This window comes from Macaca fascicularis, chromosome 7 (genome assembly GCF_037993035.2).
Source record: "Macaca fascicularis isolate 582-1 chromosome 7, T2T-MFA8v1.1".
Taxonomy (NCBI): Eukaryota; Metazoa; Chordata; class Mammalia; order Primates; family Cercopithecidae; genus Macaca; species Macaca fascicularis.
The window spans coordinates 175,512,981-175,585,069 of record NC_088381.1 but is presented as its reverse complement, the minus strand read 5'-3'; the positions used below and the strand labels follow the sequence as shown (position 1 = coordinate 175,585,069).

The following is a 72,089-nucleotide window of genomic DNA, read 5'->3' as shown; positions in this document are numbered from 1 at the left end:
CTCACATGTCCCCACATGGACTCTTTCCTCAGACCACCACATATGTCCTTACATTTACTCTTTCCTCAGGAAACAGACATTTCCTCATGTGGACTCTTGTCTCAAACAAGCAGACATGTCTCCATGTGAACTCTTCACTCAGATAAGTGCACACATTTCCACATTGACTGCTTCCTGACACAAGCACATATATCCAATGTTGAATAATTTTGTGGCAAATTGATCTCACGAGAATGACAATTATAAAACTCCTTCCTGACAAGGTGTAGATATGTATTTTTTTTCATTTCAACTTAACTTTGCCTCATTGTCAGGAACACTGGTTTCTAGCTCTAAATGTACTGATTACAGACAGATGTCTGTTTTCTCTGAAAATGTATTTCTTATGTTCTTACTTGTCTTTTTTGTCTATAATGTTTGTTGCTATGAAGATACCTGAATAGTATCCACATTAGAGAATGAAAAAGAGTAATGGGCAGATTAACCCTGTCCAGAACCAGGAATCCTTTCACCCTGCCCTCCCTGAAATGTAGAAGCAGAGGATGGATGAGCAATGCTGAGCAGTGCACCCATGACCACAAAAAGAAAGATGTGGAAATGTGTCCCCTCCCCTCCTTATGAAAGGCAGCTCATCCCCTGTTCCTTCAGGCCCTGGGGAGGAGCCACTCCATGTCTGTGCCCTTCCTCAGTGTCCACACCGTGGGGTCTGCACTGATCTGGGCTTCCCTCCTCATCACCCTCAATATTAGTGGCCTTTATGAATCAGGTCCAGCTGTGGCTGCTCCACATGGGGCTGTTCTCAGTCTGTTCTCTCTGTTTGCAGAAGACCTGTGTGAAGTTCCCTGGTGGAGTCTGAGGTGGAAAAATTGTACAGCCCAGCGGTTCACTGAGCCTCTCCTGCACAGCCTCTGGATTCACCTTCACTGACTGTAGCATCAGCTTGGTCCAGCAGGCTCCAGGACCAGGGCTGGTGTGGTGGCAACAGGGAGAAATTCAAGAGGAAGTTTTTACGTGCACTCTTACTTCTGTTATCACGTTTGTTCTGAAATCACAAAGAATGGTGCATTCTTCATCTATTACACTTTTGGTGAGTCTTTTTTGGTGTCTTTTTAAAAACTTGTAACTTTATCCTATGTAATCCCTGTTAAGTCCTAAAAGTGTTTTTTCTGATGTCTACTTTGTGTGAAATTTACACAGCTAGTATAGCTTTCTCTTGGTTCATATTTTCATAATCCATGTTTTCCCATCTTTTTCTATTTGTGAATATGTAGGATAACTTTCTTGTACATAGCTAATAGTTGGGTCTTTCTTTTTTAAAACAACTATAATGAATTCTATTTTTTAAACTAATATTTGTTTCTGTCATTCTTTGTTTAAATTAGCATTTTATAATGATGTTTATATCTCTATTAACAGATTATACAATTCACTTTTTATAAATATAGTATTGGTTACCATAAGGTTTACAATAAGAACTGTATGTAATTCGATTCTAATGCAAACACTGTGATGGCCTTGATATGAAGTACAGAGATAGTGTAACTGTGTGCTTTCAATTCCTCCTTCTCACCACTCTTTCTGGTTTATTCTCAGTTTGCACTTAACAATGTTATAAAATATAATATGTAATCTTTTACTGATGTATACAGTTCTATATTATAGCAATTACAAAGATAAAACTGTACTTCATCTTGATTTTCCCATTTTTCACAGTCTTAATTTCTTTGTATAGATCTATGTTTTGAACTCATAGCACATGGCTACTAGCAGAGAAACTTTGTAAAATTGTGCCCTGAAACATGAATGTGCAGACAAATTGTCTCAAGATCTTTTTTATGACATAATTTTATTTGCCTTTCACTTTTAATGAAATTGTAATGCACGTAGAATTCCAGTTTGCATTTCCCTTGTAATTATTTTCCTATATTTATTATTTTCTTCCTGGAGATGATCACACAATACATTCTGCTGGGCTTTTAATAACCACATTTCTGGGAATCTAGTCAGGGCTGGGTTTCAAGTGTGTTGTTGCCATGGCTATCAGAGTTGAAGTCAGCTTCTTCTGTTCACAAAAACTTCAGGTTCCTCCAGTGATACGTGCATTTGGTCCGTTTGACTTTGGGTCTTCACATTTTATTCTCCCCAGAGAGAGCCTGTGTCTTTCAGCTGTGGCAGGTGCATCCCACTGACATTTGTACTTGGTGATTGTTTGTGTGGTGAAGGGGCTCGGACACAGCAGGACATTCTCCAAACTTCTGACCGAACCTCCTTCTTAGCTACGGGTGGTGAGACTCGCTCTGAAGCATGGTCTTACAAGCGTTCCTGCTCCTTCCCTTCGCCAAGTGTCAGAGTGCCTCTTCCCAGCCACAGTGGATTTTCATCAGTGTCCTCAGCTTCTGACCCACTGTACTTACCCCACAGATTCAGGATTTCATTCTTCAGGAAAGAGATGGGAAGTGTGTCCTGGTAGAGTTTCCTTGGTGTCCTGTTTCCTTACGTTCTAGTTGATTCTACCGGTGCCCACAGGACACAAAATTTAATGTCTCCCACATGTAGTGAATGGGGATTCAGCATTGAAAGGAGCTGCTGTTCTTCCTCCTCAGTCAACACCACAGGAGAGCAGGTGGGTGACTTGTCTGGGGATTTCCCCAAATTTGTAAGAAAAGCCTGCTAGTCTGGGAGTTTCACACTCTCGTACCATTAGTACACACGTCCTCAAGCAACTGATTAAACATTTCCAGGTTAGCTTTTTCCTATCTTCAATACCATGCAATGAGTGGGACCTGACCCATTCATTGCATGGTATTAGACCTACTCTAATAGATGGACCCCAGGTCTCTCTGCAGGCCCCTATTTTCTCAGATTTCAGGTTTTTCTATTTCTCTGTGACATCAACTCAGATATGTTGAAGGATTTATTCTTTTGTAGTCATTAAAGTTTTTTGTTAATGAGGTTAGAATAAGATCATCATTTTCTCATTTTTTTCTATTCTCATGCTTAGTATCTGCTTTCTAAATAAAATTCAGAAACTAAGACAACAAATCAAATATTCCTTATTTGGTGCATTGTTGAACAATTTGAGAAGTTTCATGTACTGAAATACAATGAACCATTGAAATCAAGGCATGACTCATTCACATAAGAACATGGGGACATTATGAAATAATTGTGCTGACTGAAGGAAGCTAAAGAATTCACAGGAAACTTCATGTTACTTCATTTGTATAAAGTGTAGAAGATGAAACTATTCAAAATTAACATGGAGAATATCTAAATTTTTCTGAAAATAGGGTGGTGAGTGTAAAAAGGTGGTGAAATAAAATTACAAAGAAGTGAGACAAAAAAATTAGAGATTAATTTAATTGCTAAAACATGATTGAAGTGCTGATTCAACAACCGCACACATATATTAACATTTTCCAAATTCCGTACTATCAATTTGATTTCATTATTGACTGAGTTTTAGAATAAAGCAGTAACAAAAATGAATATATTGGCTGAGAAAGAGCAAGAAAGAGATGAATATGGACACATGAATAATCACAGACTACTGAAAATACACACATGTGAACACTGACTGTGTATTTCAGGTAAACACTAGAAAAGGTAAAATTACGTAAAGGTGTTATGACAGGTGGGACATCCTGAAAACTTCTCTAGGCATGTCCCACACTGGCCTGGAGTTGTCTCAGGGGAGCAGTCTCTTCCGGCGTTTAGAGGTACAGACACAGGTAATAGGGCTAACTCTGGCCAGATGTGTGATATTGGACACATTGTACAACTGCTCTGTTCTGTAATTTATCTTCTCTAAAAATGTAACATTGACACTTGCATTAAATACATTCTGCAAATATGTAAAAATTAAATAAGCTGATGTCTGCTAAATGATTATCAAGGCACAATCACAAAATCTGAAGCTATATTTTCCAGGGAGCCAGGATTACCTTCAGTGTTTTCTAGGACACTCTCATCTGCTCTGGGCACTGCCTTCTCCGCAGCTGTCCCACCACAGAGCTTGCTATATAGCAGGAGACATGCCAATAGGGCCCTCCCTCTGCCCATAAAAACCAGGCCAGCTGTGACCATGCAGCTCCTGGATCGGAGCCCAGCCCCAGAATTCCCAGGTGTTTTCACTCGGTGATCAACACCGAACACAGAGAACTCACCATGGAGTTGATGCTGAGCTGGGTTTTCCTTGTTGATATTTTAAAAGGTGATCTATAGAGAACTAGAGATGTGTGAGTGTGAGCGGACATAAGTGAGAAAAACAGTGGATACGTGCAGCAGTTTCTGACCAGGGTGTCTCTGTTGCAGGTGTCTAGTGTGAGGTGCACCTGGTGGAGTCCGGGGGAGGCTTGGCAAAACCTGAGGGGTCCCTGAGACTCTCCTATGCAGCCTCTGCAGGATTCACCTTCAGTAGCTACTACATGAACTGTGTCCGCCAGGCTCCAGGGAATAGGCTGGAGTGGGTTAGACAAGTTAATCCTAATGGGGGTAGCACATACCTCACAGACTCCGGGAAGGGCCGATTCACCATCCCCAGAGATAACGCCAAGAACACACTTCATCTGCAAATGAACAGGCTGAAAACCGAGAACACAGCCATGTATTACTGTACACAGTGAGGGGAGGTCAGTGTGAGCCCAGACACAAACCTCCCTGCAGGGCTATGCAGGTTTCCTTTCTCATCTGCAGGAGGCAGGCTACTTTTTGCAGGACTCTGGAGTCTTATTAAGTTGCGATATTTTACTATGTTTATTTATCATGAACTTTTTTATTGGGAATTGTGTTTTATTAATTTTTAATTTATATATAGGGGTATTTTTAAAAAATACATCGAGAAATAATTCTTTGTAATAATTTGCACTTGTTCTTTTAGAGTTTTGTTAACATATGTTGATATTAGCTACTACATAGCTATAGGGACATTAATTTACATCTATAGACATACGTGTAAATACACAAACTTATGCATACATGTGTAGTCTTTTATATTTAATATTATAGTAAAATTATAAAAATATATAAAATATGTCCTAAAGAATGAAACACATAAATTATAGCAATCCACAATTCCTTTCAATCATTGCCTATAGTTTACATAAATTGATGTCTATTTGTAACCTTAAACAAAGTGTATTGGTCATTTTCAAACAGCCAAGAACAAATTTCAAATGTCCTTGTGACACACACAAAAATAAAAATTTGAGGATTTAAGGTGATATATATGTCAATGAGTTCGAATCAATTATTCCATATTGCATTCATAAATCATCACATAACTTTATTCACTATAAATATATACAACCAGAGTTTTTCAATTTTCAATGAAATTGTAATTAGACATTTTTTATCCGTTCTAGGTCATGAATGTTTTTCTCCCCGTCACGATGTGATTAGATTGTCCTTAGAAACTCATTCACCCTCCTGCCTCCTGAAGGCTTCAGGAAGCAGCTCCTACATGGGCAGAAGCAGGCAAACCGTGTGTGTCCACAGGACCGGGAGCCTCTCCCTCCTTGGATTAGGCCTCCTCCTCAGGATTACAGGGCTCTTCAGTTTTCTCAACATGCTGTTGGACTACATAAGCACAAAACACTTAATTTCATTATGCTTTGCTTCAATTTTTCGAAACAACGCAAAGGTAATAATTTTAACAATAAACATATTACAACTTACTATACATGAGACCTTCCTGTGCTTCAAGATTTCTTCTCAGGACTTTGTATTACGTATTTTCAGTTGTTTTTTTTCTGAGATAGAATCCTGTCGTCCCATATTATAGATTATTCTTTTAGTTTATGTCTTAGAATGATTTTTTCCAGAGCCCCCGCCCAGCCCACTTGGCTGAATGGAGTGGCGCCAGGGCTGAGCCAAGCGGACAGGGGTCGGCACATGTGCTGCGCAGGGAGCGGATGCACAGCCAGTGAAGAGCGAGCACCAGAGGCCGGGTCGGAGCGGCTGCCTGAGCAGCGCTGGAGATGGGAGAACAGCCCATCCTCACCCCGGAACGCGGGTCTTCCAGACTGACCCCAACACCAAGAAGAACTGGATGCCTGCGAGCCACAGGCGGTCACCGTTTCCTGCTTCTGTGATGTCACAAGGAACAGCTATGGGATCGTCAGTGTGGACGGAGCCAAGGTGACCATAAACAGCACAGTCACACCAAACACGACCTTCACCAACACGTCACAGACGTCTGGGCACTGGGCCGACAGCAGAGCTGACACGGCGTTTGGTTTGGGGTTTTCCTCTGAGCAGCAGCTGACAAAGTTTGCAGAGAATTTCCAGGAGGTGGAAGAAGCGGCCATGATAGCCAAAGACAAGACCCAGGAGAACATGGAGCCCTCGAGTGATCATCCCAAGAACCCGGGCGTGGAATGGAGCCCCATCTTCTACTCCGGCATCCAGTGTCAACGGGACGGACGATGGAAAGGCCTCTCACGCCGCTGCAGCCGACCGGCACCTGCAGTCTGGGAACCACAGGCTGAAGGCGGCCTCGACGCAGGGGCTGCCCACGGGAAGAGGTGGGAGATGGAGCTGCAGGCCCGGCGGGAGAGCGACGCCCGGCTGCCCACGGCGCTGCAGGAGTCGGCGGCCAGCGCGGAGCAGAGGAAGAGGCCGTGACATCCACAGGGAGAAGGAGAAGAACACGCAGCTGAGGAGGAGGATGGAGGAGCTGGAGGCCGAGCTCCGAGAAAAGGATGCAGAGCTGGAAGATCTCCGGAAACAAAGTGAACTCACATCTCAGCTCACCTCAGAGCGCGACGGTATCTCTGAGAAGATGGAAGCGGCAGAGAGAGGATCAAAACCAGGAAGACAAAGCGCGTTCCCTAAAGACAGAGGCTGAGGAGAGCGAATCCCGACAGCGCCCCCTGGAGGTGGAGGTGAAGAGCTTCCTGGAGGTGCTGGACGGGAAGATCCAGGACTTGCAGGGATTCAGCGCAGGACTCTCCAAACCAGGCACTGACAACCAAGGCTGGTCAAGGCCCAGGCCCCGCCCGTGAGTCCCAAGCGTGTGTGGGAGACCAGATGGCGCTAGGACGTTCCCTGTGTGCGTTGCTTCTGTAAATGCAGGCGCAGTTTGTCGTGTCTCCAAACCAGTTGTGCCGTCCACTCACTCCTTTCCAGAATAGAAATCTCCTCTCACTTCTCTGGCCTTGTGAGGGTGTGGACAACTGGAAGATTCTGACTCGGGAATCCACAACCAGGTCTACCTTCAACATTTCCATAGTCAGGGCAGGGATGTTTATATCTTTCATAAGGGTTGTTGGAACCATATGAAATGAAAAAAAGCATTTTCTCATCCAAATACTGATATTCTTTACACCAGGCCATCGGGCCCCTTTTATCCAATAGCATTCAGAGTATCTGAAGGTCCACCAGGTGCCAGCCTTGGGGCGCACAGAGAGAACAACATTCCTCTCTAACAACATTGGGAAGCTTTAAAAGAACTGTTTAGTGGGGACTTACAGAGAGATGGAAAACAGGCTTCTGGTGGGTGCATATTCTATCCTGGGAATCACCTGCATCTCCGATACTGCCCCTAGCCCCCCAGTTTGTATGGTTGCGACTGTGTTGCATTACTTGGTTTTAATTTCTAAGCAGATGATTGTGGGTGTGGGAACAGCACACAGTGAGGGTGCCTAGCACAATGCCTGGCACAAAGTAGGTGCTTAATAAATATTTGTTAAATTAAAAAAAAGAGGGAGGCTGAGGCAGGAGAATTGCTTGAACCTGGGAGGCGGGGGTTGTGGTGAGCCGAGACGGCGCCACTTCACTCCAGCCTGGCGAAAGAGCAAGACTCCGTTTCAAAACAAATAAATAAATAAAATAAATAAATATTTTTTCCAAAGCCCCACTGAAAACCATGGTATTGTTAGAGGTGTAATGGTTGGACCAACATTGAAAATACATTCCGTTTAGTTCATTTGTATGCAAGTATCCGTTCTCTCTTTAAAAATTGTTCTCAGTTGTAATATTACACAAAATATTGGTAATTTATACTAATGACAGGTTAAATATTGTATAGTTTAGTGACATTTGATTGGAAAAAACTACATGTTCCACATGTCTTGACAATTTTTTCCTTCTCTATGAAATATTTGCTCATTAATTATTAAGTTTCAGATGTTACAGTTATCTTTTTGATTTCTGGGATTTAATTTTAGTTGGTATACTTGAATGCATTTTATTAATTCCTATAATAATGTTGATATTTCATATAGGATTTTAATATTAATTTTACTATTTACTGAATTATAAACTTCTACATTTTAAAAATATTTTTAAATATACTTTAAGTTGTAGGGCACATGTGCACAATGTGCAGGTTTGTCACATATGTATACAGGTGCCATGTTGGTGTGCTGCACCCATTAACTCATCATTTACATTAGGTATATCTCCTAATGCTATCCCTCCCCTCTCCACCCATCCCACAACAGGCCCTGGTGTGTGATGTACCCCTTCCTGTGTCCAAGTATTCTCATTGTTCAATTCCCACCTATGAGTGAGAACATGTGGTGTTTGGTTTTCTGTTCTTGCAATAGTTTACTGAGAATGATGGTTTCCAGCTGCATCCATGTCCCTACAAAGGACATGAACTCATCCTTTTATATGGCTGCATAGTATTCCATGGTGTATATGTGCCACATTTTCTTTTTTTTTTTTTTTTTTTTTTTTTTTTTTTTTGAGACGGAGTCTCGCTCTGTCGCCCAGGCTGGAGTGCAGTGGCCGGATCTTATGTGCCACATTTTCTTAATCCAGTCTGTCACTGATGGACATTCGGGTTGATTCCAAGTCTTTGCTATTGTGAATAGTGCCGCAATAAACTTAAGTGTGCATGTGTCTTTATAGCAGCATGATTTATAATCCTTTGAGTATATACCCAGTAATGGGATGGCTGGGTCAAATGGTATTTCTAGTTCTAGATCCTTGAGGAATCACCACACTGTCTTCCACAATGGTTGAACTAGTTTACAGTCCCACCAACAGTGTAAAAGTGTTCCTGTTTCTCCACATCCTCTCCAGCACCTGTTTCCTGACTATTTAATGATCACCATTCTAACTGGTGTGAGATGGTATCTCATTGTGGTTTTGATTTGCATTTCTCTGATGGCCAGTGATGATGAACATTTTTTCATGTGTCTGCTGGCTGCATAAATGTCTTCTTTTGAGAAGTGTCTGTTCATATCGTTTGCCCCCTTTTTGATGGGGTTGTTTTTTTCTTGTAAATTTGTTTGCATTCTTTGTAGGTTCTGGATATTAGCCCTTCGTCAGATGAGTAGATTGCAGAAATTTTCTCCCATTCTGTAGATTGCCTGTTCACTCTGATGGTAGTTTCTTTTGCTGTGCAGAAGGTCTTTAGTTTAATTAGATCCCATTTGTCAATTTTGGCTCTTGTTGCCATTGCTTTTGGTGTTTTAGACATGAAGTCCTTGTCCATGCCTATGTCCTGAATGGTAGTGCCCAGGTTTTCTTCTAGTGTTTTTATGGTTTTAGGTCTAACATTTAAGTCTTTAATCCATCTTGAATTAATTTTTGTATAAGGTGTAAGGAAAGGATCCAGTTTCAGTTTTCTACTTATGGCTAGCCAGTTTTCCCAGCACCATTTATTAAATAGGGAATCCTTTCCCCATTTCTTGTTTTTGTCAGGTTTGTCAAAGATCAGATGGTTGTAGATGTGTGGTATTATTTCTGAGGGTTCTGTTCTGTTGCATTGGTCTATATCTCTGTTTTGGTACCAGTACCATGCTGTTTTGGTTACTGTAGCCTTGTAGTATAGTTTGAAGTCAAGTAGCTTGATGCCTCCAGCTTTGTTCTTTTGGCTTAGGACTGTCTTGGCAATGCGGGCTCTTTTTTGGTTCCCTATGAACTTTAAAGTTGTTTTTTCCAATTCTGTGAAGAAAGTCATTGGTAGCTTAATGGGGATAGCATTGAATCTATAAATTACCTTGGGCAGTATGGCCATTTTCACGATATTGATTTTATTTATATAAGAAAAAATTTACACATATGAAAAATGCATAGATCTGAAATGTATCACTAAAGGGTTTCTGTCAAATGTGGCTACTCTTGTCCCCAACACCTAAGGTGGCCTGAAGAGCAAGTCCTTCCACCTGCAACATGCAACATGCATGACTGAAATTAAGTAAAAAATACAGATAATACCAATGCTGGTGAGCATACGAAGTTCCTAGAATCTACAGCATTGCTAACGGGAATGCAAATGAAACAGCAACTCAGGACAATAATTTTTAGTTTTTGCTAAAACCAAAATATACCCTTAACACATCACCTAAATATGCCACTCCTGAATTTTGCGTCAGAGAAATACAATCTTATATGCACCCAAACTTCTAATATTCAAGATATTGTGTGTGTGTGTGTGTGTGCGTGTGTGTGTGTGTGTGTGTGTGTGCTTTAGAAGCTAAAAATGACATGAATGTCTCAAAATTGGAATGGGTAAAGAAAGTAGGAAGTATCAATTGATCGAACACTATCAGAAATAATTTTAAAAAAAGACTGATACGGAAATCATTACAGTTGAACTCCAGGCATTATGCTAAGTGAGAGATGTCACTCTCAAAGATCAAAGGGATGCAGCTGTCAGCACCACGGTCATCCTCAGGTGTCAGTGGTTTGGGCTGGGCTCTCTTGTCTCTTTCCTGACCAGGTCCAGATGTTGAGCTCCGCCACTTGCAGATGGAAAATTCTACATTTTCAACCATGCACTGAGGTTTGAATTGCTTCACAGACTGAACCGAACTAACATGGGCTCCTTTGAAGAGTGTCCAGCATTTTTCTAACCACAAGAGATTGTTCCCCAGCTCTCCCCCTCCTTGGTTCTCTCCTGCAAGCCAGCAGCCCTGCAGTTTAGCCTGCATCTCCCGTACATGAACCCATCTCCTTCCAAGGGCCTTTCACCACACCCTCCACTGTTTCTTAGAGCACTGGCATGATTTGAACTTTTCTACATTCTGTTATAAATGATGTTAGGATGTTTATAACTAAATTAAGGATCATATTTTATGACTGAATTCCAGTGCCTCCTCTCTCCTGAGACAGAGCTCCTAAACAAGGTTCTGCAGGTGGAGACGAAGATGAACTTTTTTCTTCCTCAGCCTAGGAGCAGAGCGCTCAGGGGAGGCTTGGGCAGAAGCTTAGAGCCTTTCCAAACCCTGTAATATTTCAAAATAATTTTCACTCCTTTCATGAGGGCCTGGATTCACTGAATCCCTCATGCTGTCAAAGAGAAATGGAACGGTTTTTTTCCTTCACTTTTTCGAGAACATCAATGGGTTATAAAATAATGTGTTGACTTTTCTTGCAACACTTTACAGATACCATCAATTTTCTTCTTGCTTGTAAGGGTTAACCAGAAGAATGCTGTCGTCATTTTTCTATTCTTTTGGAAGGAGCGCCCCCTCTGCTCACCTCCACTTGCCTTTCTATGTATTTCTAATTGCCTTTGGTTTTCAGTAGTTTTAATAAGATTTACCTAATGTGTGTGTGTGTCAGTGGGAGGGGGTGTTATTCTGCTGTGCTGTGTTCTCTGAGATGCATGGATTCACGGTTCACTCGTCTCCATTTTTGGAAACAGAATTAGAAAAAAAGTCTGTGTGTGCCCAAAAACAATCCTCCCTGAAGTGGGCACAGGACCACCTGGGGGCGCTCAGGATCCACTGAGCACAAGAGCCAGCCTCAGGGCAGGTGCAGATGGGGGTTAAGGTCTGGTTTCCTGTCAGCCCTGTGGCTTCCTCTCCATAAAACAGTTTCCTCTGGGGCACTTCTCTGGATTGCTCATCCTGTTCTTCCTGTGAAGTTTCTGAAGAAGAAACATTTGTCAGAAAAAGAGAAAAACTTTCTCACATGCACCAAAGGCAGAGTCACCTACAGTCACTGACTCCTGTTTCTCAATGTCAAGAAGTTCTCAATGCTTCTGAAGTTAATCAGCTAAATCTATAAAAGAAACTATGTTTAACTCAACATGGCAGCCCAGCTCAATGTAACTCCAATGGCCAGCGAGCAGCAGGCAGCATACAGTGCATGCTGGGCATTCGGGCAGAGGGAGTTCACATCCAGTGCAAGAGAAGAAAGGCCCGTGGTGGTCACTGTCAGGACTCCAAGCCCACAGCTCCCATTATAGGTGTCCCTGGGCAAAGGAAGAGAGACCCCACCAATGTTTACTGAGGATGTTGAGTCTGACGGCTCCACACTCACATCCCAAATGAATATGAAAAGATTTACCAACTCTATTATTGAGGTGTCTGCTGAGGGCAGCACAGGCCTCTCAAAAAATTCCAAACTGGCTCAATAGGGCACGAAAGGAGTCTGGCTCAGGGCTAATGATTTGATGGTGGTGTCAGGGTGGGAGTTTCTACTCAGGAGAAGTAGCTTGTGTTATTTGAACCTCACACTGGCATCAGATGAAGGAACTTCTATGATTTCTTACTAGATTTCCAATGTGTGGGGGGAAAGGAGGAGGAAGAATAAACCTTAATTCATCAGCAGTGAGGCACCAAAAATAGGACCTGACACTTTATTCTCCTTAGCAGCTTAAGAAAATGAGTGAAAAAAGAGATGAGGGTCCACTATATGTGAAAAGCAAACAGGTCTAAAGAAAATAAAAAGTTTTATTACTATAAGCACATAATAAAAAAAAAAGAGAAGAAAAAATTAGACATGCAGGGGTGCTGAATCAATGTCCTGGGGCGGGGCGGGGGAGCTTTTCATTATCCACAGTCAACAGTTTGTTCTGAAGTTCTCAGGTCAGCTTCCTGCTTCAAGATATGACAGGCCCCTATAGGATATACGAAAATGCTCAGTTTGTCATCCTTTACTAAAGTAGCCTTATAATTAGATGAAGTTCTGAATTTAATCTTCAGTTGTTTTAAATTAAAAAAAAACACAATCGACAAATTAGGAAAGTGATAGTTTATTTTTTGTCAAGTGTTACAGCCATCCCATATGCTGGAAAGCATAGCTCTTTTTAAAGATGAGAGAAAGGCACTCCCAAGGTAAAGGGGTTTGGCAGAAGCTTTCTGCTGAATGGTTTGGCTAAACTGACAAATCAACAGGATACAGGAGGGGCTAAGGATGTTCATGGAGGTAGTCCTAGCACATGCATACTGAACAAACATGCATGTGACATGTGACCCCTGTTCACTTACCAGTGAAGATTTAGCATTTAAATTCATTACGGTTAGGCCCTATGTGTCAAAAGCAGAAGCAGAGACACAAAGGCACTCAGTGTGCAGCCTGTGTAAATTGCCAGAGCCATGCCTTGGTCAGTGATCTCTGATCAGGAGATAGTTCCTGATATCAGTCTAGTGTTCCATCAAAGCTGGGGTTATGGGTTGAGGAACAGGAGGTAAGTTCATCAGGGGATAGTCTGCAGTTGTCTTCACAGTGTTTGTCTCAGTGCCAGTGCTTACTGAGCCACTAGAGAAAAAGAATACCCTATTGGAAGTTAAAACATAGTTTATCTTTTAAGAGCAGGAGTGAATGGCAAAACCCTTGCCTGACATGCCCTTAGGTCTTGTTTCTAATTTGACATCTTATTGTCACAGAGAGTCTGTTCTGTCAGTTTTCTGATCTCTATTTTAACATAGTGCTGGTCATTGTTGTGTCTAAACCGCAAAAAGGAGTGGGTATAATGAGGCGTGTCTGATCTCTTGTTTTGTCATGGTTGGAAACCCGGTTTTTAGGTTTTTGGGGTCCCCAAGGCCAACAGATGGACTATATAGTCAGTTTGGGGTCTTAGGATTGTATTTTTCATTTACAGTTTATAAATATGAACCCAAATCATGACATTCTGCAATTTCCCTGCTGTGTTGTGGTTAAAAGTATCTGCTCAGATTCCTTCGAACGTGGTTAAAGAGCAATATTATACCCTGATGTTTCTTCCAATAGATACAATTTCCTGGTTTGTCGTTAGAGGATGTTGAAAAGATGCAGGAAAATGGTAGCTTTAATCTGTTGATGAATGCAGTCAGTAAAATTCAGTCATCACTTTCAATATTTTGTCATGTATGCAATAGGACAGAGGTGAGCACTGGGGGCAAATCTGTAAATTTATAGGCCTCCCAGCTACCAAATCATAGGCTAGTAACTGATGTCTCCCTGAGGGAGTTGACTATAATGCTGTAGAGCTATGGATAGAAACTTTGGCCAGGGAAGTTCAAGATTTCCTTAAGGTTTTGACAATTTTAGTTTCAGGATGATCTGAAGGTGGGGATCTCTGCAGGTTCTGAGGTGCACAGAATAGATCCCACCTCAGATTCAAACTCGTGTAATTTTCTGCTCTTCTTGTGGGGAGGAGAAGAATAGTGTAGAAGGAGGGCCAGCTGTATGCTACTCAGGATCTCTGTACATTGAGAAAAACGATGGAAGTGGGGAACACACGTCCTCAACATTTGTCACGTTCCACATGGAAAAGGCAACTCCGTTCCAGGACATTGTGCAGAATCAAGAAGTAAAGCAATTGGCGCAAATGTAGGAATCACTATTGTTTACAGAGCGCATGATTGTGTCTATGTTATCCACAGAAATGAAGTAAAAGTGCGTGTTCTGTATAGAACCCACAGTGTGTGGGCCCTGAATTAGCACCTTCCTCCCTCCACCTGCAGGGAGCACAGCCAGATGCCTAGGGCTGCCCTCTGACGTCCCTATCACGGCTGGTGCTGGAGCCACGTCCTGTGTTCCACTCTCAGGAGAAGAACGAGCTCTGCACTGATCTGAGCAGAGTCACAACTGGGACTCACGGGGGTACCCTTTGGGAAACTTGACACGTCTCTGTCTCAGTGACCTTGCTGGACTTTCCCAGAACAGTACAGAAGTTTAAGAAAGTTCCACCCAGTCCTCCTCCCTGTCTCCTTCACTCAGGGACCGACTTCCATCATATGCATTCAGCTTCCCCAGCTGCCTTCCACCCTCTCTGCATTTCATCCCAAAAGTGAGGACAGGTTCCTTAGGAAACCATGGGAGCTCAGGACACGAGGGGGCACTCAGGAAACCATGGGGAGCTCAGGACACCAGTGGGCACTCTGGACACGAGTGGGTACTCAGGACATGAGAAGGTGCCCAGGACAACGAGGAGCACTAAGAACCACCGGGGGCGCTCAGAACCACCAGGAGGCAACCATAGCACAACGGGTTACTCAGAATTCAAGGGGGTGCTCAGGAAACCTGAGGGTGCTCAGGACAGCAGAGGGTGCTCAGAACACCGGGGACACTCAGAACACCAGGAGTGCTCAGAAGAGAAGGGGGTGCTCAGATCACCAGGGTGCACCCAGGACACCAGGAGGGGCTAAGAACCACCAGAGGGTGCTCAAGACACCAGGGAGCGCTCAGAACCACCAGAGGTCACTCAGAAATCCAGAGGACACTCAGGACAGTGGGGACACTCAGGACACCAGTGGGCACTCAGAACCACTAGGACACGCTCAGGACAGCAGAGGGTGCTCAGAATACTGGGGGCACTCAGAACACCACGGGTGCTCAGAATAGAAGGGGGTGCTCAGATCACCAGGGGGCTCTCCAGACACCAGGGGGTGCTAAGGACACCAGAGTGTGCTCAAAACACAAGGGGATGCTCAGAATACAAAGGGAGCTCAGATCACCAGGGGGCACTCAAGAAACCAGAGGGGACTCAAGACACCATAGGGTGCTCAGAACCACCAGGGGGCGCTCAGCACGCCAGGTGTCTCAGAACCAGCAGGGCGTGCTCGGGACAGTAGGGGGCGCTCAGGTCACCAGGGTGTGCTCAAAACCAGGGGGAGCTCAGGCCACCAGGGTGTGCTGAAGACACCAGGGGTGCACTCAGAATACAAGGGGAGCTCAGATGGCCAAGGGGTTCTCTGGAAACCAGGGAGCACTCAGGACACCAAGGAGTGCTCAGAACCACCAGGGGGCGCTCAGAACCACCAGGGGGCATTCAGGAAAAAGGGGTGCTCCGCACACCAGGGGGCGCTCAGAACCACCAGGGGGCTCAGGACACCAGGGGACACTTCAGATACCGGGGGGCTCAGAACCGGCAGGGGAAGCTCAGGAAGCCAGGGGGCGCTCAGGACAGCAGGGGGCGCTCAGAACTACCAGGGGGCATTCAGGAAAACAGGGGGCGCTCAACACACCAGGGGGCGCTCAGAACCACCGAGGGGCACTGAGAACTACCGGGGGTGCTCAGAACCACCAGGGGGCGCTCAGAACTACCAGGGGGCATTCAGGAAAACAGGTGCTCAGCACACCAGGGGGCGCTCAGAACCACCAGGGGGCACTGAGAACTGCCAGGGACACTCAGAACCAGCAGGGGGCGCTCAGGACACCAGGGGACACTTAAGATACCGGGGGGCTCAGAACCCGCAGGGGAAGCTCAGGAAGCCAGGGGGTGCTCAGGACAACAGGGGGCGCTCAGAACAACTAGGGTCACTCAGGACAGCAGGGGGTGCTCAGAACCACCAGGGGGCGCTCAGGACAGCAGGGGGCGCTCAGACACCAGGGCTCCCTTAGGAGGCAGCTCCACACTAGGTCCCTGGGCAGGGAGGGGTTTCCTTTTTGAACTTGCAATTTTTTTTTTTTTTTTTTTTTTTGTAGCGGTGTCTCGCTCTGTCGCCCGGGCTGGAGTGAGTGGCGCGATCTCAGCTCACTGCAAGCTCCGCCTCCCGGGTTCCCGCCATTCTCCTACCTCAGCCTCCTGAGTAGCTGGGACTACAGGCACCCGCCACCTCGCCCGACTAATTTTTCGTATTTTTTAGTAGAGACGGGGTTTCACCCTGTTAGCAGGATGATTTCCATCTCCTGACCTCGTGATCCACCCGTCTCGGCCTCCCAAAATGCTGGGATTACAGGCTTAAGCCACCACGCCCGGCCTGAACTTGTTATTTTTCGACCTCGTAAAGCAAAGGTTTACCCCAGGACCTCTAGCATTTCCTCCTTGTAACTCATGTTTTGTCTTGTTTTTGTTTTTTCACCCACAAAATCTTCAACTTAGAACATAGATTCATTTCAATTTATAGTCCTACATATTTTCACAATAATGCTAGTGATGACTTATCAGTATAATTTTAATAAGAATTGTGTATCCTCAATCCAAACTGTCTGTTCATGCAAAGATTTATGTTTTCTGCGTTGTGTCAGTCACACAACTGTAAATGCTTTTCTATCAATAACTCAGCATATGCATGGTATTGACTTTCTTTTACTTTCCTCAGCTGCTTATGTAGATGAAACACCACTTTATGGACTGGTTTTAACTATTCTGGTTGGCTCCTGGTGACTGCTCTTCAAATTCCCTTCTTCTGTCAAAGCCTTTTATTGTCCTCAGTATATATGCAGGGAAGCACCAAGGGCCTTTACTTTATCTCTTCTATGTCTGGAAACTCAGTTTACTTCTGATGATCACTGCAACCAATCATGTTTACCAAGGTAATAGTTCTTTTTAGTATATATTTATTTAACTTCAGTGTCTCTTCCTTCCTCACTGTTTTCCAGGGTACTGCAGACATCACCCCACCCTATCCCCCTTTGTTTTAATCTGTTTCTGTTGACCCCAACAGTGCCCATAGAGGAGTTTTAGTGGATTTGCCTCCTGGAAATAGTGGAAGAGGATTCAGGAATTCAGCAGTGGCTCCTGTTCTTCTCCCCCAATAAACACAGAACAACAGCAATGGGGAATTTGGGAATTTTCCCCAATTCTGTAGAAAAAGCCTACAAGCACTAGAAGCTTCACACTCTAACACCATTAGCACATCAATCTTCAAGCCACTTATGAAATATATCCAGGTTAGTCTTTTTCTACCAGAAATGCCATCCAGTGGGAACAGACCTAGGTGCAATAATATGTGGGTCCTGGTTCTCCCTTCAGGCGCCTGTCACCTTAGACTGCAGTTTTTTCACTTGCCCTGTGACATGAACTCTGATGTGTAGATGTTTTATTTCCTTTATTAGTAGTTGTTCAAGCTTATCGTCAATGAGGTAGAATATGGTTGTATTTTTCTCACTTTTTTACTTTTCCTTACTGAGTAGTTGCTTCCTATATAAAAGATAGCAACTGAGAGGACAAATAAAATATCTATTATAGGTGAATAATTAAACAGTGTCAGATATATTGATGTAGTGGAATACGACTCGGCCTTACAGTCAAGGCATGTCTGAGTCACAGAATAACTTGACTATATTCTCAGTAAGTGTGCTAATAAAAGATGTTAAAGAATTATAATACATATCATACAATTCCATTTGTATAGACTACAGGTAATGCAACTATTCTGAAATAACATGGAGAAAATTTGAATTTGTTTGAGAATGGGATGGCAAGAGTAATAGAATGATGAGATAAAATTACAGAAAACTGAGATAAATTTTAAGGGGTTAATTGAATTGGTCACACTTTGCTTAATGTCCTGATTAAAACATTGAATACCTAGTTCAACATTTCCAAATTGTATAGTACAAATTTGGATTTAATATTATTAATTATACTAAAATAAATCAGTAATAAAAAACAAGTGAATATATTGGCTGAGAATGAGCAATGAAAATGAATAACGACACTTGAAACATTGCCAACTCCTCAAAATTCGCATGCATGAACTCTGATTATTTCTATATATTTTAGGTGAACACCAAATACAGCAAAATCACACACAGGTGTCATAAGAGTTGTGTGCTTTGGCAGACCTCAGAAGGTATGTCTCACCCTGCCCTGGAGTTGCTTCAGGGTAACACACTCCTCAGTGGTGACAATCACAGGAGCAGATAATGGGGATAACTCTAAGCTGATATGAGGTCTTGGATGCATTGCACAAATGCTGTGTTCTGTAAGTATTTTTTTTCTGTAAAATGTACCATTAAAAACTATATTAAATGTATATCGGGCAGATAAGTAAAATTAAATAAGATAGTGACTTCTAAGTGTTAATTCATGCATAATTACATAATATAACATTATGTTATCCTGAAGGATAGTATTCCTGCTCATCTCATCTAGGGTCTTCTCTGGGACCTGTCCTCTCCTCAGGCATCCCATCCCAGAGCTTGCTATATGGTGACCCTGTGGCTCTGGGAGAGAACAGACAGTCCCAGTATTCATATGTGTTTCTATTTGGTGTTGAGGACTGAACACAAATGACTCACCTTAGAATTTGGGCTGAGCTGGGGTTTTCTTGTTGCTATTTTAAAAGATGATTCCTGGAGACCTGAAGATATTTATTGTGGATGTATATGAGTGAGAGAAACAGTAGATATGTGTGTCAGCTTCTGATCGCTGTGTCTCTGTGTTTCCAGGTGTCCGGTGTGAGGTGCAGCTGGTGGAGATTTCTGGAGGCTTGGTAAAGCCTTGGGTGTCCCTGAGACTCTCCTGTGGTGCCTCTGGGTTCAGTTTCAGTAGCTACTACATGGACTCGGTCCACCAGGCTTCAGGGAAGGGGCTAGAGTGGGTCTCATGAATTAGTAGTGATGGAACTAGCACATACTATGCAGATGCCATGAAGGGTTGATTCACCATCTCCAGAGACAATTCCAAGAAGTCCCTTTATCTGCAAATAAACAGTGTGAGATCTGAGGACATTGCTGTGTATTAATGTCTTAGAGACAAAGTGAGGGGAGATCAGTGTGAGCCCAGACACACACGTCCTGCAAGAACACATGTAGGAAATCAGCTGCAGAGGGCGCTCAGAACCCACTGATCAGAGTCAACCACAGAGACAGGTGCAGATGGAGCTTAAGGATGTGTTTCCTTCAGTGTTTGGAATTTCTTCTTCATCTGACAATTTCCCCAGAGAATCCCCCTAATTTCACAGTTCTGTGACTACCAATGCCACCTACAATTTTTTAATCATTGTAATTGATATGGTTTGTTTCTGTGTCCCCAACCAAATCTCATCTTGACTTGTACTCCCATGATTTCCATGTGTGGTGGGAGGGACTTGGTGGGAGAAAACTGAATCACAGGGGCAAGTCTATTCCATGCTGTTCTTGTGATAGTGAATAAGTCTCATGAGATCCGATTTTGTAATGAAAAAGAGTAGTTTCTCTGCAAAAAATCTCTTGTCTGCCACCATGTGAGACATAGATTTAACTTTCCACCATGATAGTGAGGCCTCCCCAGCCAAGTGGAAATGTAAGTCAATTGTATCTCTTCCTTGTGCATATTTCCCAGTCTCAGGTATGTCTTTATCCGCAGCATGAATATGGACTGATACAGTAAATTGGTACCAGGAGTGGGGTCCTGCTGAAAAGATACTGAAAAATGTGGACACGACCCTGGAACTGGGTAACAGGCAGAGGTTGGAACACTTTGGAAGGCTCAGAAAATACAAGAAAATGTGGGGCAGTTTGGAAATTCCTAGAGACTTGTTGAATAACATTTTTCAAAATACTGATAATGATACGTACAATGAAATCCAGGATGAGGTGGTCTCAGATGGAGATGAGGAACTTGTTGGGAACTGGAGCAAATGTTACTCTTGTTATGTTTTAGCAAAGAGACTGTTGGCATTTTGCCCTTGCCCTAAAGATTTGTGGAACTTTGAACTTGAGAAAGATGTTTTAGGTTATCTAGTGGAAGAAATTTCTAAGCAGGAAAACATTCAATAATTGACTTGTGTGCTGTTAAATACATTCAGTTTCATAAGGAAAGCAGACCATGAATAGTAGAAAAATTTGCCACCTGATAATGCAATAGAAAGAAAATACCATTTACTAAGGAGAAATTCAAGCTGGTGCAAAAATTTGCTTAAGTAACGAGGAACTGAATGTTAATCCTCAAAGACAATGAGAAAAATGTCTCTGTGGCATGTCAGAGGACTTTACCACAGCCCCTCAGCCCAGAGACCTAGGAGGAAAAAGTGGTGTTATTGGGCAGGCCCAGTGTCCCCATGCTGTGTGCAGTCAGTCCCCACGCTGTGTGCAGCCTAGGCAGCTTCCACATAGTGTTGAGACTGCCAGTACACAGAAGTCCAAAATTTAGGGTTTGGGAACCTCTGCCTAGATCTCAGAGGATGTATGGAAAAGTCTGGATGTCCAGGCAGAAGTTCGCTCCAGGGGTAGGGTTCTCATGGAGAACCTCTGCTAGGGCAGTGTGGAAGGGAAATGTGGGGTGGGAGTCCCCACACAGAGTCCCTACTGGGGCACCACCTACTGGAGCTGTGAGAAGAGGGCCACCATCCTCCTGACCCCAGAATGGTAGATCTACCATGAGCTTGCACCATGCACATTATCTATTCCCTGTGTTGTCTAATTCTGGAATTCCCGTAGCATAGAATCACAATTGGCAAGCTGCGCTCCTTTGTGGAACTTCATCATCAACTAGAGGAATTTCACATCAACTAGACAGTGCTGACATGCAGTTTCTTTAATTTTTAGTATTATTCACTTTATTACTTCTAAAGCTATTTAGCAGCTTTTTTGACCTGCTTTATTAAGTGAAATGGTTTTATGCATTTATACAGACATCAGATATTTTCTGTATAGTCTGCATTCCATGTTGGGATCCTTAATCTCTTATTTACTTTTAATTTTTTATAAAGTAAGATCTAGACTTCCTGCTGTACATTGTGTGGAATTTGACAAATTTATGACATCACATATCTACCACTGCAGTATTACATGTGATAATTTTGTCATCCTTTAAAGTCTTCTATTTTTTACACATTCTCGCCTTCTACCCAAATTCCTAGCAAATACAAATTTCTTTTACTTTGTTTAATGTTTGGCCTTCTCCAGATTATCAGATAAATTAAATTATATATTGTGTAGCTTTATCAGACTGGTTTATTTTACCTAAAAATATGCTTTTAAGTTTCATTCATGTGCTTTCGTGATTTGATAGCTGTTCTTTATAATGGCAAAATTATTCCATTATGTGAATGTACGAGATTGTTTATTCACCTACAGACGAACTTTTTGAAGGTTTATAGTTTTGGGAAAATATAAATGAAGCTATTGTAATTACTCATGTGTGCTTTTCTTTGTGGACATACTTTTAAAGTCAGTTAGATAAACACTTAAAAGCATGATTGCTGGATTGCATAGTCAAAGTGTGTTAGAATTTGACTAAAATTGCCTCCTAGTAGTTGTGTGAAGTGGGGGGCACTCAGCTGACTCTGTCTCCTTGTGGGAGGAATCCCAGTGCTCAGGGTGGGGCCTCCTGGGTCGATAGAGGCCCAGTTCCCTCTCAAGCCTTAGGGACAGCAGCACTTCTGCTCTGGATGCACACTAGGAAGCAGATGCCCCAGATGTGCACTGCCCAGGACCACAGAGATGCTCAGGACTCAGGTAGGAAGGGGCTCACTGAGGAGTAGATGTGGACTAGACAAGGAGGGGAGCTTCTGAATAAATCCTGGGTCCTCCTTTAGCTGAACCATATCAAACCATCGGGAGACCTTCCACTACATTTTGGTGACCCATACCCTGAACTTTCCAAACTCTAACACAGTAAACTTGGTGAATTTAGCTGGAAGTGTGAAAAAACTGAAATGAAAACGACTCAAGTTGATTGTGTAACAATTGATCCTTTTCCAGGGAACATCCCAACAATATTGATAATAATAATGTTAATGTCAAAATCCACACACTGTCAACATGATGGAAGTGTGTCTCATGGTATAATGAATTTATTTACTTGAAAATTGTGTTCACACCAGTCTTTTCCCACAGAAAATCCCACTTTCTCTTCTCACACAGTCAATTTCAGCAGCCTGATCCTCAGAGTTGGAAGCACCGTGTCCTCAGGGTATAGGAGGGGAAATCACTAGCATGTCCCTGGAGTCCTGGTGCCAGATCCTTCTCCATCTTTTTGGGAATCAAATGCGAATATTCTGCATCAATTTGAATAACTTTATACATAAATTATGATTCAGTTTACAAGAATATTACCTCACACACATACACACATAGGTTTTTAATATTTGTTTGTTGTCTTTTCCATAATAATCTCTTATAGTGTTTTACATGTATTTAACGTATTAGATTTATTTTAATTTCATGTCGGTTTCCTCATTCCTTCCTCTTTGTATTGCATTTCCCTATAACTATCACCTATTTTATATACTTTGCAATGTAAAGCTCCTGGTGCAGCCAGCAGGGGGAGGAGAAGGAAATGGGTCACACTCCTGACCTCCCTGTACAGCCGCAGGTTCCCAAACACAGAGGTCCCTGCTCTGCACCTTCCCTGGGGACAGCTTTCTTATTGGTGGGTCCTGTGTTTAATTAATGAGAGTTTCTGTTTCAGGGGTGCCGACCCGGGTACAGCTACTGGATCCACTGCAGGAGTGGAAATAAGCTTCTAAAACACAGTATCACCCGAGAGACAACGGAGTTCATCCCTGTAGTGCCATGTGAATTCCAGATTCCTGAGCAGAGCCCCAGAATCATGAAAACTTATCATATGTGTCCTGTGCTGTGGGTATCCTGTGTCCCTGCACGTTCAGCTACATGTGTGGTGCCACTTACACTTAATGAGATGAGATTCCTGCTGCTTCTGTCGGGTCACTGGTGATGTCTGAAGCTACTTCTGGTTTCTGCTTTAATATGTAAAGAGCATGTCAATCATCACCCACATTCTTACAAGAATATAAGCCTGGAAAATTGATCGTCAATGATTTCTTATATGAGTTGAAGAAATGAAATTGCAGGAAAACCTGGACCCCAAAGCTAGAAAGACATTACAATAGTGATCACCAGTCTGATGGAACAAACTTTCTGTGGCAATAAGATACCAAATTGTAAACAAGACCTAAGGTCACACCGGGCAAGGATTAAGTCACTCATCCCTACAGTTAAAAAAAATAGAATATGTTGTAACTTCCACAGGGGTTTTTCTGTTTCTGTAACAGTTAAACGAGCACTGGTCCTGAGATAAGCAATGTTAATACATTTGCAGCTCATGGAACTCCAGGCATCGGGTAGCTGTGCCCCTGTTCCACAGCCATAAATAGAGCATCGATTGGACAAGAGACTGATTTCTGTAACTTTCTCTGAGAAGAAACCACTGACCATGGACTTGTCCTGGCCAATTCCTGGAGGCTGTGCACTGTGTGTCTTTCTGTCCCTGCACAAAGCCCTTTTGATGTGCAGGGCCCAACTGCAATTCATTTAGTTCTTAAGTCTTCACCCCAACGCAAACCTGAAATGCATGTAACATGTGTGTTTGCTTATTACATATGGAGCCTGCACACCTTGTGAATATCCATAGCTCCTTCTAGAGCCTGCTGAGTGTGTCCACTTGGCCAATCCATTTGTTTGAATTTATTTCTCATCTCTCCCTATCTTGAAGTGCCTGCTCACAGTCTCTGTGGGAGGCTTTGCTTTTCAACCTGTTAAGATGGCTGCCCTGCAGCTTCAATCCTTTATCAGAAATAAAGTCTCCTTTCTAAATTTATAAATTGGGTGATTCTTTGGTTAGCAGCACAAACTGGTGGGAATAGTTCCATGGTAATTTCATAAATATCTGGAGGACAGATGTGGACAGGGTTAGGGTAAGATCTCCTGGGGACCACACACCCCACACTGTTATGGAATTCCCTCCAGAAACGTCTGGGTCCTCAAGAGGACAATCCCAATAAGTTGTCTCATGGCTCTGTCATCAGGAGAACTATTCACTGACAAATATGCTCAGATCTTCCTCCAGACAGACTCTACAGAGAAAAAATACTTTTCAAGATCTTTATTCTATGTGAGGGGAAGGGATTAATTTCCATCCCAGACAGCTTCATCTGAGCCTTCCTGTGTCATGGAAATGGGGTACAATTAATAAAACAACTGGGATAAGACTCAAGAAAATTATCTGTGGATGCTGCATCCAGGAGTGGGAGTACAGGATGGAGGAAAATCTGCTGTACCACTGGAGACTGCTTGTAAATGGTGAAACTTGGAGAAAGAACAGCAAGAAACCATTGGAATTCAATTTCAAGGATATATACTGCTCCCCTACCCAATAATCACCTCCTCAACAACATGATTAATCTGGATTAGAGAGAAAAGTGTGGCAATGCTCAGACTCTGTACAAGGACTAGAACTTAGGGAAACCAAAGGCAGTGGGAGAGAACAAGTCAAGGAGAGTGAAGCGATTTAAAGCCTCTGAGACCAACAGCTTCCGGACCAAGGTCACGACCCTCTCCCTCAGTGGCCCTAGATCTGCATCTCATGGGGCATCTGCAGGGTTCCCAGGTGAGAACTGGCAAAAACAAGGGGAAGACACATTCCCAATCTCTGTGGTACTGAGCTTGTTTTAGCTCTGTTTGAAAAAAAAACAAAACAATAAAACAAAAACAACAGCAACAAAAACAAACATAACAGGACTAGGGTCAGAGTTGGAAGCACTTCTCTTTGGCAAGACACTAGGAAGGAGGGAAAATTTGAGGCTCATTACTGTGCAAATATGCCACTGTGTGTATGTGTGTCTGTGTCTGTGTGTGTGTGTGTGGTGGGGGACTTTGAGACATAGGATCTGTGTGTGTGTGTGTCTGTGTCTGTGTGTGTGTGTGTGGTGGGGGACTTTGAGACATAGGACCTGTGTGTAAAGTAATAATCTGACATGATCTTCAACCAGAGAATCATAAAAAAGAGGCTGCCCCAAATTTGTCATCAGTTCCGTGACTTGTCATGTGTCTGGACCGTATCAGTGCATCTGGAGCTCCAGGGAAGGGGCTCCCTGGTGGCTTTAGTGATTCCTCGCTTGCTGTGCTGAGGTCTCCCTGTAGATTATGCTGGGTTTTCTAAGGCCTATTTTCTATTCTAAGAGCTGTTGTGAGAAGTAATCGCTGTCGCTGAAGGAGCATTATGAGCCAGGGCACAGCCACTTCTTACTAGGCTTGAGATGCTGGGGGAATAATTCTCTGTAAGACCAGACAGGAACTTCCATGCAGGGCGGAAGCTGAGCTTCAGTGGGTTTTAGGATGCACCCTGCACAGGATCCAGCCCTCGAGCAGGAATACAGGAGGCTGGGGAGGGGTTTCCTCTTAGGGACTGGATATTCCTTATTTCAAAGCAATGATGATATAAAAGTTAAATAAATATTTAGCAAGTACTGATGTGTTAAATAAATAAATATTTAGCAAGTACTGATGTGTACATATACAAGTATTCTCTTGTATATGTAGTCTATACCTACTTCAAAAATTAATGTAAACCACCTTTAAAAGAAGAAATGTCTAGACCCTTCAAATGTATTTATAGTCAGGAATTGAGGGGTTGTTTTATTAACTCAGTGGGTGTTACTATCGGGAGACACACTCATCCCAGAAGTTAGATGGGCAGAGGGCAAGGCTCAGGAAAAGTTCACCTTGACAGTGAGCCACAGGAACAAGGAATCACATTGAGGACCATGTCCTGTGAGATTCTGGGTTTCTGTAAGACGAGTTCTGTCTTCATGGACATCTGAGCATGTCTGAGAACAAATATCATTAACCAATGATCATGGCATGGAGCTCAGCATCCCGCTGTGGCGTGGTCCACGTGTCACCTATCTTCTTCCCCAGGGTGGGGTGGCCTGAGCTATGAAATACCTGCCTCATGAATATGCAAATGCACTGGTGTCTACCGAGGTAAATACAGATCTCTCCTTGTCCAGAGAGCATCACACAACAACCACATCCCTCCCCTACAGAAGTCCCCAGAGCACAGCACCTCACCATGGACTGGACCTGGAGGATCCTCCTCTTGGTGGCAGCAGCTACAGGTAAGAGAATCCTAGTTCCAGGGCTGATGAGGGGACTGGGTCCGGTCAAATGAGATCTCATACACTCCTGTGTACTCTCCACAGGTGCCCACTCCCAGGTGCAGCTGGTGCAGTCTGGGGCTGAGGTGAGGAAGCCTGGGGCCTCAGTGAAGGTCTCCTGCAAGGCTTCCGGATACACCTTCACTGACTACTACATGCACTGGGTGCGACAGGCTCCTGGACAAGGGCTTGAGTGGATGGGAGAAATCAACCCAAAAACTGGTGGCACAAACTATGCACAGAAGTTCCAGGGCAGAGTCACCATGACCAGAGACACATCGACGAGCACAGCCTACATGGAGCTGAGCAGCCTGAGATCTGAGGACACGGCCGTGTATTACTGTGCAAGAGACACAGTGTGAAAACCACATCCTGAGAGTGTCAGAAACCCTGAGGGAGGAGGCAGCTGTGCTGGGGCTGAGGAGATGACAGGATTTATGAGGTTTAAACATGTTTAGAAAATGGGTTAAGTAATTGATGAAAAGAAGCAATAGAAAAATGTATACACTCTAATTATATAGGAAATATTATTTTCAACTTTCACACTATAAGTAACATTCATGGAGTGGGAAAGGCGGCCATCAATCAGGCTGATGCAAACATTCCCATGGAGGCTTTTGGGGACATAAATTTTAAAATGGAATGGATACATCACTTGGAGCAGGATTACTTGATCACAAGGTAAGACTAAATATAAGTTCTAAGAAGTGGCCGACATTTCTTCCTAAATGTCTTTGCCACTCCCTTTACACTGCATTTATTTGAAAGCCCTTTTTAAGCTCACAGCAAAGTTGAGTAGAAGAAACAGAGTTCCCACGTACTCCCGCCCAAGACATGCACAGCCTTCTCCATGATCAACACCCTGCACTGAAGTAATAAATAACTTGCAACGGATGAACCCACGTGGACACATTCATTGTTTCCTTTTCTGGTGGTCCCTGATATAACAAGCCTAAGCTACCTTGAAGTACCTGAGGTTCTTCAAGTGGGTCACGGGGAATTCCGCCAGGTAGAGGGAAAGCGGGCGGGGCCATTGCTCTTTGCACTCTTTCCTCAAGCATCCATAAAATGTACATTGACTTGGAGCTCCTGTTTCTCCTGGTTTTATAGGCCCCTCCCCTAGGGTAAGGTTTCCAAGTGTTTACAGCTGGGGTCCCCAATCCCCACGCTGTGGATCCGTTAAGGTGTGTGTTGTGTTAGGAACCAGGTCACACAGCAGCAGTTGAGTGCAGGCGAGCGAGCATCACTGCCTGAGCTCCGCCTCCCGTCAGATCAGCTGCACATTAGATTATCCTACGAGCCAAATTCTATTGTGAACTGTGCATGCAAGGAATCTAGGCTGAGCGCTCCCTATGGGAATCTAATGCCTGATGATTGCAGGTGGAGCAGGTTCATCCCGTAACCACCCGCCGCCCTCATCCATGGAAAAATTGTCTTCCACGAAACGGTTCCCTGACGTCAAAAAGTTTGGGGACACTGGTGTAGAGGCAGGTCTGTGCCTCGGAAAGCCAGCAGCTTCTGATGAATCTCATAAATAATGACCTTTAATGAGAAATGGAGACTTGGGTCAGGAGGGACTTCGTGAATAATTCCCTTCATCTGGATTCTAAACATGATAAGCTCTTTTCTAGATAAAGCCCCTTGTGCAGAAAACGCAAACACATGCATAGGATCCAGGCAGGAAAAAGCTTCCTTTACAAAGTGGTTGGGCGCCTGGAAGGAGCTCTCAGGGTTGGGCACTGTATCCTTTGCTGGCTGCACTTTAGCCAGAGGCCTGAGTCTCATTGGTCTTGCAGCGGGAGAGCCTCACAGGGGTCACAGGTTACAAAAGTACCTGTCATCCTCCAGCTGAGCAAGCCTATCGCGCGCTTGTCAGTGTCAACCCCATGAGGGGCGCACTCGGGAAGGTGAGAAGATGCTCACAAACCTCCTCCCACCAGTTATCCACCACCACACACTCAACTACAAGCCGTGCTCCAGGAAGGGACAGGGGCCTGCAGAAATAAACAGAATGGAAGTATTTTCTTACCTGGGAAAGACACTGCCAAATACCCCATGTTTCAGGAAGATTAACTCATAAGTGTTCAGGAAGTAACTGAAGGACAGTGGTGGGTGAGGCGACGGGACAGCCTCTGGGCTGCACATGAGGAGGGCTCCCTCCCCACGCAAGCTTATTCTGCAGGAGCTGCACCAGGAACTCATAGAGGATCAGGAAGGATTCTGAGAACATTCTTCTGTGGTGCTGCCTAAAGGGGGAACATAAATTATAAAAAAGTAATCAATTCTAAACAAAGTATCTCATTTGTTATCACACTAGGCACATCCACCTCTGTCCTGGAACTGGTTCAGGGAGTAATTGGGGCCAGTGATGAGGAGCACAGGCTCGGATATCGGGGCTTACTCATCCCAGACATGAGCTCTTAGACACATACTTAGCATTTGTACATGGAGAAATCATTGGCTCTGACAAAACATAATTTGCACAAATATGTACATATAAAATAGGGTGATCATTTCACAGCGTTTATCACAGCATAATTTTATAATGAGGCAGCATATTTTCCAAACATCATCATTGTCACCAAACTCCTGCAAGGCACAGTCATCTTATCTGGGGACCGTCTTCTCCTCAGGCGTCCCACCCCAGTGCTTGCCATATAGTAGGAGACATGCAAATACCGTCCTCCCTCTGCTGATGAAAACCAGCCCAGCCCTGACCCTGCAGCTCTGGGAGAGGAGCCCCAGCCTGGGATTCCCAGGAGTTTCCACTTGGTGACCAGCACTGAACACAGACCACCAACCATGGAGTCTGGGCTGAGCTGGGTTTTCCTTGTTGCTATTTTAAAAGGTAATTCATGGTGAACTAGAGACACTGAGTGTGAGGGGACATGAGTGAGAGAAACAGTGGTTATGAGTGGCAGTTTCTGACCAGGGTGGTGTCTCTGTGTTTGCAGGTGTCCAGTGTGAGGTGCAGCTGGTGGAGTCTGGGGGAGGCCTGGTCCAGCCTGGGGGGGTCCCTGAGACTCTCCTGTGCAGCCTCTGGATTCACCTTCAGTAACTACTACATGTACTGGGTCCGCCAGGCTCCAGGGAAGGGGCTGGAGTGGGTGGGTTTAATTAGAAACAAAGCTAACGGTGGCACAACAGAATAGTCCGCATCTGTGAAAGGCAGATGCACCATCTCAAGAGATGATTCCAAAAGCATCACCTATCTGCAAATGAGCAGCCTGAAAACCGAGGACACGGCCGTGTATTACTGTACTAGAGACACAGTGAGGGGAGGTCAGTGTGAGCCCAGACACAAACCCCCCTGCAGGGGCGCGCGGGGCCACCAGGGGGCGCTCGGGACCCACTGAGGACGGGACAGGTCCCAGGAGCAGGTGCAGGGGGAGGTTTCCTTTCTCATTAGCTGGAGAAGTCAGGTTTGTGTTTGCCGGACTCTGGAGCATTCTAGGCTGTGACATTTTATTACTTGTGTTTATTATGAATTTATTATTGTTAGTATTTAAATTTTAGTAATTTAAAAATTATATATATATATAAGTATACACTTTAATGAAATAAACATTCTTAATTATTTGCACCGATTCTTCCAGAGTTTTATTAACATTTGTTGACATCAGCAGCTACAAAGCTATAGGGACATAAATTTATAACCATAGAAAGATGTATAGTCCAGGCGCGGTGGCTCACGCGTGTAATCCCAGCACCTTGGAAACCCTAGGGGGACGTTTCACTTGAGGCCAGGAGTTCGAGACCAGCCTGGGCAACATAGTGAAACTCCGTCTCTACTAAAAATGCAAAACTTATCTGGGCGTATTGGCGCGTGCCTTTAATCCCAGCTACTCGGTAGGCTGAAGCAGGAGAATCACTTGAACACGGAAGGCAGAGATTGCAGTGAGCTAAGATGGCACCACTGCACTCCAGCCTGGGCAACAGAGCAAAATTCGGTCTCAAAAAAATTAAAAAGAAAGAAAGAAAGAAAAATGTGTAAATACACAGACATATACATATATGTGTAGGAATTCATAATAAACATTGCAATAAATTAATTCTAAAAATATGTCCTAAAAATAAAACTTATTGATGAGTTAAATGTAAATTATTAGAGTATTTGATAATTGATTTTGGTTATTTTTAATTATTTACATCAATTAATTTATATTTGTTCATTTAACTACTGTTCAATAATGGTCATTTCAAATGTGGTTGTCACAATAAATGATAAGAATTTGAAGTGATAAATGATAATTATCTTAATCATTTCTTAATTATCTTAGTTATTCCATATTGTATTCACAAATCATAACATTGCTTATTACCTGGTAAATATAAACAACCGTAATTTGTGAATTTAAAATTTTTTATTTTAATTTTTTAAAATTTATCCCAGATCATTATCTTTTTCTTCAGTTCCAGATCTCATTTGATCGTCTCGAAGGACCATCCACACCCCTGTCTCCTGAAGACGTCTGGGAGTGGCTGCAGGATGGGCAGAAGCGGACACCTCATGTGAGTCCACACGACCTGGAGCCTCCCTCTCCTTGGGTTAGGCCATCTCCTCAGGATCACAGGCTAGTATTGGAGGTAAAAACCTCTAAATGTATTTTTTCCAGCTACCAAGTCATAGGACAATAACAGAAGCATCCTTGGGGCAGAGAACCATAATGCCACAGTGCTAGCAGGAGTACATTTGTCTAAGGGAGTTCCAGGGTTTATTAAAGTTATGATAATTTTAATGTAAGAATATAATTCTTCTAAACTTGTGTGGAAGATTATGGGAAGTTATAACAATGCCATGCTTTAGTATCAGCCATGCATCACAGAATCACTTTATAATAGTTCCTTTCATGGGTGTACTTCACTCAATTCTTGCAACCCCTGGCAGGTTAGAGGCTAAAAATACAAAATACAAAAGTTTTTAATCATCTGAAAGGGCTGTAGCCTTTTCTCAAGGAATTATTTCAAGACATGGAGAACAGATAGATGATAAATAAAATACATTCACATCCCGGTAAGGAAAGTTTACCTAAATGTGTCCAAAGGGCCCTGCGACTTGGTTTCCGTCTAGGTCCCAATGTTAGGGTTCTCCCAGGATTTTGTGGCTAGCTGGGTCACACCTCATCAAGAATTAACCTCTGCTATTCCCTCAATTTGTTTATTTAATCTGATAACCAGTTTGTCTATAAACTGTAGAGTTGAAATGCAACAAATATTCATTTGAAATAATCTGGCACAAATTATCTAAACAAAGTTGATAATGATGTTTTCTCATTCATTTGTATTTAAGATCAGAGGCTAAGCCTTGATATTTTTGATAACATCTGTGGCTCTCTCAGCAGTTTTCTCTTCTGAGGATATGATATGGTGTGGCAGTTTTCTTAGCTTCAGTGTTACCTCTTTTTGCGTTGACTTCCATCTTTATACTTGCCCGGAATCTGGGATATAGGAGTTCCTCTAAGAGTTCCCTAACGTGTCCATTTTGCCGGGTTTTCCAGAACATATTAAGAAATAAAGCGTATTCAATTAAGGAAAGAAGAAGTCAAATTGTAGCTGTTTGCAGATGACATGATTGTATAGTTAGAAAACCCCATCGTGTCAGCCCAAAATCTCCTTAAGATGATAAACAACTTCAGCAAAGTCTCAGGATACAAAATCATTGTGCAAAAATCACAAGCATTCCTAAACACCAATAACAGACAAACAGAGAGCAAATCATGAGTGAACTCCCATTCACAATAGCTTAAAATAGAATAAAATACCTAGGAATCCAACTTACAAGGGATGTGAAGGACCTCCTCAAGGAGAACTACAAACCACTGCTCAATGAAATAAAAGAGGACACAAACAAATGGAAGAACATTCCAGGCTCATGGATAGGAAGAATAAATATTGTGAAAACGGCCATACTGCCCAAGGTAATTTATAGATTCAATGCCATCCCCATCAAGCTACCAATGACTTTCTTCACAAAATTTGAAAAAAAAAAAAAAAAAAAAACTAAAGTTCATATGAAACCAAAAAGGAGCCCATATTGCCAAGACAATCCTAAGCCAAAAGAACAAAGCTGGAGGCATCATGCTACCTGACTTCAAACTATACTACAAGACTACAGTAACCAAAACAGCATGGTACTGGTACTAAAACAGAGATATAGACCAGTGGAACAGGATAGAGTCCTTGGAAGTAATACCATACATCTACGACCATCTGATCTTTGACAACCTTGACAAAAACAAAAAAATGGGGAAAGGATTCCCTATTTAATAAATGGTGCTGGGAAAACTGGCTCACCATATGTAGAAAGCTGAAACTGGATGCCTTCCTTACAGCTTATACAAAAATTAATTCAAGATGGATTAAAGACTCAAATGTTAGACCTAAAACCATAAAAACCCTAGAAGAAAACCTAGGGAATACCTTTCAGGACATAGGCATGGGCAAGGACTTCATGACTAAAACGCTAAAAGCAGTGGCAACAAAAGCCAAAATTGACAAATGGGATCTAATTAAACTAAAGAGTTTCTGCACAGCAAAAGAAACTATCATCAGATTGAACAGGCAACTTACAGAATGGGAGAAAATTTTTACAATCTACCCATCTGACAAAAGGCTAAGATTGAGAATCTACAAAGAACTTAAATTTACAAGAAAAAATCAAACAACCCCATCAAAAAGTGGGCAAAGGGTATGAACGTATGAACAGACACTTCTCAAAAGAAGACATTTATGCAGCCAACATACACATGAAAAAATGCTCATTATCACTGGCAATCAGAGAAATGCAAATCAAAACCACATTGAGATACCATCTCACACCAGTTAGAATGGTGATCATTAAAAAGTCAGGAAACAACAGGTGCTGGAAAGGATGTGGAGAAATAGGAATGCTTTTACATTGTTGATGGGACTGTAAACTACTTCAACCATTGTGGAAGACAGTGTGGTGATTCCTCAGGGATCTAGAACTAGAAATATCAATTGACCTAGTCATCCTATTACTGGGCATATACCCAAAGAATGATAAATCATGCTGCTATAAAGACACATGCACACGTATGTTTATTGCAGCACTATTCGCAATAGCAAAGACTTGGGACCAACCCAAATGTCCATCAATGATAGACTGGATTAAGAAAATGTGGCACATATACACCATGGAATACTATGCAGCCATAAAAAGGATGAGTTCATGTCCTTTGTAGGGATATGGATAAAGTAAGAAACCATCATTCCGAGCATGCTATCGCAAGAACAGAAAACCAAACACCACATGTTCTCACTCATAGTTGGGAATTGAACAATGAGTTCACTTGGACACAGGGTGAGGAACATCACACACCGGGGCCTGTGGTGGGGTGGGGGAGGGGGAGGGATAGTATTGGGAGATATACCTAATGTAAATGACGAGTTAATGGGTGCAGAACACCCATTGGCACATGTATATGTATGTAACAAACCTGCACGTTGTGTACATGTACCCTGGAACTTAAAGTATAATTTAAAAAAAGATATCATATTCAACTGACAATTGTAAAATTGGTTGAAGGCAAGAGAATAAAGGGATGTTTTCTGACCTGTCATGGGTCCATATTGTGATCCTGAGTCTGGGTGTCAGCTTTCCAGTGTTTCTGAACTTCCTCCAGATGAGATGTCCGTCTGTGTGTTCTTGCTCTTTTCCCTGGGGAGAGTCCTCTTGTTTTCCCCAGTTGTTCCCTCCCACAGCTCCAATGTTCTATTATGGTGTTATCACCTTCCAGATTTGCTGAACTGACCTGGAGATTAAGGCTCCGATTCAGTAAGAAAGGGGGAGGTAGTTTTCAATGGAACTTAGGTGAAGACCACTTTTCCCATCTCAGTTCCTAAGGGATTGCCCGAGCGCCCCTATGATACTGGTTTTGGTGGCTTGCCCCTGCAGAGTAATTTCTTAGTTCTGCAAAGGGGATAAAGGAGGTGGGTCCAAATGCATTTCAGAGTGTAGGTTCTTTTTCTCTCTCAGACAGACTCATTGGCAGAGAAAGATTTTTGTGACTTTCCCCATTATTGGGAAAAAATGATTCAAGAGGATAGGAAAGCTCTTCAGTATGTGGTCCCTGAGAAATTCACACAATAGATTTACCACACTTGACTTCAAGCAATCCAATATATATGTGTGTTTTTATCTTGTAGTAGCCCACATTTTATATGCCAGACTCTGCCCCAGTTCAGCTCATACACTGGCTTTGTTACTGCCTACAAGAACTTGCCACTCCCTGGATTTCAGATTTGATGTTTCTCTTAAAACTTCAAGTATTTAAAATATTTTTTAAAATTTGCAAAACCCCATCATCTCTGTTTATCTGTTATTGTTGATGCTGTTATGGTAAAAAAATAAGCGAAATACATTCTTCATCTATGTACATTTCAAAACTGATTGCAGATTTTTTTGGTAAGACCCAGAGTAATGAAGGAAAGCAAATATTGTATAGCTGCTTAATAGAAAAACAAACTATGGTAAATTTATTCACTAAAATACTACCCATCATTTATAATAAATAAATGCCTGAGACACAGAACAACAAGGTGAAATAGCTGAGTATTTATGTTGAGTAAAATAAGCCAAACAAATAAGAATATATACGATGTAACTTCATTTTGATAAATTCTGATAAATAAAGATATATCTAAAAAATATAATGAAGATTGGTAGTTTCCAGGGGAAATAATAGAAGAAGGGAAGGGGAGAGGAGGAGGAATACAGCAGAACAAGAGGAAACATTGAGAAGAATTCACTTGTCCACTTTCTTGATAATGATGGCAGTCACATCACGTTTATTAATTGTACATTTTAAATATATGAAGTTTATTATCTTTCAATTAAGCCTCGTAGAATGTATTACAAGCAAACAAATGGAAATTTAGACAGGCATGGAATAATAGAAAGATACAAAAATATGTTAAATGTCACAAGTACCTGAAAATTAATGTGCCTGGCCCCTAGTTCTCTCCACATTTTCAGGTGAAAGCTGGAATGCGGCAACATCACACATGCTCTTATTACGGAAAGTGGGTTCTGAAAACCGCAGTAGGAACGTCCAGCTTTGTCCTGGAGTTGGTTTAGGGAGCAGTCAGAGCCAGTGTCAAGGAGCACAGGACCAGATACTGGGCTTCACGCGTTCCAGACAGGAGCTCCTAGATGCATACAGAGTCCCCACCACGTGTGGGTTCACTTCCACATCTGTAAATGGAGAAAATATTGACTCCTACAGAACATAATTTACACAAATATTTAAAGATGAAATAGGGTGATCAGGGCAAAGTGCTTATCACAGTACAGTTTCATAATAAGGCAGCATATTTTCCAAATTCCATCATTATCTGCAAACTTCTGCAGGGCACCGTCTTATTATCGAGGTACAGCCTACTCCTCAAGCGTCCCACCTTAAAGCTTGCTATATAGTATGAGACATGCAAATAGGGCCCTCCCTCTACTGATGAAAACCGACCCAACCCTGACCCTGGAGCTCTGAGAGAAGAGCCTTAGCCCTGGGTTCCAAGGCACTTCCACTTGGTGATCAGCACTGAACACAGAGGACTCACCATGGAGTTGGGGCTGAGCTGGGTTTTCCTTGTTGCTATTTTAAAAGGTGATTCAGGGAAAACTTGAGAGATTGAGTGTGAGTGGATATGAGTGTGAGAAACAGTGGGTTTATGTGGCAGTTTCTGACCAGGCTTTCTCTTTATTTGCAGGTGTCCAGTGTGAGGTGCAGCTGGTGGAGTCTGGGGGAGGCTTGGTCCAGCCTGGAGGGTCCCTGAGACTCTCCTGTGCAGCCTCTGGATTCACCTTCAGTAGTTACGGCATGAGCTGGGTCCGCCAGGCTCTGGGAAAGGGGTTGGAGTGGGTCTCATCCATTAGTAGTGCTAGTAGTTACATATACTACGCTGACTCCGTGAAGGGCCGATTCACCATCTCCAGAGACAACGCCAAGAACTTGCTGTCTCTGCAAATGAACAGCCTGAGAGCCGAGGACACGGCCGTGTATTTCTGTACTAGGGACACAGTGAGGCGAGGTCAGTGTGAGCCCAGACACAAACCTCCCTGCAGGGGTCCCCGTGACCACCAGGGGGCGCCCGGACACAAACCTCCCTGCAGGGGTCCCCGTGACCACCAGGGGGCGCCCGGGACACAAACCCCCCTGCAGGGGTCCCCGTGACCACCAGGGGGCGCCCGGACACGGAGCTCGGGGCTGTTTCCGGGGCAGGAGCCGGTGCTGCTAAGGCCTGGCTTCCTGTCATGGTCTGCGGCTGCCTCATTGTCAAATTTCCCCAGGGAACGTCTCCAGATTTACAATCTGTACTCACAGTTCATGTCTGTAAATGCAAAACGTTTTTGTCCTTCTTGTTTCTTTGTTTTTTGTAACAGGAAGACACATCCACACCTCCATAGAAACAACAGTGCCACTCTGGGTGCGGATAATCCTCCTGTGATCAGCAGGATGAAAGTCCTGACGACTCTCAGGGGAACCTGGAGAGTGTTTGCCAGTTAGACTCAGGGCACAGATCTCCATGGGAATCTCTGATTAGAACAGGCTTTGAGTTCTGATGGGAACCAAGAGGGACGCTCGCCCAGGGTCGGGGTCCTTAAAACCTGATGGTTTTCACAGTTATCCTCCCTCGTCTTGTAAAACTGTGCACATCTGATCCAGACTGATTCAGTTGACAGTCTCTCTATATATATTCTCTCTCTCTCTCACGCACACACAAGCGCACGCGCACGCGCACACACACACACGTCCTACAATGGAAAGATCATATGATCAAGTAACAATATGATGGCTGCTCTGAGCCAAAAGTAGAAGGCTCAAAATAAAACCTATCTTGTCAGCATCTTGATCTTGGAGTTCGCAGCACGGATAAATGAAATAAAATGAATGCTGCATGAGTCAACAAGTATGATAGTTTGCAATGGCAGCTTAAACTGATGAAAGAAAATTTGGGGTTCAGAAGTGGAATTCTGATGTTACAATTATTTAAACATTGTGAAAGTAGCTTGGAATTGGGTTGTGTGTAAAATGATGGATACCAGGCCGGGCGCGGTGGCTCAAGCCTGTAATCCCAGCACTTTGGGAGGCCGAGATGGGCGGATCACGAGGTCAGGAGATCGAGACCATCCTGGCTAACACAGTGAAACCCCGTCTCTACTAAGAAATACAAAAAATAGCCGGGCGAGATGGCAGCGCCTGTAGTCCCAGCTACTCGGGAGGCTGAGGCTGGAGAATGGCATGAACCCGGGAGGCGGAGCTTGCAGTGAGCTGAGATCCGGCCACTGCACTCCAGCCTGGGCTACAGAGCGAGACTCCGTCTCAAAAAAAAAAAAAAAAAAAAAAAAAAAAAAAAATGATGGATACCATTGACATACATGAAGAAATTTTTATATTGAGGGTCATTCCAATAGACAGAAATGAGTAGAGTGGTTTTGGAAAGTGGAGGAATGGTGATCCTTATCATAAATTTGTTAAAAAGAACTTGGCTGGACCGTGTTATAAAATTTAGTGGATGATAACTTGTCACTAGTGAGAACTTGTGAGTAGCTGAGAATAATTCTAAGTAAAGTGTTGAAGGTATTTTGCTTGGTTTCTCCTGAGTGCTTATAATAAGTGAGGTAGATAAATTAAAATCAGAAAAACTATAAACTAAAAAGAATACAAAAGCTGAAGGCTTAGAAAATTCCCAACCTATCCATATTGCAAAAATCAGAAAGTGTATTCTACAAAGAACACTGAGTATATGGCTCAAATATCACTCAGTAACAAGCCTAAGATACTCTATGAAAAGAAACATTTCCCGTTTTAAAGAATGAGAATTGACCCAAGTAAATTTGAAGAATACTGTTAGATTTTTCCGACTTAATGGCCTGGAATAATAGAGCTATTTGGCTGCAAATGTACATGATTCTTCTTGAGGGGAGAAAAATAAGCTTTAAATTTATTTAGAAACCATCACACCACTGCCTTTATTTTAACAGACTAGAAAACCTGTTTCTAAAATCTTGAGGAAGAAACCACCCAACAGAGGCTTGGGTTGGGAGCACCCAGCAAGCCCTGTGTGTAGGACTGCATGAGGCCTTTGACATGGGAGCTTGGCCCAGCAGTACCTCAGGAGCGGTGCCTCTGCCTGCAGCCTTGGAGTTGATTCTGCTGCCCCAATAGGAGGAGAAGGAAAAAGATTTTTCTGGAGAAGATTACACTGGGGGCTTAAAGCCTATGGCAATTTGTTTTGCTATGCATTGTATTTGCTGGAGACATACCACCCATTTTGCCCCCTATTTTTTTTCCTTTGGCAATGAAACTGTCTATTCTATGCTTAATTCTACAGGACACAGCAGAGGCTGTATCCTGTGTGACAAGATTCAGCATGAAAGATTCCTATTACCTGAGCCAGATGCATCACTGATCTGCGGCCATCAGTTTCTTAGGTTCATATCACTTTAAGGGACCAAGTACAAATGTCTATGGCGTATGTCATTCTTAAACTGCAGAAATGGTGTCGAGGAAGAAGGTGAAGATGAGAGAGCAGGAGGAATTATGAAAATCCAGATAGCATCTTCTCTTCTAGAGTGGAAGGTACACTAGTACTTTTATGAAACAATAAAATAGATGAAATGTGTCATCATCATGGAGTGTCTCACAGGGGCAGTGCACAAATAAATTTCTAAATATATCATCAGGTAGGTGTGATGGATGAGGCTTATTTCCACACAGGGAGCCCATAAATACTCAGATAAGTAAAAAATCCAACACCTGGAAAGAAAAATGTCTCATCTTGACATCACAAACCCATCTCAGTAAGTTTGAGGAGTAACGTGGAAATGAAAGGAAAATTCAAAAACACATTTGTCATGAAATTTTTAGCACATGTTTGAACATTAAAACAGAATTGTCCACAATTTTAGGAAAACCACCCCATGACACCGAATCACTACAGTCATCGAAACACCACTGAGTCAACGGAGTTCTAACTGTGAGCAGGTCAGCACTGGGGCCTCGGGAGAATCAAGGCTCTCGGGTACATTTTACAGGACCCAGAATTGAGCCACACGATCTATAGCCAAAAGATCTTTGACAAACTTCACAAAAATTAACAAAAAGATACACCAGAAAAAGGATATCCCATTCAATAAATGGTGCCGGGGAAATTGGAAACCAACATGCAGAAGAACAAAACTAGACCCCTACCCTCAACTCACACACACTCAACACAAAATGAATTAAAGACTCCTGCATGAGACCTCAAACTATAAATGTACTCAAATAAAATACCAGGACAACTCTTCTGGGCATTGACCTAGGTAAAGAATTTATGACTAACACCACAAAAGCACATCCAAGAAAAAAATAGACAAATGAGAATTAAACTAAAGAGATATTTCACAGCAACAGAGTGAACAGGCAAGTTGCAGAATGACAGAAAATTTTTGCACACCTTGCCTGTGACAAGAAACTAATATGAAGAATTTACAAGGAATTAAGCTCTACAACAACAATGGGAAGAAGAACTAAATACCCCATTAAAATGAGCAAAGGACGTGAGTAGACATTTCCAAAGAACACATACAAATGGATAATACGTATATAAACAATGCTCAACATCACTAACCATCAGAGAAATGCAAATTAAAACCACAATCAGATATTATCTTACAAAAGCCACAGTGACTATTATTAAAATCTCAAAAGTATGCGATGCTGGTGAGGATGGAAAGTAACAGGAACTCATCAACACTGTAGATGAGAATGTGGACGAGGACAACCTCTATGGAAAATGGTATGGAGTCTTCCCATAAAACTGTAAATAGAACTGCCATTTGATCCAGCAATCCCGCTATAGGGTAACTACCCAAAGGAAGATAAATCACTATTTCAAAAAGATATCCATGCTTCTATGTTTACCACAAAACTATTCTTAATAGCACATATGTCAACCCGAGTGTCCACCAACAGATGATTTTATAAAAGAACATAGCACACAAGCCCAATTCAATACTAGTCAACCATGATAAGAAATGAAACTGTGTCTTTTGCAGCAAGAAGCCTAGAACTGGGGACAATATAATTAGTGAACTAACTCACAAACAGAAAATCACATGTCACACGTTATTACTTATAAGTGGGAGGTAACAGTGTGTCCACAAGGATATGGAGAGAGAAATGATGGACACTGAAGACTTAGAAGGATGGGAGGTGGAAGGTGGGAGCATGAGGAGACATTACCTAATGGGTACAATGTACATTATTTGGGTGATAGTACACTAAAAGCTGAGACCATTGTGGAATATATTCATGTGCAAAAGTTGCACTCATAGCACTTAAATTTATACAAGTAAATGTACAAGCAAAAAATTAAAAATATAAAATAATTAACAGTTGAACCAATGACCTTAAAATTAAAATTTAGACTGGGCATGGCGGCTCACGCCTGTAATCCCACCGCTTTGGTAGGTCGAAGCAGGTGGATAATGAGGTCAGGAGTTTGAGACCAGCCTGGCCAACACAGTGAAACCCCATCTACTAAAAATACAAAAATTAACCGGGCGTGGTGGCAGGCACCTGTGATCCCAGCTACTCGGGAGCCTGAGGCAGGAGAATTGCTTGAACCCAGGAAGCAGAGGTTGCAGTGAGACGAGATCGTGCTACTACACTCTAGCCTAGACGACAGAGCAAGACTCCTTCTAAAATAAAATAAAATAAAATGTAAAAAATGATCAATAAATGAAATTACTATCAGTTGAACGTCATTAAAATTAAAAACGTTTTCTACTCAAGTAACTATAAGAACATGAATGTCAAGTTTCAGATGGGAAACTATTTGCAAATCATATAACCACCAATTTAATTATAATAAGAACTCTCAGGACTCAACTGTGAAAAAAAAGAAAATAAAAAGAAACAACCCATGGATAAAATAGGCAACGGTTTGTACAGAAATTTCATCAAAGACGATGTGCAGATGAGACATAAGCATATGAACAGGCTCTTAACAGGATTTTCCATTAAAGGAATTCAAATCAAGCCCCTAATGAGACACCACTATACACCTTTTAGAATGGCTGAAATTAAGAAGAAATACAGGTAATACCAATGCTGGTGAGCATGCCAGGTTTCTAGTGTCTACGACATTGCTAATGGGAATGCAAAATGAAAGAGCTACTCTGGAAAATCATTTTTAGTTGTTTCTACTATCAAACATGCCCGTAACACATGACCTAAATATCCCACTCTTGAATTTTGCTTCAGAGAAATACAATCTTATATTCATACAAAACCTCTATTCAAATATTCAAGATATTGTGTGTGTGTGTGTGTGTGTGTGTTAGAAACTAAAAATAACATAAATGTCTCAAAATCTGAATAGATGAAAAAACTAGGAAGCAACTATAAATTTGAACACCATCAGCAAAAAAAAAAAAAAAAAAAAGAAAAATATCAAATGATCGATTCACAAACCATTACAGTTGAACTCCAGGCATTATGCTAAGTGAGAGAAGCCAGTCTCAAAGATCGAAGGGACACAGCTGTAAGCAGCACTGTCAACCCCAGGTGTCAGTGGTTTGGGCTGGGCTCTCTCTGTCTCTTTCCTGACCAGGCCCAGATGTTGAGCTCTAGCACTTGCAGATGGAAAATTCTACTATATTCAACCATGCACTGAGGTTTGAATTGCTTCACAGACTGAACCAAACAAACATGGGCTCCTTTGAAGAGTGTCTGGCATTTGTTTCAACCACAAGAGAACTTTCCCCAGCTCTCCCCATCCTCGGTTCTGTCCTGCAAGCCAGCAGCCCTGCAGTGTAGCCTGGATCTCCCGTGCATCCACCAGTCTCCTTCCAAGGGCCTTCCACCACACCCTCCACTGTTTTTGAGAGCACTGGCAGACTTTCAATTTTTCCACATTCTGTTGTTACTGAAGTTAGGATGTTTAGGAGTAATTAAGGATCATATGTTATGACTGAATTCCCTTGCCCCCTGGGACAGAGCTCCTCAACAAGGTTCTGCAGGTGGAGACAAAGTTGAACTGTTTTATCCCTCAGCCTAGGAGCTGAGAGCTCAGGGGAGGGTCGGGCAGAAGCTTCCCACCTTCTCAGCAGTCTGGTTCTGGTAGGGAGAACCTCTGCTGAAGGACAGAGCTAGAAATCAGGGACCCAATGTTTCCAGTGGCACTGGACCCAGGCAGAGCCTCCATCCGTGAGTGGGGCTCCATGGAAGAAGTGAGTCTCTGGCTCTCAGTAGCTCTTGTCCAGATCTGAGCCTCAGCATCACGTGCTGTGGGCAGGGTCAGCGGGCCAATGTCCTGGCCCCTGGGGAAGAGTTTCCTCTGGTGGGAGCTGGTAGAAGGTGTCCTGTCTTCTTGGCTGCATCTTCTGCAGTGGAGTTTCCATCGTGCTGAGCTGGGATGTAGTTTTAGTGTTGTGCCTTTTCCAAATTCAAGCTTTAGTAGTAACATACGGAGCATGTGAGCAGGCCCGTGGTCTTTTGCGGGGCTGGAATCACAGAAGTATTGAGAAGCTAATCTCATTTTCAACTGCTGTACACTGGTGGTAGCGGCTTTATATTAGGTCATGCAGTTTGAGCATCCGGCCAGTAGGTGGCGCGTGCAGGTAAGAGCCGGCTATGGGGGCAGCAGAAGGATTTACGCTTTACCAGTGGTTAAAGTGGGAAATTTGTCACGTTCCAGATCTTAGAGAAAAGACTTTTAGTTATTTCTCATTCAGTCTGATAGTACCTGACAGTCTCTCGATTATAACTTTTATTTTGTCGAGATGTGTTCTTTCTATACCCATTTTTTATGTTTTTTTTTCATGAAAGGATGTTGAGTTTTATCAAATGCGTTTTCAACATCAACTGAAAAAATATTATAAGTGGATTAAAGATCTAAGCGTAAAACCTGAAACTATAAAAACTCTGGATAATAACATAGGAAATACAGTTTAGGACATAAGAACTGACAAATGCTTTATAATGAAAATGCTAGAAGCGGTTGCAACAAAATCGAAAATTGACAAATGGGACCTAAGTCAAAGAGCTTCTGTATAGCAAAAATCCCATCAACAGAGTAAACAGGCAACCTAAAGAATGGGAAATAAAATGTTTACACTCTATAGGTCTGACAAAGGTCCAATATCAATATATACATGGAACTTTAACAAACATTCAAGAAATAAAAAGTGACCAAGGGACATGAAAAGACACTTCAAAAAAGACCTACATGTGGCCAACAAGCATAAGAAAAATGCTGAATATCACTATCATTAGAGAAATACATATCAAAACCACAATGAGGTACCATCTCACATCAGTTAGAATGGTTAATCTTAAAAAAAAAACCAGACTTTTAAGACTGTAGAGAAAAGGGGAAATGTATACACTTCTGGTGGGAATATACATTAGTTCAACCATTGTGGAAAGCAGTGTGGTGATGCCTCAAATAATCTAAAACAGGAGTTTCATTTGACCCAACAATCCTACAACTGGACAGATACCGAAAGGAATGTAAACATGTAGGTTCATTGCAGCGCTATTCACAATAGCATAGACGTGGAATTACCTAAATCCCCATCACTGGCAGAATGGATAGAGAAAAGTGTGCTACATACAATCATGGAATACTATGCAGCTAAGAAAAGAATGAAATTATGTCCTTTGTAGGAATATGATGGAACTGGCAGTCATTACTCTTAGCAAACTAATTCAGGAATGGAAAACCAGATATTATATGTATTCACTTATTTGTTGGAGATAAATAAAAGGAAATATTCTTCCCAGGCTTGAGTCTTCCTTATTCAACAAGTCATTCTAAATTAAGTGTTCAACGAGTTGCTGATAATCATTTAAATATTCTATTTCATATAGACCACTTATATCACTCAAAAATCAATGAGAACAATATTTATCAGTGGGATTATAGGATAATCAATATCTGAATAGTGAGAATATGAAGGATATGGACGGTTTTTTAATTCAATGGGCACATAACTAGGGGAGACACTATATCCCTATGAAAAAGTTATTCAGACTTCAGAGATAAGTAATATTTCCTACGTGGTGTTTGTAGGAAAGACTGGGGCCTCCCTCATCCCTTTTCACCTCTCCATACAAAGGCACCACCCACATGCAAATCCTCAATTAGGGACCCACAGGAAACCACCACACATTTCCTTAAATTGAGGCTCCAGCTCACATGGGAAATGCTCTCTGAGAGTCACGGACATCCTGTGCAAGAACATGAAGCACCTGTGGTTCTTCCTCCTCCTGGTGGCAGCTCCCAGATGTGAGTGTCTCGGGGATGCAGATATGACGATATGGGAGGCTGTCTCTGATCCCAGGGCTCACTGTGGGTCTCTCTGTTCACAGGGGTCCTGTCCCAGGTGCAGCTGCAGGAGTCGGGCCCAGGACTGGTGAAGCCTTCGGAGACCCTGTCCCTCACCTGCGCTGTCTCTGGTGGCTCTATCAGCAGTAGCTACTGGAGCTGGATCCGCCAGCCCCCAGGGAAGGGACTGGAGTGGATTGGGTATATCTATGGTAGTGGTAGTAGCACCAACTACAACCCCTCCCTCAAGAGTCGAGTCACCCTGTCAGTAGACACGTCCAAGAACCAGCTCTCCCTGAAGCTGAGCTCTGTGACCGCCGCGGACACGGCCGTGTATTACTGTGCGAGATACACAGTGAGGGGAGGTGAGTGTGAGCCCAGACACAAACCTCCCTGCAGGGAGGCGGAGGGGGCGGGCGCAGGTGCCGCTCAGGACCAGCAGGGGGCGCGCGGGGCCCACAGAGCAGGAGGCCGGGTCAGGAGCAGGTGCAGGGAGGGCGGGGCTTCCTCATCTGCTCAGTGCTCTCCCTCCTCACCAGCACCTCAGCTGTCCCCAGGGCTCCTCTTTCTTTGATATCTGTGGTTCTGCTTCCTCACATTCTTCTGCCAGAAAAGAAAGGGGGAAGGCACATTTTCCTCTTACAATTGAGGTTTCACCGATTACTAGGAACTTTCCTACAAGTTCCTGCATGGCCCATTATTCCTTAGTGATTAAAAATATATATATTCTAATGCTTCTCACCATATCTTTCTTTGTGTCATCAATTGAATTGTTCCCTCTTTGAAATTCATGTGCTGAAATCATAATTGTTAAATGAGTTTTATGTCACAGTCAAATAATAAGTAATATTTTTTCAAATGCTACCATTGCCACTAAACTCATCCAGGAGCCTGAAATCTGCTCTGGGCACTGCCCTCTTCTCAAGCGTCCCACACTGCACCTTGCTATAGAGGAGGAGGCATGAAAACAGGGCCCTCCCTCTCCTGGCGAAAACAAGCCCACTGCTGGCCCTGCAGTTCTAGATGAAGAGACACAGCCCTGGCCTTCCCAGGGGTTTCCATTTGATAATCAGGACTGAATGCAGAGGACTCACTATGTGGTTTGAGGTAGACGAATTTTTGTTGTTGGTATTTTAAAAGGTAACTCACAGAGAACTAGAGTGAGAATAAGTGGATATGAGTGAGAGAAACAGTGGATATGTTTGGCAGTTTCTGACCAGGATGTGTGCGTATTTTCAGGGGTTCAGTGTGAGGTGCAGCTGATTCAGTCCATAGAGGACCTGAGACAACCTGGGAAGTTCCTGAGACTCTCCTGTGTAGCCTCCGGATTCGCCTTCAGTAGCTTCTGAATGAGCTGGGTTCACCAGTCTCCAGGGAAGGAACTGGAGTGAGCAATAGATGTAAAATACGATGGAAGTCAGATATACCATGCAGACGCTGTGAAGGGCAGATTCTCAATCTCCAACGACAATTCTAAGAACTTGCTGTATCTGCAAAGAATAGTCTGAGAGCTGAGGACATCGCCATGTAAGGCTGTACATAAGGTCCCAAGTGAGGAAACATCAGTGTGAGTCCAGACACAAAACTTCCTGCAAAAAGAAGAAAGGAGTGTGTGCTGAAGGGGACACTCAGCACTCACAAACCAGGTGCAGCCCCAGGGCAGGTGCAGATGGAGAGAGAGCAAGGGCTGCTTTCCTTCACTGTCTATGGTTTCCTCTGCTTCTAACGTTTCCCCTCTGAGCCTCTGTACATTTATGTTCTGTGCCCACCAGGAGGTCCCTGGATTAGAAAACCAATTTAAAAGAGGAAACATTCTCATATGTCCTAAAAACAGAAGTAAATATTGGAGGCATAAAATGCATAGGTGGCCGTGTGAGTCTGTACACACTGCCACCCCACAATGCCAGACTCACAAGTAGTGCTGGAGAATGGTAGGAGTTTGATGGAGCTTCCCTAATGACCCTGTGGCCCAAGTTAAGTCTAGCAAGGCCATCGGTGCCTCCCACAGCACAGTTGTCCATCAGGGATCTCCCATGTGTCCCAGCAGCAGCCATGCCTTAGTGTCTCCACCAAGCACCATCACTGTCTGGGAGGAGCTCCCAGATTGGGTGTCTTTGGCACACAACCTGTGACGGATGTTAGAGTGCAGGGCAGCAGCTGGCGGCCTGGGCTATTGGGCTCCCTGATGGAGGGATGAGAGGTGCATTCTCAGGGCCAGCACACTGTTTGTGGATTTTTATATAAAAATCAGGATTTTACTTCATTTTCTCAGATGACATAGATAATTACTAACAATCTGCAAACAATTGTAATTTTCAACTTTACCCCAAATTCATTGTTTCTTAATTCTGTGCAGGATGCAGACATGGTATTGCCTTCTCATGAGAAATTGTTCGATCTAAACTGAAACCAGTTGTTTCTCATATTCTTTGGTTTCTCCCCATGTGCAGAGATCTCAATTAGAGGAATTTTGGTATTTTCCCCACAATCACCCTCACCTCCCCAAATAAAGAGCAGAAATTCTCCTCACTCTGAGTCTGAGGGAGGAGCTGTTCCTGTACCACTCAGGGCCTGCAGAGACCCCCAGGTGCAGCTTCACTGAGTCAGGTGTTTCACTCCGTGTGATTGCTGCTAAGGTCTAATTGTGGGCTCAGAATTAGGACAGTATTTAGGTTATCAGAGGTCAATCCTATTCTAAAAATCATCATTATCACACATAGAGGTAATAATTCAATGTTCATTTTTCTAACAGCAGTTTATCTTTTTTATTTGGTTGCAAGTTTGAGAAAAGAAACATGTGATAATTTTTTTTAATCTAACCTCAAAATCTACTGAACTGTTCTAGGAGACTCACAATTTGGACAATATGAGCTGTTTATTCTCAAAAATATGTGTGTATTTGGGAATTTCACCGTGTTGTCCAGAACCCGTTAACATCAACAACTATGTTTCTCATGACACTTCTGGCTTGAGACAACATCAGAGACCCTCTCCCTCATGTGCACTCTCTCTGGAGCCCCCGTCATAACCAGGGCTTCCTCTAGAATTGTATCTGCCCCTAGAAGATGGACAGGAGTGGATCAGGTGCGAGGGTTGTGAAGGGATCACAAATTACAACCCACTTCTCAAGAGTCCATATCCACATCCAAGAAACAGTTCTTACAGCTGAGCTGTGTCCGGTGAACACACAACTATGCATTTTTAAGCAAAGACACAAGGCGGAGACTTCATTGTGAGCCTAGACACAAACCTCCCTGCAGGGGTGCATATGTCCAGCAGGGGGCACTTGGGGCAGTACGGGGGCTTAGGATGATTGTCGGGGGTCAGGATGAGCAGGATCAAGGCTCAGCATCGGGGCAGGTGCAACAGGGCAGAAAAGGGGCTGTAGATGTGAATTGTTTTCACCATCATATTTCACCACCAGACCCCTCCACTACATCTTTTCTAATGTGTCTGAGTGTTTATATGATTAGAAAATTGTGTTTATGTAAACACTAATATATACCCATATGGAGGTGCATCAAGTTGTCCTCTCCATCTTATGTGGACCTTCTCCATCAGGCACTAAGTCCCTGTGTTTACTTGAGTACCTCATACATTATGGTCCAAATAGGTACGGTCTCTTTCTTTTTCTTAGTCTCTTCTCCTCCCTTTTCTCTCTGTCACACAAAACACACAAACTGATAAATGCACAGAGCTCCCCAACTTTAATTATCTGATGTATTGAAGCACACTGATTAATGTGCAGCTTTTCCACTTTGCCTGCTATTCATGTTATGTAAAAATAAGAACCATGTGTTTCTCAGCTGGTTACTTCTCTAAGCTAAGTAGCATCTTTGTTTATTATACCCAGAGACCAAAAGCGATCCAAGGGTTAGTCAGCAGCTTAACTGGTAAACAAATTGTGGAAAATTCATTTACTGGAATAATACCCACTGTTACAATCAAGTACTGCCGGATACACTCAACACCATGCTTAAAGTAACAAGTACCTGAATAAGAAAAATAAGGCAAACAAATACAAGTGCATACATACAATTCCACTTCTATAATTCCTATAAAGTAAAAATGAACTTAAAGTTGCATAAAAACATCTGTAGTTAACTGTGGACATGGTACAAGAAGAGAAGGTGTAGAAAGGAGAAACTACAGGAGAGCAAAAGGAAATTTCTAGGATAATTTATTTTTTCTCTGTTAGGAAAAGTGAGGATTATGTCAATATTTATAAAATTGTACACTTTATGTAAAGATTCTTATTTGCTAATTTCACCTCTTTAAAATATTGCAAATTTTAAAATATGTAATTTGGTAGAAAAGGTGTTAGAGATAAATAAAAAACATAAAAATTCAGAGACTCCTGAATATGCACATGAATGAACCCTGGGTCTCGCTATACTTTTAGGGAAACACTAGAATAAAAGAACATGATGACAGGATTTCAGTACATGAAGGGAGCTTCTCAAACCCCAGGAGGCACGTCCAACTGTGTCCTGGAGTTAATTCAGGGAGCAGGCATGTCCTTTGGAAGGAGCCATGACACCGAGCTCCCAGCATCCTTTGTAGATGACACCATGCAAATGCCAAGAGATCTCGACTAAAATGTTCTGTGGATGTTGAGTCTGATTATGCCACACACTCACACCAAGTGAGTATGGAAATGTTAGTTACCTGCCTCCTTGAGGAGTCTGCTGAGAGCAGGGCAGGTCTCTCATGAAGGTCCAATGTGTCTTGGTAGAGCAGGGAAGGAGACTAGCTCGGGGTTTTTATCATGGTTTTGTGGGGTGTGGCGGAGAGCATCCTACCTCCAGTAAGGATTTTGTGGGGTTTCAAGGTCAAATTGGCATCAAATGAGGGAGCTCCTGTGATTTCTAGGTAGATTTACCTTGTATGCTTTAAAAAAAAAGAGATGATGAAGGAAAGAGCCTTAAGTTATCAGCAGTCAGGCCTAAACATAGAGTCGTGTGACTTACTCTAAATAGCAAGTGTACAAATGGTGAGTAAGAAAAGAGACAAGACTCCAATATGGGTGGACAACAGCCAGGTCTGCAGAAAATGAGAAGACTGAATATAAATAAAGAATAATGTGTAGGAGGAGGATATGGAGAAGGATTCTGGTCCAATGTCTTGTGTGGAAGCTTTTCATGATTTGAGATCATCAGCTTATTCTGAAGGTCTTAGGTCACCTGTCTTCTTCAAGATCTCAGCTCACTGCAATCTTGGCCTCCCAGGTTCAAGTGATTCTCCTACCTCAGCCCCCCAAGTAGCTGGGATCACAGGCATGTGCCACCATGCCCAGCTAATTTTGTATTTTTAGTAGAGATGGGGTTTCTCCATGTTGGTCAGGCTGGTCTTGAACTCCCTACCTCAGGTGATCCGCCCACCTTGGCCTCCCAAAGTGACAGGATTACAGGCATGAGACACTGCACCTGGCCTCTTAATTTTTATTCATATGTTCATTCAGCAGCCACTATGTCTTCCCACTGATTTCTTCGCTTTCCTCTTTACTGCCTTTTCCTTTTGAATAAGGTTGTCACTCCTGAGGGAAGATGGGAGGTGGGCCTGGACAGGGATTTGGTGCATCCCTCTGTCCCCTCCCAGTTCTGATTGGTTTCTCCAGTGTCTGTAGAAGAGCAGTTTTGATGGCTTTACCTCTGCAGATAATTTCTCTTGCAAGGTAGTGGTGATGGGGAGGTGTGTCTGGATGCATTTCAGCTGTAGTTGCTGTTTTGCTTTCCCAGACAGCACTGTCCCAAGGGGTAGAGGCTGGAGCATTTTGTGATGTGTCCCCAGGACTGAAGAAAAAGGTTCAAGAGCAGGAGGAATTCCTCAACTGTATACACTCTGAGAATTTAAACAATAACTTCACTATCACACAGAATTGAAACCATGCAATGAATATGTCTACTTTAATCTTGTGCTAGCTTAAATGACATTTGGCAGCCTCTGCCCCAGAAGGATTATCATCTGTTCCTGTTTATTTCCCTGCAAGTCTTTATCGCTCTTCAGAGTTCAGATACATTGTTTGTCTTCTAACGTGAAAACTCTGATGTGTTTAAGAAAATGTGCTAATTTGCAGATCAGTAAGTTTAGTTGTTGTTGTAAGAATAATAACATATTTTTGTGGGATGCCTACATCTCCAAGCTGAGTAGCACCTCTGTGTGTAATACTCAGAAACTGGAAATGATACAAATATCAAGAAGATACATAGATAAACAGTAATGGCATGCTAATTTATTGTAATAACATCCATCATTAGAATCAATACATTGTTGATGCACAACATGTTTGCATCACAAGTAGTTATGACAAGCGAGAAGACACACAAATAAAACACATACTATATAATTCCTGTATAATCAATTAATGGAACTCAAAACTAAAGTATTAAATGTGAATGAGTGACTCAGAATATGATGGGGGAAGAAAATAATTGGGAAGGAGGAATTGCAGAGGAACACAAGGAAACTTTTAAGTGTAATTTATTTGTGCATTATTTGGATGGCAGAGGTAGAGACAAGGTGGAGGTGCCACACACTTTGGAACCAGATCTCCTGAGAGCTCTGTCACCAGAACAGCTTGGGAGAGGAAAACACATCCTCATGATCGAATCACCTTTCACCAGGCCCCACTTCCAACACTGGGAATTACAGTTTGACGTGAGATTTGGGTGGGGACACAAATCCAGACCACATCAGCTGTCTTTCATTTTTGCTCTTGCCTGATTGCTCTGACTAAGATTTCTAGTGTTATATTGAATAGGAGTAGTGAGAGACAGCATTCATCTCTTGTTCCAGTTCTCAAGGTGTTTGAGCTTTTGCTCATTTAGCATGATGTTAACTGAATTTGTCATAGATGGCTTTTATTATTTTGAGGTTTTTTTGTTTTTGTTTTTGTTTTTTTTTTGAGAGCAGTCTCGTTTTGTCGCCCAGGCTGGAGTGCAGTGGCCGGATCTCAGCTCACTACAAGCTCCGACTCCCAGGTTCACGCCATTCTCCTGCCTCAGCCTCCCGAGTAGCTGGGACTACAGGTGCCGCCACCTCGCCCGGCTAGTTTTTTTGTATTTTTTAGTAGAGACGGGGTTTCACCGTGTTAGCCAGGATGGTCTCCATCTCCTGACCTCGTGATCCGCACGTCTCGGCCTCCCAAAGTGCTGGGATTACAGGCTTGAGCCACCGCGCCCGGCCTATTTTGAGGTATTTTTGATGTCTAGTCTGTTGAGGGTTTTTATCATGAGTGGATGTTGGATCCTATGGAACATTTTCTCAGGATCTGTTGAGATAATCCTGTTTTTTGCTTTTATTCTGCTCACATGGTGAATCACCATTACTGAATTGTGGATGTTGAATGAACCTTGCCTTCCAGGGGTAAAGCCTACTTGATAATGCTGTATTACATTTAAAAGTGTTTCTGGGGGGGTGGAGCAAGATGGCCAAATAGGAACAGCTCCAGTCTCCAACCCCCAGCGCGAGCGACACAGAAGACCGGTGATTTCTGCATTTTCTATTTTTTTATTTTTTATTTTTTTTTGAGACGGAGTCTTGCTCTGTCACCCAGGCTGGAGTGCAGTGGCCGGATCTCAGCTCACTGCAAGCTCCGCCTCCCGGGTTTACGCCATTCTCCTGCCTCAGCCTCCCGAGTAGCTGGGACTACAGGCGCCCGCCACCTCGCCCGGCTAGTTTTTTGTATTTTTTAGTAGAGACGGGGTTTCACCGTGTTACCCGGGATCGTCTCTCGATCTCCTGACCTCGTGATCCGCCCGTCTCGGCCTCCCAAAGTGCTGGGATTACAGGCTTGAGCCACCGCGCCCGGCCGATTTCTGCATTTTCAACTGAGGTACTGGGTTCATCTCACTAGGGAGTGCCGGACAATCCATGCTGGTCAGTTGCTGCATCCCGACCAGCGAGAGCTGAAGCAGGGCGAGGCATCGCCTCCCCTGGGAAGCGCAAGGGGAAAAGGAATCCGTTTTCCTAGCCAGGGGAACTGAGACACACAACACCTGGAAAATTGGGTAACTCCCACCCCAATACCGCGCTTTAAGCAAACAGGCACACCAGGAGATCATATCCCACACCTGGCTGGGAGGGTCCCACACCCACGGAGCCTCCCTCATTGCTAGCACAGCAGTCTGCGATCTACCAGCAAGGCAGCAGCGAGGCTGGGGAAGGGGCGCTCGCCATTGCTGAGGCTTAAGTAGGTAAACAAAGCCACTGGGAAGCTCCAACTGGGTGGAGCTCACAGCAGCTCAACGAAACCTGCCTATCTCTGTAGACTCCACCTCTGGGGACAGGGCACAGCTAAACAACAACAAAAGCAGCAGAAACCTCTGCAGACGCAAACGACTCTGTCTGACAGCTTTGAAGAGAGCAGTGGATCTCCCAACATGGAGGTTGAGATCTGAGAAGGGACAGACTGCCTGCTCAAGTGGGTCCCTGACCCCTGAGTAGCCTAACTGGGAGACATCCTCCACTAGGGACAGTCTGACACCCCACACCTCACAGGGTGGAGTACACCCCTGAGAGGAAGCCTCCAAAGCAAGAATCAGACAGGTACACTCGCTGTTCAGCAATATTCTATCTTCTGCAGCCTCTGCTGCTGATACCCAGGCAAACAGGGTCTGGAGTGGACCTCAAGCAATCTCCAACAGACCTACAGCTGAGGGTCCTGATTGTTAGAAGGAAAACTATCAAACAGGAAGGACACCTACACCAAAACCCCATCAGTACATCACCATCATCAAAGACCAGAGGCAGATAAAACCACAAAGATGGGGAAAAAGCAGGTCAGAAAAGCTGGAAATTCAAAAAATAAGAGTGCATCTCCCCCTGCAAAGGAGCGCAGCTCATCGCCAGCAACGGATCAAAGCTGGACGGAGAATGACTTTGACGAGATGAGAGAAGAAGGCTTCAGTCCATCAAACTTCTCAGAGCTAAAGGAGGAATTACGTACCCAGTGCAAAGAAACTAAAAATCTTGAAAAAAAAGTGGAAGAATTGATAGCTAGAGTAATTAATGCAGAGAAGGTCATAAAGGAAATGAAAGAGATGAAAACCATGACACGAGAAATACGTGACAAATGCACAAGCTTCAGTAACCAACTCGATCAACTGGAAGAAAGAGTATCAGCGATTGAGGATCAAATGAATGAAATGAAGTAAGAAGTGAAACCTAAAGAAAAAAGATGAAAAAGAAATGAACAAAACCTGCAAGAAGTATGGGATTATGTAAAAACACCAAATCTACGTCTGATTGGGGTGCCTGAAAGTGAGGGGGAAAATGGAACCAAGTTGGAAAACACTCTTCAGGATATCATCCAGGAGAACTTCCCCAACCTAGTAGGGCAGGCCAACATTCAAATCCAGGAAATACAGAGAACGCCACAAAGATACTCCTTGAGAAGAGCAACTCCAAGACACATAATTGCCAGATTCACCAAAGTTGAAATGAAGGAAAAAATCTTAAGGGCAGCCAGAGAGAAAGGTCGGGTTACCCACAAAGGGAAGCCCATCAGACTAACAGCAGATCTCTCAGCAGAAACTCTCCAAGCCAGAAGAGAGTGGGGGCCAATATTCAACATTCTTAAAGAAAAGAATTTTAAACCCAGAATTTCATATCCAGCCAAACTAAGTTTCATAAGTGAAGGAGAAATAAAATCCTTTACAGACAAGCAAATGCTTAGAGATTTTGTCACCACTAGGCCTGCCTTACAAGAGACCCTGAAGGAAGCACTCAACATGGTAAGGAACAACCGGTACCAGCCATTGCAAAAACATGCCAAAATGTAAAGACCATCGAGGCTAGGAACAAACTGCATCAACTAACGAGCAAAATAACCAGTTAATATCATAATGGCAGGATCAAGTTCACACATAACAATATTAACCTTAAATGTAAATGGACTAAATGCTCCAATTAAAAGACACAGACTGGCAAACTGGATAAAGAGTCAAGACCCATCAGCCTGCTGTATTCAGGAGACCCATCTCACATGCAGAGACATACATAGGCTCAAAATAAAGGGATGGAGGAAGATTTACCAAGCAAATGGAGAACAAAAAAAAAAAAAAAAAAAAAAAAGCAGGGGTTGCAATACTAGTCTCTGATAAAACAGACTTTAAACCATCAAAGTTCAAAAGAGACAAAGAAGGCCATTACATAATGGTAAAGGGATCAATTCAACAGGAAGAGCTAACTATCCTAAATATATATGCACCCAATACAGGAGCACCCAGATTCATAAAGCAAGTCCTTAGAGACTTACAAAGAGACTTAGACTCCCATACAATAATAATGGGAGACTTCAACACTCCACTGTCAACATGAGACAGATCAACGAGACAGAAAGTTAACAAGGATATCCAGGAATTGAACTCATCTCTGCAGCAAGCAGACCTAATAGACATCTACAGAACTCTCCACCCCAAATCAACAGAATATACATTCTTCTCAGTACCACATCGCACTTATTCCAAAATTGACCATATAATTGGAAGTAAAGCACTCCTCAGCAAATGTACAAGAACAGAAATTATAACAAACTGTCTCTCAGACCACAGTGCAATCAAACTAGAACTCAGGACTAAGAAACTCAATCAAAACCGCTCAACTACATAGAAACTGAACAACCTGCTCCTGAATGAATACTGGGTACATAACGAAATGAAGGCAGAAATAAAGATGTTCTTTGAAACCAATGAGAACAAAGATACAACATACCAGAATCTCTAGGACACATTTAAAGCAGTGTGTAGAGGGAAATTTATAGCACTAAATGCCCACAAGAGAAAGCAGGAAAGATCTAAAATTGACATTCTAACATCACAATTAAAAGAACTAGAGAAGCAAGAGCAAACACATTCAAAAGCTAGCAGAAGGCAAGAAATAACTAAGATCAGAGCAGAACTGAAGGAGATAGAGACACAAAAAACCCTCCAAAAAATCAATGAATCCAGGAGTTGGTTTTTTGAAAAGATCAACAAAATTGACAGACCACTAGCAAGACTAATAAAGAAGAAAAGAGAGAAGAATCAAATAGATGCAATAAAAAATGATAAAGGGGATATCACCACCGACCCCACAGAAATACGAACTACCATCAGAGAATACTATAAACACCTCTATGCAAATAAACTAGAAAATCTAGAAGAAATGGATAATTTCCTGGACACTTACACTCTTCCAAGACTAAACCAGGAAGAAGTTGAATCCCTGAATAGACCAATAGCAGGCTCTGAAATTGAGGCAATAATTAATAGCCTACCAACCAAAAAAAGTGCCGGACCAGATGGATTCACAGCTGAATTCTACCAGAGGTACAAGAGGAGCTGGTACCATTCCTTCTGAAACTATTCTAATCAATAGAAAAAGAGGGAATCCTCCCTAACTCATTTTATGAGGCCAACATCATCCTGATACCAAAGCCTGGCAGAGACGCAACAAATAAAGAGAATTTTAGACCAATATCCCTGATGAACATCGATGCAAAAATCCTCAATAAAATTCTGGCAAACCAGATTCAGCAGCACATCAAAAAGCTTATCCACCATGATCAAGTGGGCTTCATCCCTGGGATGCAAGGCTGGTTCAACATTCGCAAATCAATAAACATAATCCAGCATATAAACAGAACCAAAGACAAGAACCACATGATTATCTCAATAGATGCAGAAAAGGCTTTTGACAAAATTCAACAGCCCTTCATGCTAAAAACGCTCAATAAATTCAGTATTGTTGGAACATACCTCAAAATAATAAGAGCTATTTATGACAAACCCACAGCCAATATGATACTGAATGGGCAAAAACTGGAAAAATTCCCTTTGAAAACTGGCACAAGACAGGGATGCCCTCTCTCACCACTCCTATTCAACATAGTGTTGGAAGTTCTGGCTAGGGCAATCAGGCAAGAGAAAGAAATCAAGGGTATTCAGTTAGGAAAAGAAGAAGTCAAATTGTCCCTCTTTGCAGATGACATGATTGTATATTTAGAAAACCCCATTGTCTCAGCCCAAAATCTCCTTAAGCTGATAAGCAACTTCAGGAAAGTCTCAGGATACAAAATTAATGTGCAAAATTCACAAGCATTCGTATACACCAGTAACAGACAAACAGAAAGCCAAATCATGAATGAACTTCCATTCACAATTGCTTCAAAGAGAATAAAATATCTAGGAATCCAACTTACAAGGGATGTAAAGGACCTCTTCAAGGAGAACTACAAACCACTGCTCAGTGAAATAAAAGAGGACACAAACAAATGGAAGAACATACCATGCTCATGGAGAGGAAGAATCAATATCGTGAAAATGGCCATACTGCCCAAGGTAATTTATAGATTCAATGCCATCCCCATCAAGCTACCAATGACTTTCTTCACAGAATTGGAAAAACTGCTTTAAAGTTCATATGGAACCAAAAAAGAGCCCGCATCTCCAAGACAATCCTAAGTCAAAGGAACAAAGCTGGAGGCATCACGCTACCTGACTTCAAACTATACTACAAGGCTACAGTAACCAAAACAGCATGGTACTGGTACCAAAACAGAGATATAGACCAATGGAACAGAACAGAGTCCTCAGAAATAATACCACACATCTGCAGCCATCTGATCTTTGACAAACCTGAGAGAAACAAGAAATGGGGAAAGGATTCCCTATTTAATAAACGGTGCTGGGAAAATTGGCTAGCCATAAGTAGAAAGCTGAAACTGGATCCTTTCCTTACTCCTTATACGAAAATTAATCCAAGATGGATTAGAGAGTTAAATGTTAGACCTAATACCATAAAAACCCTAGAAGAAAACCTAGGTAGTACCATTCAGGACATAGGCATGGGCAAAGACTTCATGTCTAAAACACCAAAAGCAACGGCAGCAAAAGCCAGAATTGACAAATGGGATCTCATTAAACTAAAGAGCTTCTGCACAGCAAAAGAAACTACCATCAGAGTGAACAGGCAACCTACAGAATGGGAGAAAATTTTTGCAATCTACTCATCTGACAAAGGGCTAATATCCAGAACCTACAAAGAACTCAAACAAATTTATAAGAAAAAAACAAACAACCCCGTCAAAAAGTGGGCAAAGGATACGAACAGACATTTCTCAAAAGAAGACATTCATACAGCCAACAGATACATGAAAAAATGCTTGTCATCACTGGCCATCAGAGAAATGCAAATCAAAACCACAATGAGATACCATCTCACACCAGTTAGAATGGCGATCATTAAAAAGTCAGGAAAAAACAGGTGCTGGAGAGGATGTGGAGAAATAGGAACACTTTTACACTGTTGGTGGGATTGTAAACTAGTTCAACCATTATGGAAAACAGTATGGCGATTCCTCAAGGATCTAGAACTAGAAGTACCATGTGACCCAGCCATCCCATTACTGGGTATATACCCAAAGGATTATAAATCATGCTGCTATAAAGACACATGCACACATATGTTTATTGCGGCACTATTCACAATAGCAAAGACTTGGAATCAACCCAAATGTCCATCAGTGACAGAATGGATTAAGAAAATGTGGCACATATACACCATGGAATACTATGCAGCCATAAAAAAGGATGAGTTTGTGTCCTTTGTAGGGACATGGATGCAGCTGGAAACTATCATTCTTAGCAAACTATCACAAGAAGAGAAAACCAAACACCGCATGTTCTCACTCATAGGTGGGAACTGAACAATGAGATCACTTGGACTCGGGAAGGGGAACATCACACACCAGGGCCTACCATGGGAAGGGGGGAGGGGGGAGGGATTGCACTGGGAGTTACACCTGATGTAAATGACGAGTTGATGGGTGCTGACGAGTTGATGGGTGCAGCACACCAACATGGCACAAGTATACATATGTAACAAACCTGCACGTTATGCACATGTACCCTAGAACTTAAAGTATAATAATAATAATTAATAAATTTAAAAAAGTGTTTCTGGATTCTATTTGTTAGTATTTTGTTGAGGACTTCTACATTTATGTTAATCAGGAGTATTTATCTTATATATTTTCTCCATTATGTCTCTTCCTGATGGTGTGTGCCAAGGACACACAGTAGAGAAAGGATAGTTTTTTCAATAATGGTGTAAAAACTGCACATCCATATAAAAAGAAATAAAATCAGGCTTTCTCTAACACCATATAAAAATCAACTGAAAATGAACGTAATACCTGAAACCGTAAACTCATAGACAACATGGAAAAGAAACTTCCTGTCATTGATTCAGAACTCATATATTTGTGCACCCTGCACACTTAACCTAGAAAAGCTTACAGCACTTGACTCACTCGTGAAGGGAGCTCCAAGGACTGTGCCCAGCAAAGCGACAGCGATGGGCTGACTGAGGTTTTGGGGAGCCAACCCTTGTCCCAGTGTGCCTGGTTGAATTACATGAATTTAAGAGAGATGATTTTGTAGCTTTAAGATTTAATATCTGCCCTATTGGGTTTCACGTGTGTAGGGGGCCTGTTGGCCATTCCTTTGGCCAGTTTATCTCTTTTGGATTGGAATAATTGATCCAACACCTGCACCGTCACTGCACCTTGGAATACACAACTTTCACATTTTCTTAATTTGCAAGCTCACAGATGGAAGGAAGTCGCCTTAAGGCTCAGATGAGACTTTAGACATTTGAGTTGGAGGCTGACCAAGTTAAGACTTTTGGGGTTTATTGAAAAAAGATGATTATGTTTTGCAATGCAAGGACATGAGAATTTTGGGCCCGAGACTGCAATGATATAGTTTAGATGTTCTCCCTTCCAAATGTCATGGTGAAATGTGATACTCAATGTTGGAGGTGGGACCGACTGGGAGGTTTTGGGTCATGGGGAAAGATCCTTCAGGAATGCCTTGGGAACCACCCCATGGCACTTGGTGAATTCTTGCTGTCTTAGCTACTATGAGAGCTGATTGTTAAAAAGAGCCTGGCAACCCTCCTCCCCACTCACGTCCCAGCTCTCACCATGTGACACAGCCTGCTCCCCCTTTGCCTTCCACCGTGATTGTAAAGCAGATCCTGGGGCCATGCTTCTCACACAGCCTTCAGAACTGTAAGCCAAATAAGCCTCTTTCCTTTGTAAATCACTTGGCCTCAGGTATTAATTTATAGGAATGCAAAAGGGACAAACACACCATCCAAAGCATTATACAGATTCAACACTACTTTTATCAAATGACCAGTATATTTGATTACATATTTAGAAAACAATACTAAAATTCACACAGAATCAAAAAAGAGTCTGAATAGCAAAACAGTCCTAAGCAAAATGACCAAAACTAGAAGCACTGCATTCACTGACCTCAAATTATACTACATGAATGTAATCAGAAAGATGGCATGATACTGGTAGAAAAAAATAAAGAGTCCAGAAAGAAAACCAAATATATAAAACCAAATGCTCTTTGAAAAAACTGACAAAAATATACACTGGAGAAAAAACCCTCTATTCAATAAGTGGTGCTGAGAAAAGTAGATGGCCTTATGTGGAAGAATAAACCGAGACTTCCATATCACCATGGACACAAATTAACTGAATATGGATTCAGTGTTTAAATTTATAAACTAAAACTATAAAAATACTTGAACAAAATCTAAAAACAGTCCTCTGGACATTGGTCTAAGCAAATAAAATATGACTTGACTTCAAAAGCAAATGCAATAAAAACAGAAGCAGAAAACAGGATTTAATTGCACTAAAGGTCTTCCGCACAGAAAACATGGTGACCAGACAACCCGCAAATGGTAAAAATTATTTGGAATCTATTCATGTTGCAAAAGGCTAATATATAAAATCTATAGGTAACTCAAATAAGTCAACTAAAAATTACAAATAACTTCATTAAAGAATAGACAAAAACAGACATTTATCAAAAGAAGACACAGAAGTGGCCGACACAAATAAGAAAACATACTCAGCATCAGCAATCATCTGATAAATGTAAATTAGAAACAATATCATACGGCATCTTCCACCAGTCAGAATGGCTGTTATTACAAATGAAAAACAGCAGGTGGTGGCAGAGAAGCATACGAAAAATAATGCTTTATACATGCTCTATGAAAAACAATACAGAGATTTCTCAAAGAACTGAAATTAGTATTACCATTTGTCCCAGTAATCCCTCCCAGTGGGCATATTCCTCCCAAAAGCAAACTTTTATATCAGAAAATGTTGCCTGCTCTCCTATGTTTATTGCAACACCATTTTCAATAGAAAAATCAAGTAATCTATCTAAGTGTCAATCAATGGATGATTAGATAAAATATGATATATGTAAATCATGGAATAGTATGCAGCCACAAAAAGTGAAATTGTGCCTTTCATAGCAACATGAATAGAGTTGAAGGACATTATCCCAAATAAAATAACTCAGAAAAAATATAAAATACATTTTCTCTCTTGTAATGTAAACAATGCATACACATGTACATAGATAAAAGTAATAGACATTGGTGACTGCAAAAGAGGGCAAGGTGAGAGGAAAGTAAGGGTTAAAAAATTGCCTAATGGCTTCAATGTTCACAAGGACTACTGATGTTTATATAAATATCCCATTCAATTGTGAACATTTACCAAACTGGATGTTGTAATGAGAACCACTTTTACAATGGTGATGTCAAACTCTGAAAGATATCTTAATGGTAAATAGCTGAAGGTCAGGGAAGAGATCCTTTCTTACAGATAAGTGCAATTACTGGACAAACACACTCATTCCCAAATAACGCATTCATATATTAAGGTCTACAAATGGTTCAAGTTGCCCCTGATTCATTCAAAGGTGGATTCAAAGTGAGGTGCGTGTCCTGGGGGAGCTTGTTCTCCAGTGGGGGAAGCTCTGTCAACACAGAGTTCAGGGATGTGTAGGGAACGCATGGCCTCTAACAGGATTACGGCTTGAACCCTCAGCTTCTACAATTGTGTCGTCCATGTGTCATGTATTTACTCTTTCTAATACTGGGTCAGGAATTGGGCTATTCAATACCATCCTTCATGAATATGCAAATCACCGAGGGGAATATAGATATCTGTGCCCTGAGAGCATCACCCAACAACCACACCCCTCCTTGGGAGAAGCCCCTACATCATAGCTCCTCCGCATGGACTGGACCTGGAGCATCCTCTTCTTGGTGGCAGCAGCAACAGGTCAGGGGCTCCCCAGTCCCCGGGCTGAGGAGGAAACCAGGCCAGTCATGTGAGACTTCACCCACTCCTGTCTCCTCTCCACAGGTGCCCACTCCCGTTGCAGCTGGTGCAGTCTGGGCCTGAGGTGAAGAAGCCTGGGGCCTCGGTGAAGGTTTCCTATAAGGCTTCTGGTTATACCTTCACCACCTATGGTATGTATTGGGTATGACAGGCCCCTGGACAGGGGCTTGAGTGAATGGGATGGATCATCACCTACACTGGAAGCCCAGCGTATGCCCAGGGCTTCACAGGACGGTTTGTCTTCTCCACGGACACCTCTGTCAGCACGGCGTATCTGCAGAGCAGCAGCCTAAAGGCTGAGGACATGGCCATGCATTACTATATGAGAGACACAATGTGGAAACCCACATCCTGAGAGAGTCAGAAGCCCTGAGGGAGGAGGCAGCTGTGCTGAACTGAGGCAGTGGTACAGCAGTCTCTTTATCTTCCATGTGATCTCATTTTGCATCAACTTCCACTTTTATATTAGCTAAGAGCATGGGATAGACGGGTGCTCCTAAGAGATTCTTAACTTGCCATTTTGATGGGCTTTCCAGAAGATGTCAGAAGCCAGTTTGTTTGCAAAGCATCCCAAAGCCATGCCCTGTTCCAGACACGTGTGTGCCCATTTTCGGGTCTTTGATTAATTGACAAGCTCTCATCAGAGCACCTGGGCTAATTCCACATCAGGTAGAGGAATGTGTTCTAAAGGAAAGCTAAAGTTGTAATGCGATTCCTGCTCAATAACCTTCAGCTTCATTGTTTTTGTGTGATCCATCAACGAATTACGTTAGATCAAGGTTCTCAAAGGGAATTTCTAATAAATATAAGGGATGTACAGAAGTTCCCTAATTAAAATAATACAATTGTGAACACAACCTCCGTATTCAACCATGTCTCCACCCTTCACACCCTTCACCACAAAGGAATTTTCATCTCTCCTGGAAGTTGGGTTCATTTTGAAATTAGTTATTTTTTTCATTTTAATATCTCAAGATTATCATATGTGACTATTTTAGCAGAAAGTAAGTTATGGGAACTTGAACTAAACAACTGAAAACAAATTCATAACTAACTAAACAAGATGCCAGAATGTGATTGGCTCCAGGCTTTGTAATTCAACAGTTTATTACCCAGACTTGAAATTTACACGTCTTCTTGTTACCTTCATGGCACAGTTAACTCCCGTTATGTAAGAAATGGTGACTGCATTTCCAAGGGTCATGCACAGTTATGAAAATAGACTGTGTAAGGTGAGGAGTTGATTGTTTAAATTCCAATCTGAAAAAATAGCATCAACTCAACAAATCACTGCTCTTCCTTCTGTGATTAGAGCTATGTCACAGGCCACATGGACCTAAATCCCTGATGGAGATAACATGACTACATAAATTGGGCTGATCATTTTTATGCTATAAAATTAATAGAAGACACTGCACTCCAGCCTGGGAAACCAAAGAACCCTTCATATGTAAAATATAAAAAAGAAAAAATTAATAGGTTCTGACTTTGACATTTTGGATAATAATATTTTCACAATCCAAATTTAATTACACAAATATGTTACCTACATCTTCACTGAAAAGTTCCCAGTCATGACGAGTTCCATCAATACTCCACATGTTCAAATCTGGACATGAAGAGAGTCTGGAGAATAAAACACAATGAGGGCAGTGAAACGTGTGTATATTCAGCACCTCTTCACTCAGGAGGACTCCGTACACCCTGGAACAGTCTGCTTTTCTGAGCGGCTCACAATGACTCCGGCTCACTCAGACCTCAGACAGAAACCTCCCTTCATGGTGGGAACTGGGCTGCAGCGGGCGCTAGGTACCCACAGAGGTGAAAATGAGCTGTCAGATGGAACTTCCCTGCCACCTCCACATGGAATTTACTGTTTCATTTCATTACCACTCTTTCCATAATGGTTCCTTTCTTTTCGCCTGTTCATTACTGATATTTTTCAAAGGAATCTCACTTGAATCTTTACTCTTTTGCATTTTGTCTCCAGGACAAGGTTGGGAAATGTTACCTACAGCATCATAACATGATCTAGTGACCTGACACATTTGTGGCAAAGAATCCCTACCATTTCAGAAGCTCTTTGGTTTTCTTTCCATGAAATAGAATTATTTCTTCTGTTCTGTGTATGAGCATATCCTAGCAATCCTGTACACACCCACATAGATGTCTACAAGCCTATGAATTATTGTCTGTAAATAAAAATTTATCTCAATTTCCCTCAATGTTCATAATTCTCGTGATGGTGAGGAAGGTCTTTCTGGATCTGTTTAAACAAAATGTCCAGAGACCACCTGGTAGGTAAGGAGTTCACCTGGCTCTGGATGTTGGCTCTGTGTCTTTCCCTCTGTGTCCCACAGGTCAGCTCACTTGTTCAGTCCTAACAAGACAGCCCAGGTTTGTCCTGATGTTAAAACACATCCAACTTCTGATGACTCTCCTGTTACCCACATCCATGGAGATAATTATTTATTATATAATTCACCAAACTAATGTCAAATGCCCAAGTTGCAATACCGCAAACTCTAAGGTATGTTCATGCAATTCAATGAAGGAGAAAGTCTTTCAGACACAGGTGCACCTGACATGATAAATATGTGGGTGACGACTCTGGGCTTGAGTGTCATCGTCCAGCCATGTTTCAGAAGTGTGACCTGTCAGGGAAGAACCAGAGTTCCTTGTGCTCTCAGAGGGGAGGGCTCACAGATGTCCTCTCTTGTTCCCAGGAAAGGCAATTGCACTAATCTTGATGATGAGACTATGCTCCTGTGCTGACCTATTACAGTTTTTGACTGAAATTGTCACTGTGATCCCCAATCTACATCTGTTCACACAGAAGTGTGTAATGGTCAGGCCACATTCTCAGCATCACACATTGAGACGGTTGGAGATACATCCCACTACCTTCTCCTGAGATTGCAAACAGAATCCCAGATTTCAAAAGCTCACAAAAGGGAAGGTCTCAGATGTTTCTTTGTTTTGCTTTGTTTTTGTTTTTCTTTTAAATGACACACTCTCCGGGACAGATATATTCCCTCTAACCATGATGGATATTCTGAATTACAATAAACATTGCATGGATGTAGGTTTATATAAATTCACTGTGACGAATATATTTAGCTGCTGCCCTAATGTTTTGAATGGAGATTTGACAATTTAGATAACCTGGATGTTTGGTTGGTTTCATATAAATCTTCACGGGTAGAACAGCATTGAACCTATTCCAAAATCTATCCCTGATCCATGATCATACTCATCTCCCAGACCAGCTCCTTCAGCACATCTCCCTACCTGGAAGAAGAGGAGTCTGGGCTTGGTGAGGGGAGGACCCAGGAAGAGAACTGGGTTCTCAGAGGGCACAGCCAGCATCCTCCTCTCAGGGTGAGCCCCAAAGCCTGGGGCCTCCCTCATCCCTTTTCACCTCTCCATACAAAGGCACCACCCACATGCAAATCCTCACTTAGGCACCCACAGGAAACCACCACACATTTCCTTAAATTCAGGGTCCAGCTCACATGGGAAATGCTCTCTGAGAGTCACGGACCTCCTGTGCAAGAACATGAAGCACCTGTGGTTCTTCCTCCTCCTGGTGGCAGCTCCCAGATGTGAGTGTCTCGGGGATGCAGATATGACGATATGGGAGGCTGTCTCTGATCCCAGGGCTCACTGTGGGTCTCTCTGTTCACAGGGGTCCTGTCCCAGGTGCAGCTGCAGGAGTCGGGCCCAGGAGTGGTGAAGCCTTCGGAGACCCTGTCCCTCACCTGCGCTGTCTCTGGTGGCTCTATCAGCAGTTACTGGTGGGGCTGGATCCGTCAGCCCCCAGGGAAGGGGCTGGAGTGGATTGGGTATATCGGTGGTGGTAGTGGGAGCACCGAATACAACCCCTCCCTCAAAAGTCGAGTCACCATTTCAAGAGACACGTCCAAGAACCAGTTCTCCCTGAAGCTGAGCTCTGTGACCGCCGCGGACACGGCCGTGTATTACTGTGCGAGAGACACAGTGAGGGGAGGTGAGTGTGAGCCCAGACACAAACCTCCCTGCAGGGAGGCGGAGGGGGCGGGCGCAGGTGCCGCTCAGGACCAGCAGGGGGCGCGCGGGGCCCACAGAGCAGGAGGCCGGGTCAGGAGCAGGTGCAGGGAGGGCGGGGCTTCCTCATCTGCTCAGTGCTCTCCCTCCTCACCAGCACCTCAGCTGTCCCCAGGGCTCCTCTTTCTTTGATATCTGTGGTTCTGCTTCCTCACATTCTTCTGCCAGAAAAGAAAGGAGGAAGGCACATTTTCCTCTTACAATTGAGGTTTTACCGATTACTAAGAACTTTCCTACAAGTTCCTGCATGGCCCATTATTCCTTAGTGATTAAAAAAATATATATCTAATGCTTCTCACCATCTCTTGGTTTGTGTCATCAATTGAATTGTTCTTTCTTTGAAATTCATATGTTGACGCCTTAAATTCAATGGATCTCTATTTGAATTTTAATGAAATGATTAAGGTTAAATGTGGTCAGAAGTGTGAGAACCTAATGCAATAGACGTGCTGTCTTTATAAGAAGAGGAAGAAACACCAGAGGCCTCTCACTTTTCACGTGCACACAGAAAAGAGGCCATGTGGAGACGCAGTGTATTAGAAGGTGCCCCAGTGCATGCCAGGAAGAAGCCGCACCAAGAACCAACCCTGCCAGCACCCTGATCTTCAACATTCAGACTTCAGAATTGTAAGAAAATCAATATTTATTGTTTAAGCCACCCACTCCGTTTTGTCTTCTTAGGAAGACCCAGACAGACTAATACCACATAACTCATAACTCTGTTAGCGCTGTCCCCTGGATGGAGAATCAGCCCCCTGAGGCTGGGCACATCTCTCAGATTTCTACATAAAGTAGACAAAAAATAGTAGCTGGGATATAAACACTTGTCATGTCTCTGTTGGCCAATTTCTGGGCAAAGTGTTTTAATGAAGCCCTTGGGGTTTTGTCACAAAAGTTGTCTTTTATCTTTTATTACGACCAAACTAATGGACAATGGATACCAGCTGGATGGAGACTGACCACTGACCATCTTCTGCTGTCTCCTTAGCATGCCACAGAAAACCACACCAACATCACTCTATGTCTCCAACTTTCTAAATTTGCACTGAATCTATTGCTAAATGAGGAACTACATGAGGTCTGAGTTTTGTTCCCTTCTTCCCAGTCTTCCTCAATTACCAAGGGCAGAAGACACTTTCAATGAAATTTGGCTGTCAATGCCCCCAATGCCACATCACTTTTTGAGGTCCAGGAACTTTATTTGGGGGATAGTGAAATACACTTTTAAATGGAAAGCCCTAAAGCACATACAACAGCTGAAGGAATGGCCACTGTGCACCTGAAGGCGGATGAGGCAGATGGTAGCGTCCCTTCCTCCAAGATGTTCCTGGGTGTGTGATGGTTGGGTGCATCATGCATATGGAAATAAGGACTGGGCTGAAGTAGATACAAGGGCCACATCCCATAGGAAAACAAAACAAGAAAAAACAGATGGGCATCCGTGAAGACTGTTAATTAAATTTGTTGGGTTTAAGATGAAATTTTTTTCCAAAGTTTTAGTGTTCGTAACTAAATATGAATCTTTTCAATAAACTGAGAATTAAAAGGAGAATGGAGTGAGAAGTTGAGAGAGAAAGAAAGTCCTGAAAGAACAGAAAGAAAATTCACACAAAACTATCAAATGACAGAGGCCAGAATGGAGCTGATGCAACTATGTCATTATTTTGCAGACCTAGTTGAGAGTCTTTGTTATTTAAGGCAGGCCCAGTGTTGAAGAAATCCTTTAGTTTTTGCTTCTCTGGGAAAGGTCTTATCTATCCTTTATTTTACAAAAAGATTTACATGGTAAAATTTCTTGGTTGGCAGAGTTTTGTTTGTTTTTCAGTTTTTTTCCCCCAGCAATTTGAATACAGTCATATGCTACTTAACAATGTTATAGTCAATAATAGACCTTATGTATGCTTGTGGCCACATAACATTGTAATACTGTATTTTCACTAAAGGTGTTCCATATTTATATGTGTTTAGATAGAGAGATACTTACCACGGCGTTTCAGTTTCCTAGTGTTCAGAGCAGTAACACGCTGTACAGGCTGGTTGTCTGGAAACTTTGTGCTGTTTCAAATGGCCTATGTGTAGTAGGGTATTCTTTACAGGTTTGTGTAAGTTCTCCCTATGATGCTTGCACAATGATGACATTGACTAGAAACACATTTTCCGAAATAATCTCTATCACTAAACCATACATTGTCAAATATAATTCCTCTCCATTCTGAACGGAAAACCTACTGCTGAGAAATCTGCTAAATCTGCTCATTTTCTTTCTGTTTTCAAAAACCTTTCCTTTTAGCAACGTGGTTTCATACTATCTCTGATCTTTCTCATTTGGTTCACCTTATCTAAAATATATAGAGCTTCTTGGATGTGGATGAATATTTGCTTCTCCAGATTTAGAAAATTTCTATGCTATTACTTCTTTGAAAACCTTTCTGCCTTTCTCTCTCTCTGTCTCTCTCTGTCTCGCCCTCTTCCTTCACTACCCCTTTTATCTAATCTTTGCATAACTCTTCAATGCATAATTTAGTTTTCAGTGTGTTAAAGACACATAAGTCTTTAACTCCTTTTATTTCTTTCATTTAAATTTTTCTTCTCTGTCTCTATTAGTTCAAACGATCTTTCTTTGAGTTTACTGTTTCTTCTATTACTTGATCTAGTCTGGTCTATAATCCTCTGTTAAAATTTTTGGCTGACTTATTGTATTCTTCAGCATCAATATTTTTGTTTAGTCATCTTTTAAATGTTTTATCTCTATTAAAATTCTCACATTGTTCTTGCATGCTGCCACTAGCTCATTGAACTTGTTTCTGACATTTACTTTACATTTTCTTCCAGGTAATCCATATGCTTCCTTTTCATTGATGTCAGTTTCTGGATCTTTATGTTGTTCTTCTATTTGGACCATGTTCCCCTCCTCCTTCATTTTCCTTGACTGTCTTTGTTGCTACCTGTTCATTATAACAAAAGGCACCATACACTCTTCAAAGAAGAGGCTTATAGAGATCATCCTCACCAATCAGTCCAGGCAGTAATTTGGGTCTCTCAAAACTTCGTAGTATTCAAACTTCTGTCTCTGTTCTTAATGGTCCCTGGGTTTTAGAGGATGATAGATTCTGCCAGAAATCACAGGTAGGGGAAGTAGAAACGATTTACTCAAGCAGCCCCTTGAAAATGTGGACCACTGGACAAAGTTTCATTATTGATGTATGATTCATCAAAATAATGTTAGTTCAAGCTTCTCTCAACCAGTCATTAAACATAGAAATTTTATCATTTCTTATTTGAATCTGGAGTTTAATCTTTGAATATATGGGTAAATTTGCAAACTAGTTTAAATCTGCCTATTTGGCAAAATTATCTGTTGCTGAATTTCCATTTTCTGTGTTAATCTCCTTTGCATTTAAATCTAACTCTGTATTAGACATGTATTTGGAATGCGGAAAAATGTCTTAAAATTCCTTAATTTATTTAATTTAATGGGGTTTCCAAAAGATGTGAAAACCTCCTTTGTTTATAAAACACCTGACTATTGGTCGATAGTTTTCTCTTTAAGTTTTCTCTCTCCTCTCACATTATCTATAATAAGCAAGGAGAAATGAAGACACACCATCAACAGTTTGCTTAGATATCCCATCAGCTAAACTTCTGTCACTAATTCTAACCTCATCCAGTGTAACATAACTAAGATAAATTCTATAAGAAGGTACACATACTTTCCAGTTCTAATAACATGTCTGTGACAGAAACAAAGCAGGTGTGCTCTCTGCGAGGTGGTCATCTGAGGTCTGAGACGAGGGGTCACACAGGTATTTTCATGATATTTAAGGGTTTGGAAAACAATAGTGATAACAATTCTGAATATCACTGGCTCTTACCAGAAAGGTTACAGGTAAAGTTAAGGCTGTTATTTCATTTTATCACCTGGTTAGAATGAAGCTCAGAGGAAGAGGTCACATCCTAGGTCACACAGTGAGGAGGAGTGGAGCTGTGCTCTGCTCTCCACACTACGCACAAGATCCCAGGTCCGAGCCCAGGTTCCACTGACACGTGGCATCTGGAGGGCAGTTCTCAGGCAGGATTCTAGGGCTCCTGCTTCCTCGGGCAGGGCGCTTCCTTCTGTCAATGGTGCACTTGCTCCTTCTGCAGGCTTTGGAGTGAGCACTTGTATTGCTGAGAGTTATTCATATTCTCTCCCCTATTATGGCAAAAGAAAACCATATTAAATATTCAATTTATTTTCTCTGAAGCACACTGCACTATCAGAAGGGAATAAATCACATTCCTTCACCTCCCCCACAGTCAAAGATTCCTGAAGACAGAGCTGATGTGATGTACTTATAGTGGATTTCTGCTTGTCAGACGTGGCCTTGGTCGTCAAGTTTCAGCAATTCCGAGAAGCCAAGGACACCTCCATCTCCTCCTTCCTGCTCTGAAGCTCAACTGAGAACAGCTTTCTCATTGAAATGTCTTGTGTTTAAGGAATAAGAGTCACTATTTCAGGTTTGGGTGCCCAGGTGCACCCACTAGATCCAGCCCAGGGTTGGAGATACTTTCCGGAACAGAACATCACCTGAGACATGACCAGTCACACTGTCTTACTTTTACAATTTCTGCTTCCTCAGAAGAAAACTAAAATTGCTGAGACTTTTCATAAACTTCCTGCCATGTCATTTCTCTGTTGCCTTGTCTGTTCATTTATGTCAGACCAGGTACCACATCTATGTAATCAGGTTAGAATCCTCGCTCCAGTAACACATGAAGAGGACCTTTGGTTGTACTTTTGGTCTTTGCTCCAAAATGTAAAGATTACAAAAGTCATCACCCTCATTCTTAAGTCAAGAGGTATCTACACAATCTGATCTTCAGTACCTTTGGGAATTCATCAAAGGAATGAAATTCCAATAAAAAATTGCCCACTCCCAAAACTGGGGAGACAGGCATGTCCAGAATGGCAGTTCACACTAGCATTACTGGAACAGAAGCTGCAGAAATATTTCTGCTGTTTCTGTTCCAGTAAAGGAAGTGTCATATATATATATATATACACACACACACACACACACACACACACACTTTATATATATATATATATATATATATATATATATATGTATATATGGCGCTGTTGAGGGCACTTACATGGTAAGCACTATAGACGTCTGCAAGACAGATGTGGACTAGGGTGAAGTGACAGTTCCAGAGGGCCATACACTCCTCGGTCTTCTGGACTTTCCCTCCAGAAACCTCCAGATTTCAAACAATACATCCAAATAGGTTTCCTTTGGGTCAGAAGTGGGGAAGTTTAATTACTGAAAAATATGCTGGGAGCCTTCTCCAAAAGTTCCTACAGGGAAGAACTTTTCCAGAACCTTATCCTATGTGAAGGAAGACAAATCTCCCATTCCAGATCCCTCCCCCATTCTTCCATGATTATATGAAGTTGTAAGAAAATAGTCCATAGACAGGTAAGACGTAAGATCTGGGTAAGATAAGCAAATAATCCAGGTAAGATGTAAGCAAATCCAGGTAAATAGTCCAGGTAACATGTATCCAGGTAAGATGTAAGCAAATAGTCCAGGGACACTGAAACCACAAAAGGGAGTAAAGACGAAAGTTGAGCTTTTCCTGTGGAGACGCCTGGTCAAGGTCACAACCACCGTAGAAACCTCATTGCAAGGCAAGGCGGGGCTGGAGGGGGCGCTCAGGAGCCACCAAGCACAGGTTCCAACCCCAGAGCAGGT

The 72,089-nt window shown here is 42.6% G+C and overlaps 1 pseudogene and 4 gene segments (V, D, J or C); all 5 read left to right on the top strand.

Annotated features, from left to right (window-relative positions):
• The first annotated feature begins 5,978 nt into the window (after window positions 1-5,978).
• LOC135971632 (homer protein homolog 2 pseudogene) lies at window positions 5,979-7,138 on the top strand (annotated as a pseudogene).
• A 19,433-nt stretch (window positions 7,139-26,571) lies between these two features.
• Window positions 26,572-28,005, top strand: LOC135971630 (immunoglobulin heavy variable 1-2-like). The segment is given in 2 exon segments: window positions 26,572-26,678; window positions 26,763-28,005. Coding segments are annotated over 2 exon segments (363 nt in total).
• An 8,213-nt stretch (window positions 28,006-36,218) lies between these two features.
• Window positions 36,219-37,683, top strand: LOC135971628 (immunoglobulin heavy variable 3-21-like). The segment is given in 2 exon segments: window positions 36,219-36,343; window positions 36,447-37,683. Coding segments are annotated over 2 exon segments (510 nt in total).
• Window positions 37,684-41,648: 3,965 nt separating this feature from the next.
• Window positions 41,649-46,405, top strand: LOC141407377 (immunoglobulin heavy variable 4-39-like). The segment is given in 4 exon segments: window positions 41,649-41,824; window positions 44,923-45,017; window positions 45,101-45,421; window positions 46,296-46,405. Coding segments are annotated over 4 exon segments (702 nt in total).
• A 19,382-nt stretch (window positions 46,406-65,787) lies between these two features.
• Window positions 65,788-70,781, top strand: LOC135971725 (immunoglobulin heavy variable 4-59-like). The segment is given in 3 exon segments: window positions 65,788-65,870; window positions 65,954-66,331; window positions 70,708-70,781. Coding segments are annotated over 3 exon segments (498 nt in total).
• The last annotated feature ends 1,308 nt before the right edge of the window (window positions 70,782-72,089 follow it).